Source organism: Calidris pugnax, unplaced genomic scaffold (assembly GCF_001431845.1).
Source record: "Calidris pugnax isolate Ruff unplaced genomic scaffold, ASM143184v1 scaffold127, whole genome shotgun sequence".
NCBI lineage: Eukaryota > Metazoa > Chordata > Aves > Charadriiformes > Scolopacidae > Calidris > Calidris pugnax.
In genome coordinates, this window is record NW_015090883.1 from 699,639 (window position 1) to 771,319 (window position 71,681).

Here is a 71,681-nt window from a genome sequence, read left to right on the forward strand (position 1 = left end):
GATTATTTCAATCTTAAATCTGCTTGTTTGCTCTCACAAACATTCAGCAGTCCTGCAGTTCAGGACACTGGTTTTTAGACATTGTGCATGTGAAATTTTAAACTCTTCCTGTGTGACACCAGGCAATCCTTGCCTGAAGTCAGCAGTCAGCCTTCTGCAGGGCAGCGCTCCAGAACCTTAACAATGAGACCACTTGCTTTCATCCACTACCCATTTCTCATTTGTTTGCAAAAGGATACAGGGCTCTCCAAGTGCATTCACTTGTTACACAAACTAGTTGGCTACATATACAGAATGTAATGATAAGACAAAAGAAAAAAAACAAAAGGTTTTGGGTTAGTACACTGCTTTTCCTAGTCAGCAATTGTCATAGAACTGCTCTTACAGCCTAAACAGTGAGCGAGTATTAGTCCTCTGCAGGGCTACAAATGATTTTTATCTGCAGATAGCATGGTGGATGTAGAGCTGAACTGCTTCTAAGTATATCTCTAGGCAGATAATGAGTTCTCCTAACTTTTTTTTTTAACCTCTTTTGCTTTGCAAGGAGCTAGTCACCTTTAAATCTTCCTCTTTCTTCTTTTCAGATTCTTTTCCTGACTGCGATGTTAGCTTTTATTCATAAAGACTGTAGGAGAGGGATATATGTGATCAGTGTAGAATAGACCTCAGCAGTAAGACAACTGAGATTTTTAAGTGGAGCAATAATACCTGTAGTTCTTCAGGCAAAAGGCTGAAATCCCTGAGGATCAGGAATGGAAGAGGCATCTACACAGTAAAGCCCTGAGAGATCTTCACAGAGCAGTTGAGAGTTATCAAGAATGTTACAGGGGACAGTACAGTGAAGAGAAGCATCTACTTGTCCTAAATCTTACGGGTGGGGTGGTGATGAATTCAATTCTTATGCATTGCAAAGAAATTTCCAGCTGAGTCCTTCCCTGGGGAAGGAGCGTGTCCCCTTGAGGCTTAAGTCTTCTCTGAATAATTAGTCCATTGGGTCTCTGTCCTCAGAGAGATGAAAGAAATGTTGAAGGCTACTATGTTACACCTGATAAAGGAAGTCATTAGCAAGTCTTCTGATACATTCACATAAATTAAAAACACTTGCATGCTCTTTCCTTAATAATAGATGAGGCCTTTAGGATTAGAGTTTAAAATAAAAAGGGAAAAAAAAAAACCAACTAAAACTCCAATGCTAGTAAAATTCCCTTTCACTTAGTTGAACTTGCCCCAAAATTACTTTTTTTGAATTGCCTGTGTTCTTCCTCTTGTCTTCTCCATTCCTGCATGAGATGTGAAAAGAGTTTGGTAGGATAAAGACATTTTTAAAACTCCCCATGTGCTGAAATGACAGGAAAGACTTAGGATCTCCCAAATTCCTTTAATTCTAGAGTTGAAGTATTTTTCTGTGGCTGAATGGTATTTCATTTGGAGCTGATGACCGTGTAAATGATGAGTAAAATTTCAACCACTGGTAGGGAAAGAATGTTTGAGTGCTCATAATTCGGGAAACAAACTTTAACATGGTTGTGTTGCACGGTCAAAACCAAAGAAAGTATTTGATGACATCAGGTTATTGTGACCAAATTGCTGCTCTTTCCTGTATTCCAATTTGATGGTCTTTTATGCCAGACTTTTTTTTGTTTAATTTTAGGTATAATGGATCCCTCCCTAATGGTGACAGAGGACGCAGGAAAAGCAGATTTGCCCTTTATAAGCGACCTAAGGCAAATGGAGTTAAGCCCAGCACCGTTCACGTGATTTCTACTCCTCAAGCATCGAAGGTATGTGGCAGTGGGGCAAATCCTGTTTTTCTGATGATCCTGGGTGGAGAATGACTCTTGTTATTACTGCTGATTTACCTTGCTGCCAGTTCATTCTGTGGTAGCCAGATGTATTTGTTTAAATGAGAAGTCTGCAGTGGATTGTCTTTCTAGGGGTATATATCTTTAATCCACTTACCTGTTTAAAATAGTCTTTAACCTCAGGTATGAGTTAATCTGACCTTTCTGTCCCTGTTCAGACAGCTGACTTTGTTAATGCTGATGGCTTTATCTGAGCCATAAAATAGTCACATGATGCAAATACAAGAAGTATTTTAATTTCTTTCTCACTGGAGTGTAAGATTGGTATGTCTCTTCTCAGAAGGATAACTGCAAAGGCATAAAAAACTTAGTGATCCCTCTGGGCCTTTCATTTTTGTTGCTGATAATGATATTGTGTATGTTTTCACTTGAAGTCTAGTGTAGGCGAAGGAGGAAAAGCAGTAAAGTAAATATATTAACATAGTAATATATTAACGTATAGAACTGTCTGGGTTAAAGTTCTGCTGGTGGAACATAATTCAAGCAAAAAAAAGTCATCCTGTCTCTTCTGTCAAACCTTTTTTCCTAGAAGCAAGAAGTGATGAGAGTTCTGGCCAAACAGGAGGGGGACTTTTGCAGTGACAGTCAGAAAAGTGGGTGGTTTGTAAGAGGTGAACATCACTTTTACCAAAAATTATATTTTGGGGCAGGGAGAGAGCATGCACCTGTCTCAGAAATGTGTTGTCTAACTTAGACCAAGCTAAGAATATTTTTTAATACAGAGTACAGGATTGTTTCCTTTTATAATGTATACAATACACAGTATATACCTAAACTTATCAAAATACACAATATCAGAGCTTGTTATTTTTAAAGATTGTATAGGGCCTGCTTAGTGCAGATAAATACATAGTCTCTTGGATTAAAAGTTTCTGCAGATATTTTTCACTGTTTGTATTCTCAAAATGAAAACACTTGTGAGTCAAATCTTCCTGATGAAATCAAGCTTCAAAACAGAATGCCTGTACTATATGCTTATATGTTGGTAACTCTGGTTTGTTGCTTAAAATGTAACATGGAAAAAAGAAAAGTGTTTTCCATAGCTGATGGAAATATACACTGGATAATCTTAAACATTTGGACTGCAGATAGTATTTCAGTATTTGAGTTGCAAAATATTTAAACACCTGGCAGACACCGCAAGGTATCTGGTTAATGTTCATCTGCATTGTTATTGTAGGGCAGATAAAATATGTGTGCTGTACAAATTAGTGCCTGTATAAAGATAGCATAGGGTCTGAGACATTAAAGCCCCTCCTTTGAGGATTTGGATTCAGGTAGACATGTCAGGTTGAATGTATTCTTTTGCACTTTCTCTGAACCCATATAAAAGAGCTTTTGTGTATTTATACTGTTGTCTGGGGCAAGGCTGGTGGCCTGATGCCAGAACAGTGATGCAGTGGATTTCAGTTAGTGCTCTTTCAATGCACAGAAAGGACGTTTACATTTTAAGATGCTTTTGTAGGCTTTTCTGACATGTTAAATAGCAGAGCCTAAATATGTTTTACTAGGGATGGCTTCTGCATACAATTTCTGTAGATGATTCCAGAAACAAAGACTCATAGAGAAAAGTGAGCTGCTTTGTTCTTAGAAAATAATGTGGAACTTGACCTCAAAAGTTTTGTTCTGCTCTCAGCTTTTCAGTCTAACTCTTATTTAAGGAAGATAAAACGGTGGGAGCTTGTGCTACACAGGATATTAACAAGCTTCCTCCCTTTATGGCCTTCCTTCTGACTTCTCAGATCCCGTTCTCTGTTTTGCTTTGCTTGTCTGTCACTGTGTAAACTGGATCTTTGAGTAGAGAGAAACATGTTATTTTCAGAGTACTGATGCTTTTTGGGTGATGAATTCAGCAGAGGTGGGTAAAGCGCTGACTGTCTCCATTTGTTGTGTCTCTGCTGTGGCATGGATGCTTGAATGAGGTACATAGCTGCTTTTGTGCTAATTCTGTTAATGCAGCAGCTCAAGAACTGTAACTGTCACCGATTTTCAGTTAGTGTGTCAGCCTGAAAACTGCAATAGATCCTAAGAGGATGCTTGTCATGTTCCATTTTCCCTGCTATGCAGGTGTCAAGGACAGCTGGAGTAGCAATGGTTTCAGTAGTAAATTTAGCTGAGCTAATTGCATATGAATCAGTGCCTTTTGTTTTTTTTCCACTGGAGTGCTTGTTTTTTGCCACTCTGCCTTCTGGAGGTGCCGAAGAAAATTCAGAATTGTTTGGCCTTCTGAGGGTGTATGGGTATATTTGGGGGAGAAAGCACTGCATGGGGTAATAAGTCTCAAGTTTTCTCAGAGTACTAAAATGTGCATGTATGTTCAATATTAAGCACTTGACTTTAAAACCTATTTTATTAACTCTGTGCTTGGGCACCATTCAGGAAATTTTCTAGTGTCCCCTATTTTACAAAACTGAGACTTTGTTTGAGACAGACGTTTCATTTTCAAAATTAGTGTTACTGTAATAAAGGAAGCTTTAACTCTTGTGCTGTGTCTTTTTTGTGTGTACATGGCAGGGTGGGAGGGGTGTGAGACTGTTCATTACATGTGTGTGACACTTACTCAAGATTTTAATAATGCCCTTTGCTAGGCAAGAGAGATTGTTTCAAAATCTTCAAGTCTTCTTCACAGGAGAGGCCATTCCTTGCATCGACTTGGGTCTTATGGTGAAGAGACAGACTGTTATCAGTCATGATCATATCTGTGAAAACCTTCCTCTGACTACCAAATTGTTAGGTGTAAGTTTACTACTAGCCTATCATGACATAGCTAAGATTGCTGATTTTTATTTTCAAGCTATTAAAGCTATTTAACAGAATCAAAAGTTAGTTGTAATGTTTATTTTGTTTGGTTGAGTTGTCTCAACAGTTGCTTTCATTCACTATAGTTAATGCTATGGAACTCAAGTCTAGGTCTGCTGGTGCTGAGATGATTACAAGGTTTACTTGTGCAGAAATTTTCCAGTGAGTGCTGAACTTCAAGTGAGAGGGGGATGTACCTGGAAATTACAGGATACTACCCTGGAGCTCTAGGTTTTGGGGCAGGGATGTGGGAGGGTTTTTTAGGGGGGTGGGTGGGAATTTTTTTGGTCTGGGGTGTACATGTCCGACAGGTAAAGAGGTGCTTGTAAAAAAACAAAAAAAAATTTAAGGACAGTATGTTTGTCTTAAAGATCTTAAGTAGGTGAGTAATATGCCCTGTCTAAATAAAACTGTATGATCCCAATTTCTGCCAAGAGAAGATGTTCACTTTCCTGTACACATCCAATCGAAGAGTTCAGTGGGCCACTGGGTTATCACTTACTTCATGTGAACACAGGTGGATCTTCATTCCTGTTTCCTCCCCCTCATAGTCATCATTAACTCACTGTTGGAGGTCATTAGTTGGAGTTTTTAATTCTACTGGGAGAGAACTCCCAGTATCCTGTGAGGGGTACTGGCAGCTGGCATTAACAGTGAGGTTACTGGTGACACTAAACACTCAAGTCATGTAATCCCCCATGACTCTAGGTATACATTTAGACTTCTTCCTTGGTTTCTAATTGAAATTACTTCCATTGGTATGAAAGTTAGAAAAATGAAAAAGGAGCTTCATGTGCATTTGAGTTACTGGAAGTATGGCATCAGGAAGAATGAATTGTTGACATTAGCCCTTCGGGATTCCCTGGGATTATTCTGGAAGCATGAATGAATTCTATTGTAACAGCACGTATGGTATTTGAAATCTTCTGAAGTATTGAGTCAGTGGGCAAGAGAATGCAATTAGCAAGCACTAGAAGTACTCCTTTCTTACAAGTGGATGTTGTACTTTGACACCTAAGTGCTTGTATTCTTAATTCTGACTTGATAGAAGATTGCAAATGTCTCTTGAATTGCTGCAGAGTACAAAAAAACTCCCACCTTTAATACCTTTTTAGGGTGCTATGTCTTGGTATTTATTTTGTCTGTCTTTGAGATCAAAATTTTCCTTCGGTTACCTGTGGTAGATAAAGACAACCTATTTTCTCCCCTATGAAATTACTATTTCAAGCTGACGGGGGAAGATCTTAACGACTTGAAGTCCAATTACCTGCCGAGTTGGCTTCTGCTTTATGCTGTCACAACAGCAGCTTGTATAGTCACTGGCTGGGTTCCTGCAGCTCACATCAAGTTTCATGCTGCTACTGGAGAAGAACAAAATGCAGCCATACGAATAATTATTAGGTCGGGGAGAGAGCTGCAATTTGTGCTTTGAGTGATGAGAGAAAATGAAAGTATAGGATTCTTGTGATTAGTTATCTACTGTAGATATTGCATCTGCTTTGACATACTTTGTGAATTTTGAGTAAAAAGACCAGGAATCCTTCTGGCACTGACAGCTTTTTGGTGTTCATTCTGGATGAGAGCTGTGGAGCTCAGCTGCTGTCGGGAGGGAACTGTGTCTGTCAGTGGCTTTTCTCTTTCCTATTGGGCTTATTTATGGTGTAATCAGTTCACGGAGCACTAATTTGTTCTGAAGTAACTTAATCACATAGGTACCTTGAGAGGCCTCAGTTGTGCAGAGGCAGCTTTTTCTTGGCTCACCAGACTAAGCCTGCTTGAATAATAGCTTCCTTGGTGTAGGGTGTCCTTTTCTTTGATTAAATGTGCATCATTTTAACATGCTACATCCCTATCCCCTTTCCCTTGAAATAATAGGGGATGGTTAGACAGAAGAAAATGGTTAGACCAATTTCATTACTGGGGCTTAATAAATAACAACTGTTACTTGGTTTGAAGCTCTCCTTCCTGAGCTTTTGGGACCTATTGAGCAGAATGCATGTCAAAGGTTTTGGAAAATCGCTTTACAGTGTTTTCTAACAAAACCCAGATGTTTGGTGAAGGAAGGGGAATTAAAAATTGCTGAGGACTACAACAGTTATTTTTTTATGACTTAACATTGTTTTTTGTTTTCATGCTCTCCCTTCAGAGGGTAGACAGAAGATCAAAAAGTGCTTTCCTTGTAAACTCTGTTTAAACTACATCTGCTATAAATCAATATTTAGAGCGGATTCTACTTGAATTTGAGTGCCCTTTGAAAGCAGAGGAAGGTGCAGCAATCACCAGGGCTAGTGTTAAGAAGCTGGGGAGCACTGTATTTCCCCAAATGCCTTCAGTTCACTTCCCACCACTGAATAGTATCTATCGGTCTGCAACTTCCTGTTACCAAAGCATATCCTTGAAATGTTACTAGTAACTAGTGTTGAAAGGCCTTATGTGTATTCTCACAAATAATGAGGATTTCATCCTTGAATTTATCAAGCATGAGTTAAAAAGAACTCGTAATCAAGGGAGGCAAATACTGTATCATTCTTGAGGAGGCACATCGAACATAAGGACCTTGAGGATGGCACTAATCTATACATTTTGAGAAGTTCAGCCCATTTGGCAGGAAAGTGAAAATTTTTAGTGTCCTAAGCTGAACTACCTTCATTACAAGACTAAAAATCACACCCACAGGTCAAGAAGACCCTTGCCCAGGTGAAGACCCTTCCCTTGAGCATGTATGGTGTAATTGTATGTAAATTACTAACCAATCAAATATAGGTAGGAGGTACTAATATTATAATGATGTTGTAAAATGTGTATAAAAATCATATGGAGAGTTCTTATGGGTGTGCTTGATTCGTGGAAACCACCCGAGCACCCAGCCTTGCTTTTGCAAACTCTAAAATAAATAATCAATGTTTTTTCCTGGCATGTGAGATTGGCTGTTGCACAGTGAGTAATGGATCCGACTTTTCAGCCAACATTCTTTTAACCTGTCAGAAATAACCCAGAGGAGTTAAGTCTTTTGGAAATGGAGAACTAGGGGAAGTAGAGACTGTATCTCAGCTGAGTTTAAAATGCTATAGTTAAGGTCACATGCTGCAAACCTTTGCTGCCCATCAGGGAATGTCCTCAATTGTTCGTGCCACTCGAAAAGCTGCAGGTAGGATTTGTACTGCAGGTAGCAGAGCCACTCATTGCACTGAAAGGTAACAATTTTACTGCTTTAGTTTCATGTAGGAAGACTTGTTAAAAACTGCCTTCTTTCAATTTGACTGATTTCTGCATGTTTCCCCACCATTCCTCTGTATTTATAGTGGAAATTTTGGACCACCTAATGTAGCGGTGCTGCTCTCTTCTGCCCTGTTACACCTTTACTCTGTTTGGACTCTTCATTGGCTGGAATGGATCTGGTCTTAGAAGTGCATGTCTGCTGAGAGCTTGGCTGGTCTGAGCTTCCTAAAAGTTAGGAGAAAACCTGAAACTGGTTTCAGATCAAATGAAGCTGCATGGACGTGGAGTGCCATGTTTCTGCCTGCGTGGTCCTCCTGCCTTCTGAACTTGCTGTTGAGGGTAACACATCAGGTACAAGTTGGCATTTCTAAGTGAGAGCCTCCCTAGAATATTAAACAGTGATGACAATCTGCTCTTGTGTTCCAGGTGTTTGGGTGGGCTGTGCTGCAGGAGCACAATTATGAACAGCCTTATGACTACAGAGGCTCATATGTAACTGTTAAAAGAATCTGGGACTGTTAGCACTTTACAATACAGGAATTCTTAGCTAATGTTTTGGAAACATGCTTCATCACCTCTGTCATGGGGGGCACTTTGCACAAGTCTGGTGTGACTTTCATGTTAGCTTTGAACTGCAAAGGCCCTGTAGAGAGAGAGACAGCTGGATTTTAGCCTGTACAGAATGTAGTTTTATAGCACATGTGACAGAGAGCCTGTCCTTGACTGAGATGTGTAGCACAGAACTGAACACAGATGTCCTGGCACTGCTGAAGAGGCGTAAGGCAGTGTGCATCTTATTCTTGTGTTACCCTCTCTCAGTGAAATGAAAGGTTCTTGGAGTACTTGTTGCTAATGTTATGTATACAGGTTGCTTCTTGCTCAAAAGAAAATGTGGTGACAAAAGGAACATATAACTAATGATGTATGTGTTTTTCCTGTTACCTCAAACTGTAACAGCCAAACAAAATTGTCTTAAATAAATGGAATGCTGTGTTTTGGAAAAACCAGGTAGCATATACTCAGCCACAGCAGTGCGGAACAGCTTTTCTGGAACAGAGGAGCTGGAACTGCATCAAAGAGTAGATGAGACTCCTATGCTCTGAGGCTTTGTTGAGAGGGGTGATTATTTTGAAAACACAGAAAGCAATTCAAGCTTCATGGGCCAACAGTAAGTTTTCAAAGAAACAAACAGCTGCTATTCCTGTTTTACAAATTAGAAAATACTTATTTTCCAGAGTGCTTAGACATTTTGTTGATGGAAAGAACAAAATCTAAATATTTCTCTTCTTGGGAGACGTTTATGACTACATCTGCAAAACAAGTAATTTTAACTGTTCCCGAAGTGAAATGCTAGAGGGGTGACTGACTTGAGAGACTGCGAGATTCCTCTTTCCACTGTTTGTAGGTCTCTTGTCTGAGACATTTATACTTGCTTTTAGATGCAGGGCTACTTTGTTTCGGGGTCTTGCTGTCTTGCTCCTGCTCAACACCAAAGACCTCGCAAAGTTTTTTAGGAGAAAACAGGAAGTACTCTTTCAGGATAATCTCTTTTGAAGGGATGTATCCCCAGCTAAGTGTTTATGGTGATGCTTCATTTGCTGAATGTTCTAAGCTCTTTAGATCTGCATGTAGACATTTTTTGTTACCTGTTTGGTGTTCGTAGGAGCAATTCAGAATTATTTAGTACTGTGGGTTTGCTTCTACAAGATCATTATCTTTTTTTGATCATCTCATGGGCTGTCCTTCCATAACAACAAGCTTGTCTAGCCATTGGATCTACATTAGAGCTTGTACTTACATGACCCCCAATTCAAAGACCGCGTATGCTGTGTACAGACTTGTCTTTAAATTCTGCATATGTCTTTTGTCCATAGTGATTCTGCCAGTACTTCAGGAAGTTCTGGACTCTGTAGATGCCTGGTGTGAGATAATGAGTGTGGTAATATACACTTTGGCCTTCTAATTTCAGTAACAGCAGATGCCTATCGCTTCAACTTAAGGAAGCTCATTAAAGGCCCGTCATTGCCAACTTGCTTGGTTGTACAGTACTCAGTTTTCCTCCAGTTCCGTATCAGTGTGGGCTCAGAGTGATCTCTCCTGCTCTTGAGTGCATCACAGTCAGGATGTTTTCTCCTCTGCTTTTTGATATTGGGAGCAAGGAGGGGGTATCAGTCCCTGTCAAACTGAAAAACTCTGGATTTGGTGCACTGATTCCCATTTGCATATTCCTCCTGAAATTCCTCACTCCATTGACCACCGGCCTGGCATTTGACAGGTTAGTCATGAGAATGGGACCAAGGTCTTAACAGTGATCGGGATCATCCAGAAGTGTTGCGTGCTCAGCCTTGGATGTTGACAGCTACCACTTTTGTGGTTCCAGAGATTTGCCTGGGAACTGTTCCTGTTTTCTAGGTTTATGATACTGAGACATAATTTCTTTCTCTTTTGCCCTAACCCAGGTTAAGGAAAAGGAAAGCTAACATGGGTTTAACTTCTATTTATTTAGTTTTGTTTCATGGCTCCCATGTGACCAAAGGAGCTTTGGTTCTGAGGCCTGTTCTGTACATACCTGTAGCTGCACAATTCTGTTCCTCCTGCCAGACTTCTCAACTGATTGGAGGCTTAGATGACGAAGCACTTGCAGTTTGAATAACTCCTGTGTCTATAACAGCACTGTTCAGCTTCAGTGAGGGATTTTGTTCTCAAGCAGAGGAATTTGAAAGGAACTGGAACTTTCCTGGCGATATAAAGCATTCCTGCAGATTGGTTCAGCTCCTGAGGTTGGTGTTAGTTACATGTCACCGGTGTAACGCAACGCTATTGCTGAAATATCTAGATGTTGTATTCAGAAAAAGCTGTGCTTCACTTAAGTATGGACTCGGGAGGCTTTTTGCCACACCTGGGTCTTTGGTTGGTTCTCCTTGGAGTCCCTTGCTGTAAGGGTGGATGTATGCTGATCATAACCAACCAATCTCTGTCTTTGAAGCTCTTTCCTTCACAGTATTTTAACTGTGCATCTGTTTAACATACAGTCTCCTCCTGAGTCCCGATTTCCAGAAGAGGTAATTAAGGAGTTCACATGGTTGAAAAAAAGTGAGGGAGAGGTGCATTTTTGTGCTTGAGGTTTTAGTGAGTGTCATTAAAGCAAAACTGTTTATCTGTATTTCACGAATAAAAAAAAGTGCATGAATGGTGAAAAAATTGTCAAAAATTATGGGTTGATTTCTCTAGTTTGCACATTTGATGGCACTGTATCCAAGAAATACTAGTTTTGAATTTTCTACGAAGTGCATTTGGAGGGGATAGGAAACAGGACAGTGACTGCACACCCACAAAATCTGGAAGAAGGACTGAAAGGACCTTTGGGGGTCTTTGTGGATTACTTTTGACTTTTAGCCTTTGCAGTAATTATCATTATATTAGACAATAGACTAGTGTGTAAAATATGTAGAAATTTTGCCTCCTCCCTGTTCTTTTTATGCTAGCATTTGGTTTTCCATCCAGTTTTCTCCCTGCTTCAGCCCACCAAAGAATCTTCCACTGCTAAAAGTCTGCAGTAAGGCAGTGCCTTGGTGGTCCAGGTGGGAGGCAGGCAGGAACAAAGCTGACCTCCCTTCAGCTTGGGCAGCTGCTCTTATTTTGTTCCAAATGAAAAGCTGGCCTTGGAAAGCTGGATTGCGAAACTTCTAATAGCTCATAAAGTGTTTTTCCTAACTTATCCCTCCCCCTCAAAGCTTTCTCAAATCTTACTGTTTGGTGTTTTGTCACAAAAATTGACTCCATTGCTGCTTGAGTGTAATAAATAAACTGTAAGTCAAAACAAAATTTTTGCAATTTTTTGCAGGAGACAGCCTATGTTAAATATCTTAAAATATCACTCTGTGATCTTGACTGTTACTGGGAAGGTCTAACGCTAGTTTCCTTGGTTAAAAATATCTTGGTTATTTAATGTTGTATCTTAGTATCTCAGTACTGGAGTAGCAGATACTGCTGGAGTTGAGAGTGTTACTGTCTCATTGTGTGATGCATATAAAACAAAACAGGACTCTTCCTGAGGAGCTTTTTTATTCCTGGAAATAATAGAAAAGGATTTTGTAAGGGAAAGAAGTTGAGTATCTGTTAAGTTCCTTTGGATATGTGAATTTTCTTAAGGTCTCAAGTAGATTGTGAAAAGATCAGACTATTGAGTTAAGGTGGGCTCATTCTTTACTCTAATTCAAATCTTTTCCAGAAGTGTTTTTGTCAAATACCTATGTAGTGTACATACTTAGATGATGCCACATATGTTTTTCTAAACTGTTCTTTATGGCTTTTGCTGTGGAAATATTTTAGGGATTGGGGGGAGAGGGGAGCATTACAATCATTCTTTAAAGAATGCTGGAATTTTTTGACAAAGTATTTGAAGCTTTAGATCAGTGGATATAAAATTTGTTACAGTAAAATTTGTGTATAGAGTTCATTAAATAACTTTAAACAGGAGTATATGTTCTGTATCTTGTACTTTGTTCCAATATTGGATTTTGGACAACTACTTATTTACAGTCCCTTATTAAAACCCTCTGGCAGAACGCTTTTGTTCGTCTTTGCTGTGGGGTTTAATTCCAGACCTTCAAGACCAGAAGGTTTTCTCCTGGGGAGTGGGTGTGAGGAACATCCCCAAATCCTGACAGATCAGCATGTACCTCCCCTGCAAACATCCTCTGTAACATCCAAGCTTTATTTCTAATCCCTAGCGCTCTAGGATTAATCTCCCTTTATACCAGTATCTGCATACTTCTGCTGCCCTGCCTGCTGTTGCCTTAGCTCTAGTTTTCCTCATTTTTGTAAACTCTTGATGTAATGTCTAATGCTTTGGGAAGTCGACATTTGGGTGATGGTGAGGCAGTGACATTATTGTATCGCTTGATTCCATCATCTTAAGGAGGGATTCCCCTTCCTGCATTCTCTTTCTCTCTCCAGATGAAGATGCTAAGATGAAAATGTAGGGCTCTGATTTTACTCTGTGACTGCGTGAGTAAGCACTCAGGAATTCTGTGTAGAAAATACTCTGATTAAACTTTAGCCATAATGATAAATAAAAATACATGTATGCATACCAAATACAGATGACAAGGGAATGCCATATAGTGTGGCAGTGTGACTGTACTGAGGTTTTTTTCACACTGAAGTAGTAATTTGTTTTACTTGGTGGCAGTGAAGGCAACCACATACAGCCTTAAAAGCACCAAACTACTTTGAAACATGAGTGTAGAGGCAGCCTCCTAGGTCAGAGGTTGGATGACTTCAAACGAATCTCTCAAAAGGAGATGATTTTGGAATGTAACAAACAGTACCTGTGCCTCAGGTAGGATTGTGGGCTATGCAAATGCTGAGAGATGATAGTTCTGCCTCAACAAGCAACCACTGCAGCTTTCACAAAGCAGTAATCCTTTCTGTTCTAGTGTTTGCCATGGAATGCTCAGCTGCAGTGTTGATGGCAGGGTATTAATGCAAATTAGACAACTTCTGATAGCCAAATAGTCTTGCTTCCAGCTGTAAGTGTAACAGTCCTGCCTACAATTGCTCTGAATAAGCTGTTTTGCACTCGATAAAAACAAAACACCACAACAGTGCTCAAAGGTGGATGCAGGGGAGCTGGCCCATCACTTTGGCAGCTGAGCTGTTTCTGCAGCTCTTCCTTGTGGAGGTCATTGAAAGGAGCATCAGGGCCATTAAGGCTGGGCTTGAGTCTGAGACTGACACCTGTGTCGACACACTTGTGAACACGCTTTGCTCTCACACTTTGCACGTGTGAAGATGCTGAAGCCTTGTCTGTGTAGGTTTAGTCTATATGTCAGTGGAGTCTAGAAGGCAGCTCAGCTGAGCAGCATGTTTTAGAGCAAACTGATTTGATCAAGGCTCCATGGAGTAAGTAGTAGCTTAGGCATGTGTACAGTGGGTCATAGCAATTTAGATTATCTTAATTACTGGTTTAATGCCAACTGAAGATGACTCCAGAAGGAACTCTAGCAAGTTTGGGTACAGTGGATGTTTGAGGTTTTGGGATCCTCATGCAATCTGTTGTCCTTCAGTAAGTTTTCTGCCAAACACTCGGAGTGTCTGCGGAGTCATTTTATTTTTTCTGTATGCCTGCCAAGACTCAGTCTTTGTTTTGAAGTCAGGGAAGTCTTCTGCAAGGAAATGTCATACTCAGAATTATTTGTTAATTGTGCTTTGCTCTGCTCATATTTAGGGCTGGCTTCTAGCCCTGAATGCTCTGTCTTAAAGGCAGTACTTTCTTGGCTTTCACTTGCCAACTTGTGAATTGAGTTGTTAGTACTAGTAAAAGTTTGTAAATTGCAGACACCTCAACTCTGTCTGATCAGCCCATTCAGCGTTTAAGGATTGCCTCAGCCTCAGGTTTCTCAGGCTTGGTTAACAGGAAGGAGAGAGCACTTAATAACACTTGTTACGGGTACATAATTTCTCTTCCTTTATCATTTGTAAACTTTTCCTGTTGTGTATCAATATGTACTTGAAGAATAATGAAGATAAAAATAGATTTTCTTTAAAATGGAAAAAATCCTTCATCAAATATTAAGGACTCACAGCCTCATCTCAGTGACTGGCCAAAGTCTTCACATTAATTTGACATGATGGTTTACTACTTATGCACTTTCTTTATTTTTGGGTTTGGTTTTTTTCGTTTATGCATTGGTCTAGATGCCCCACTCTAGTTACTGAAATAGATGACTAGTGTTAAAGGAAATATAGACACTATTGGGGGAGAGGGTGAGGGGTGGCATACAATTTATTGTTGTGACCCTTTTTCATGAAGCATCTCAGGCACATTTAAACCTGTTTTTTAATTTATGATCGTGCCTTGTAGTAGTTCTGTATTTATAGTTTGTTACACTGAGTGTATGTTTTGCCTCACATTGGAGGGAAAACACCTTGCCTTTAAAATAGGTATTGTGGTTATATTAAATTGCATTTGGCACAAACTAAGATTGATACCTTTCTGGGGCAGGTTGTCTTCTCAAGTATGCAGTTTGGCTGGCTGTATGTGTAAACAGAGTGAAGACTTGCTCTCTGATGTGGTATTTTCGGTGAATTACTTACTGCAACGTTGTTAGGTTAGGAGTTAGTTCCTAAATTTGCCAAGATTTTAAAGCATTAAAAATTGTGGCTGAAGGAGTTGCATTAAACTCTTGAATAGTTGACCTAGAGGATTGGGCTGTGACATAGTTCTGGAAGAACGTATTCAAATAACATTTTGTGAGAAATGACATACAATGTGGAAGTAAGCTGATAAATAGCTTGCAGTTTGTCTTTTTTCCCTTGTGCATAATCTCCTGTGCATCTATAAAACATACCTTGAAGTGGGCCTTTGATTTAATGAATTGGTTTGAAAGGATGGGTTGAAGCCCTTCAGTAGTTAGTCTCCTTCCCAACACCCTTCCCCTCTCCCATCCCCTGCCCGTTACCCATCTTGTGCTGCTCCTCTTCTGGCACTGGGGAGTAAGGGACACCAGGACTTTTGAGGTTGGTGGGTTGTTTTTTTTTCTAGTTGGCCTGTGAGAGGTATCAGTGAGATGCTTTTGAGCTTTTTAGAAAAACATTGCTGAACATTTTGGAAAGAGAAATGTTAAAACTGTACTCATGGGGTTTTTTAAGGAGAATTTTCCTTCTCGTTTTGCATTTAATATACAAAACATATATGCAGTGTGCTTAGCACTCACTACTGTTGTAGATCCTTGTTCCTACTGGAATACATAAAATAAAAATAGTCCAGTATGCTCAGGAACTGTAAGACTTGATGTGCCCCAGTTTTCATTCGTACCTCTAACACTTGCACTGTGTTGATCCATCGTTCTGTGTTGTAGAGGATTTTTTGGTGTTTTTTTTTTTTCCTTTTGGGCTGGCAAAATGAGAAACTTGTTTTTGCCATAGCACGTTTCTTTCCCTGTCTCTGAACACAGATGATGTCAGTGTAGCAAGGAAAGGGAGAGGATGTGTTGACAGAATATTCACATACAGCGTTAGATCTGGAAAAGATATTCTAATAATCTGAAATGTAGAACTACAAATTGTTCTCTTAATCATTTCTTTTAAATGCCCATGTTCATGAAAGTAGTTGAGAACACTGCCAGTTCTGGCTTAAATCCTAAAATCTTTTTTGAATCCTGGTTTTGAATTTTCATGAATAAATAGGCCTTAACTTTGTCAAGTGGGAAATTGTAGGATTTCATTTCATTGCTGTTCATGTTTCTGTGAAGGGGAATCTTGGAGTAATAAACATGCTTCTATAATTAGAATATTAGTTACACTAGATTATCTCTTCGTTTGACTATTTCATACTGAAAATCAGTACTTTATCTGCTTTGCTAAGTGAGATGCACAGAGGCAAGCATTAAAAATTACATGTTACAGTTGACTTCAAACTCCTCTGCTGTTTTTATATTTTCCTTGGTACCGAGGCCTTTTGCTACTGAAGGGAAAAATGTAGGATACATGCTGTTCTTTCATAGCTGTCGTTTCCTCAAAACTATTATTTTGCTTGGAAGCTCGTCTGAGCAGAAAACGTCAGTCATCTATCTGTGTGTCTAGAGGCAGAACACTGATTTGTGATCTCCCAGTGTCACAAATCAAATGAGTCTTTCCAGGTCTGGACAGGATTTTCTGCTCATTTTTTCCTGTAGCGTTTTTACACTGAAGAAGCTTCATAGTAGCAACTCAGCTTTTTTTCCTCCAGGAGGAATGTCTGTCTATTGTTCTTACAACTTAAGCACATTGTTCTTTTATGAATGCCTTTTCCGTAAGTGCTGTGTGGGGTTTTTGTTTGTTTTTAACTGAAAAATAAAAAAAAAAAGGGGGGGAAAAAATCTTGCATTAATTTGTGAAATTGCATTTGAATTTCCTAACGGAATTTAGTCAGGTTGATGTGCAGTGATACAAAGCTGCAATTATCTCCATCTTTGTATTCCCGTGGGACTTCATTAAAGTGGCTCCTCTTTAGCTGCTTCTGTTACCCAGCACGGGGAAGTTCAGAATTCAGCAGACACAACAAATATATTTTGTGTGCGGTATTTCATACCTGCAGATGGAACATTTAATCACCCTTGTTTGCTCTTCTTGTAGCAATAGGAGAATCTGTGTGAGTTCTGACAGACCTTCTGGTATTTTAACCTACTTGTTTGACAGCAACGTAGTGAAAGTATCGACTGTTTTGCTGCATCAGCTCATTCACTGCCATCAGCTAAAACAGGGACAATTGCATTTTTGAAATGGCTTTATTTCTGATATTGCTTAATACAATTTGACTGGCACTTAATACTTATACTCTTAAAACCTTATGCTATAACAACGACTTCATGATGGGATAGTGTGTATTTAAGCAGGCTTTCCTGAAGTTTTAGATTTGGTAATCAACCCTGAGGGCAAGTATTTACTACTTCAGACCTTCCAGGCTGTTAGTTGTGCATTGTAGTGACATTGTCCTCTTCAGCTAGTGCTTTGTCTTTTCGTAACGCTTAAACCTTGTTTCACTTGACAACTTTAGCTGTAAAATCTAAGTTTGAGCTTTGGTGCAAGACTGTAATAAAGTTGCATTGGGTTATGGACACAAAAACTGGTGTTGATGCTTTCTGCTGTGTAAGAATGTGTCAGTAGGACACTGATATTTCAAGACATAATAGGGTTATGGACACAAAAACTGGTGTTTATGCTTTCCGCTGTGTAAGAATATGTGTCAGTAGGACACTGATATTTCAAGACCCATTAAATGATTAAACTCCCTATAATTCACATTAGAATTTTTTAATTTACAATTAAATGCTCTTTTGCTTATGTATTTTAGTGGGGCATTTTTCCATAGTGTATGTGGTGATACCTTTGCTGTCATTTAAGTGTTGAGTGCAAGTCAGGGAACATGAATAGTTTATACATGTATTTGTAGCTACTTGTTAAGGAAGTGTCTATAATCTTTTCAAAAGAATTTGCTTAAGTTGCTATCTGCAGTTCACAGCACTCTGTCAATGCCTGCAAAATTAAATACAAACTATTATTCAATATTTATTTTTAGAAATAGGGGTAATATGGGGTGGTCTATCACAAATATTTTTCTTAAAAGAGAACATATCAATATACCGGTCTGGCACCATGCAAATCTCGGCTTTCTCAGACTTTCAGCAAGAAGGAGGAAGGGAAAAAAAGTACTATGAGCAGTGAGAATTATATGTTCTAATATTGTGCATTATTTTGTTGCGTTTCACTGGAAGACAGGACTATATGGAGGATGACCCTAATTTTTTTGCATGTAGGACTGTCATCTGGGTTGAAGACAATATAGAGCACGCAGGAGAGCTTCTATGATAAATGTGTTGAACAGCATGTGTGGGAAACTCATTTGGCAAGTGCTAGTCCAAAGAAATTCCCTGCTTGCCTACATAATAACGCAAGGAATCTCTCTAAGTCATCACTTGAGGAAAAAACTGTATTTGGCGTTTCTGTAACTTGCTGAGGATTTGTGTAAGTGAAATGCTGATCCAGCAAAGGACACTTTGAGAGAGCGCATGGGGAAGTAGTAAGTGGGAATGTGGCATTCTAAACTACTTACCCTCCTGTTCCTTGGGGAAGGGGGCAGGAGCATAGCATGAATGCCATGATCTAGTTCCTCATCCATTTCAGTTAGATTGGGCCCTTTATGGTATCTTTCCTATAGTTTAAGTAATGAGGCATTCTTTAAGTTTGTTAGGAACGTGAGAGAGCCTGGCTGTGTCTCCTTCCCAAAGGTAGGTGGGCATGATAAAGCTGGCACAGCACCTCTTCAGAGCCTTTTCATCCCTCTTAGCACGGATTTGTTGCCTGTATTTGGGGTGAAGAGCAGAACAGTGTGTGTCTATTCACTGGAGGGTTATAAAGTGAGTCCTGGTCTATTGAGTAAGTACTAGAAAAAACACTTTTAAATGGGTGCATTTCCAATAATCCCGAGCGGTCAAAGAGAGAGAGAGGGAGAGCACATGCTGGTTTGGTAATTGATTGCTGGGATTAGAGCAGTGGGAGAATTCCTGAAGGGCTTTAATGGTCCGCTAAGAGTGTGAAAAGGTAAACTGGAGTAAATTTCTTTTAACTCCATCTACAGGATAGGAATACAGTGCTAATGGGCACAATTCTGTGTATAACATGCTTTTATCAATAATCTACTGATTTATACAGGACCTCGGCCTGCAAGCTTGTCTGATTGATTGTGTCAATACCCTGTTGCTTATAATCCTAAACAAGTTACTGTGGTTCAGCTGCCTGGTGATAACAGCCTAACTGTGCTGTTACTATGGTGAATGTGGGGAAGCTTACTTGTTTTTAACGGAGAGGGATAAAAGAACTGCTCGTGTCCCACAGTACTGTATGATGCTGTGAAGTGAGGATTGTGTACAAGGATGTTACAACAGTTGATTTGATGACGTGTTTTGTATTTTCCTTATTCTCTAAGATTATTTTTTTATTTCATGATATTCTGGTATGAAAAATCAAGAAGAGAGAAATAGGAAGGAGCACAATGTGGTATTATAATCTCTAAGCATTATCACCTAGCTATTAATTCATTTATATCCCAAGAAGTTATTTGGGAAACTTAAATTCCTGAGCCAATTACTGATGGTGTTCCATAGAGGTAAGCAACTTGCTGTGTTAAATGTGTCATATGAAAGAAAACTGAAAAAAGGCAACAAAAGAAAAGAAACCTAACCCCACAGACTTCATTTGACGAAACTGTAGCAGTTCAACTGTCAGAAGGGTAAATAAAGGTGACTGTATATAGTGATAGCAGTTTTAAAAAGGGCATGTTTGTAATCCAACAATAACCAAAACACTAGCAAAGCTAAACATTTGGAGGGTTTCAGTAGGGTCTATAGCTGTTGCAACAGGGACTGTGTCTTGGAAAGCAGAGCTTTCTACAGTCAGTAAAAAGGAGTAGTAGAATTCTTGGCTTGAGTGAAAAGGGAAGTAGTAGCATTGTACAGTCAATGTTAATGGGGCTGTTTAATGAAATACTGTCTGCAGTTCTGCTGTCAAGTTTTCAGAAGGATTTTGAAACACTGGAGAGGATGTAAACAGGAGTTGCAGAAATGATTTGAAGGGAGGGAATAGAGAGACTCTGACTTGTATAGCATCAAATGAAAACTGGCAGCTTAAACGAGCTGTTCTGCAAGTTACTCACCACAGCTACTTGAGAAACTGCCATTTCCATGGCAGAAAGTGGCTCACAAATTTGCTTCAGAACTGCAGCAACTGCCTGGCAATTTTCACTTGCTGCTGCAGGAAAGCTGAAGCTCCTTGAACAGTCTGTTTTGCTTCTCAAAGACTATTGAGCTCTGTTAACATGCATCCTGTGGCCATAAAAATACGGGATACTAAAAGGCATTCTGTTCCAGCAGGGGAATCGGTAACGAGGGCTAGAACCTGAAGCCAAACTGACTCAAATGGGAAGCTTTTTAAGAGAAATAGTTACTTTGGAGAAAGTAACTATTGGAGACAGCTAGTAAGAAAGATGACTTTTAATATCTTGATGAAATCAAATTAGTATGGAGCAGATTGAAAGCTCTTAGTCAAACACAGTGTAGTTAAAAACCAATATGGGGACGACTTGATGAAATTGGAATATGTCTGGTATGCGTAAAATTGGAGCTGATAAAGAAATGATAATTAAGATTTTAAAATTCGGAATTCAAGTGCTATTTTGGAGAAATTAATGTTAAATGCACAAAGGCATTTGGTTACTGTGAAGCAGTTGTTCACTGCTTTCTTTAAAGTCGGGGTGGGGGTGAGGTTTAAGTTGTGCTGCGGTAACTATGGTGGTGTTTGATGGAGAATGTTCTAATAGCCACTGTTTGCAGTGCATGAAACATGTGGAGGGTAATGGATGTTGTAAAAACAAATTAGGGCTGTTTGTGAGTAAATGCCAAAATGGAGACTCTTTTTTTTAAGGTGTAGAAAATGATAGTGCTTACTGAGAGAGAGTGCTATCTATGTATACAATGTGGATAGAAAACCTGGGAAGCATTAGTCTTGGAAGATTAAAGGAAGATACCAGCTTTATTGCCCATATGTGATTTGTAGCTTCAGCTCTGTCTGCAGAGGCATCACATTGCAGGGAAGGAGGTAAAAGCTGATGCCTTTATGGATGTGGAGAAACCCTCTCAGCTGCTGGGGCTTTTTGTTTCTGGTGCTTCATTAGACAAAGCAGATGCCGTCCATCTTTAACAGAGTAGAGATTTAAGAGATTATTTGCTACTCTTACAGAGGCTCAGTAACAAAATCCCATACCAAAAAAAAATATATCCTCAAACTGAAGTTTGTATTTAATCTGCAGAATTGTAAATTTGGAATGATGCTGTACGCAGTGTAAAGAAGTGGTTTATAATCTACTGTAAATTTCGGTTTATAGCTTCTACCATGACTTTAAAACCCTGTGTTATCCCTAGTCACTGACCTAACGTAACAGACAGAGGGCAGATCTCTTGAGTGAGAATAATTTTAAATCAGTTGGCATGTACAAAGACTAAAAGGCCAAAATGAGATATTTTGATAAAAGGTGTTCTAAATTACTTATTATCTATAATAGCTACAATAATAATAGAGGTTGATACAGCAGGATAGATTAATGTAGTTGTGAAATGTTTTCTACTTATTACCTCACTTACTAGGCTTTCTGTTAATGAATGAACGCCATTATCCCAGAGATTAAGTAAAGTATGGGAGAGTCAATACAAAAATTGAATGTTTTGATAGGACAAGACATGCTGAGACAGTTAAGTTGTTCAAAGCCATGTTGCAGGTGGTGAGTGCATTCAGTTATTGAGACAGATTAAACCCCTTCCTTACATGTTTATAGAAGAATAGAATAGGGGTTCCTCTACAGTTTTCTGAAAGCAGCTATTTAAATAAAGCTAACTATTCATGTACAATCTGTAAATTAAAAGCGGTTTTGTGTTAAAATTGCACTCCATGTGGTCTGCACTTCTCCAACAATACTATGTTATTTAGGTCTTGTTTTTAAGGATCAGTGAATCTGTACTAGCTTGTTGGGTGGTTGTTACGAAAACTGATGCGCATTTTTCAGTTATAATATTGGAACATATTCTTCAGTTATATTGCCTTTTAAGAGATTATCTTTTTCTTTGGATTTCCATTTATTATATTTGTTCTAAAAATATGTAAGTTCTTTTTTTTCTCTGCCATTTGATCTGGATTGCCATTTTAATCTGTTGTCATTAGTCTTCTGCTGGTTTTTGTAGCTTTACATTTCATACTTTGCAAAAGAATCAATTGGTTTCAGTGCAGATTCCCACAATAACTATTCTTAAATTACCTTTTTAACTCAGCAGAGTGGTGACATCAGTTTTTGCAATTTGATCTTTCATGGTCGCTGCTGTTTATTTTATTTTTAAAAAGTGAATTCATGATGTTTCTATTTGTGCCTGAATTAGGTAATCTGATCATTTATTTGCAAGTTTGCTCCAAAGAGTCCCTGAAGCTGCTTCTTCCTTCACCCCAATGCAGTTGACTTCACTTGCCATTTGTACATTCAATGTCCTGAGGATTCCTCTGGATACCATCCAGATATTCCAAAGGTGTGACAGAATTTGACTAACACTTGACCCAAAGCCATGTGACTTCACTTGGTTAATTCTGCGCTATATAAAATATGTGAGAGAGATATATATAACTTACATATACTTAGAAGTTTTTTCCAAATCGTGCAGCAACTGTCACTAGATATTTGATCAGGAGCATATAAAGTGCAGGTAAATGTGGAGGTGAAGGTGGGTGCAGAAAAAAGGACAGTGCAAATGATTTAGACCAGTCTGGGAACGCTTTTGTGCAGCAGCTCTCTGGAAAGTGGTAATGGGGCTTTTTGGCAGAGGGCTTGCAAAAGGCAGTCTTTTTCTTCTGCAGCATAATTTTTATGCTGAAGTCATCAAAGCTGCGAAACTTTTATGAATGTTGATCTTTAATACACAGCAGTTAGTATGTATTCATTTCATATCACAAATTAAGCTTAAAAAATCTCTGTAATGCGAATAGGCAACAGACTAAGCTTCAGATGCAGTTGTCTGTTTGAAGTTGCCCTTCAAACCGGTTAGTTTATCAAAATTGCATTAAACAATGGTTGTTGGCCAGCTCAGCTCACGGATCCAAACAGGGTAGGGAACTTGTGCGCAGGCTGTTCCACTAGCAAAGGTTGTAGTCATGGCCTGCAAAGAGTCAGTAATCTCTTCAGCTGGATGCAAAATGTGTAGGTGTCTGTACCAGTGCTCTTCTACTGGCAATCTCCAGCTCACGTGCTGCCTGTGAGGGGAAGACAATGAATGTCTCACCAGCAGTCCAAAAACATTAAACCTGGGGCAAAGTCTTTCAGAAGTTCACAGAGCTAGAACTGGAACACGGTGTGGTGTTGTACAGGGGAGTCCTGCAGGCTCCTCACACTGCATGTGTGGTGTGCTGCAGTGTAAAGGAGGTTAAGAAATTAAATATTGGCGGGGTGTGTGTTTATTTTTTTTTTACCTACTTCTCAGTAAACTTGTAAAACTCCGAAACATGTCAAATATTGCTATTCAAACTCTCAGAAACGTATATGTAAAGGTATGAATTCTTAAATTTAAGCAATAATCTTGAACTAATTTATCATCTTTATGGGCAGTGTAACAGTACTAAGTGCTAAATACTCTTAACTGTCACAGGACTGAGATTTGAAGCTCTACCAGGAAAAGAGTTGAACTCAGTGGAGATTTTCCAACTTGCTAAAACCTGGTTTAAACAACTGATTTAAGAAATCAAGTAATTTAAGACACCAAATTAAGAACATTATTTGCATCAGTTAATACTGGGAAACATGATTAATTTTTATGTAAAGAACTGGGAGGGAGGGAAGGTACTTGAAGTGTTTTTTGCTTTATGTAATTTCCAAAGCCTTCTATATCCTCTACATAAATGTAGGCTGCTGTATGCTTGGAAGCATTTGGTATTCTATATCCCTAATTAAAACTGTGCCTTATTTATGCTGGGCCTGCTAAGTGCATTGCGTCATTGTTTAATGTCGTTTCTCAACATCCGTTTCATTCAATATGAAACCCCAAATCCCACACATCACTGAGTACTAGTCTATTTGTCAGAGAAATATTGACATATCCCATAATTTTGCTACAGCAACTCTAGTCTTGTGCTGTACCTTTAAAAAAAAACCCTTTTTGGCCATTTGTTCAGATAACCTGGGCCTTATTACTAAAGGTACATAAGGAAGAAATGTGTTAATACAGGATGGAGTTGTGCCTTGCTTATTTCTGAGAGCTCCTGTGTGTGTGTTTGGAGGAGGGAGGGAAATGGGTCATATCAGTGGTAAAATCACGTTGTATGAAGTGCATAGCTTTTGATGAGCTGTTCCCTTATCCAACATTACATATGAATATAAAGCAAGTTGCCTGTAAAGCTTGCTTTAAATTTTAATAAACTGCAGACAAGATAAGTGGTAACTTCTGGATAAGAGTGCATCTGGCGCAGCCTGCTAAAACCAAATTCCAGTATTATAAATTTTAGAACAAACCTTTGTGGCTTGAATTTTTAAGCTGGCATGATAGATTTAAATTTTAGGGACATAAATTTTCCTTCCTTCCCTCTGTCTGAATCAGTCTTACTGTAAAATGACAGAAGACGTGAATTTGAGAACACAATGAAAATAACAGGAACTGAGACCAATAGAGGCGACTAATCCTCTAATTACTTTCTCTGAACACTGGGAATTGTGCTGCAGAATATCCTTCAATACAATCTAGGGTAAGCTAAATTTATTCCATTCCAAAGCTGTAGAGGGAGGGATTTTGCTGCCAACTCAGAATAGTAATGGGCTGTGGTGGTCTTTATCTGATAGAAGTGAAACAGATGTGGCTACTCTGTCAAATGTCTGTTTACAGGCTTGAATTTTTCTGTGTGTTAATTTTCCTGGGTGTGAATTACCCTGTGTTCACCCTTTCACACCCTGGGTTTTGAAATTTAACTGAGTGATCATGTAGGTAGAGCACTCTGCTCTGGGTGGGGGGAGCTGAGGAGGTCGTGTATTTGTAGCAGTGACTGTTTATGTTGGACTGATCTATAAAAGATTCTCCTTGGCTCCACCCGGATATCAAAGCTGTTTAGTGGCAGACATGACCCTTATTTTGGCTTAAGTGCTTTCAGACAGTTCTTTTGGACTTGCTTTCCTCTGTAGCATACCGATGATACTGAAATTTTCCCCATCTGGTATTCCACACTGAAGTTAGTAAACAGACAAAGATGCTGAAGTTAAATACCTGGCTTTCAGCTAAATCTCCCTGTCCTAGTATTGCGTGTATTTTGTGAACCTAGCGGTTAGCTTGGACTGTGATTTTTGGAGTGACAGCCAGGGACAAACAATTCTGATAAATGAATCCTGAATTTGGTTGTTAACAACTTGCTATAGTTCAGGTGGGTGACTGAGAATGGGATATGCACTTGTTGCCTTCTCTCTGTCCTTCTCAATTTGCAAGGTGGAGAGGCAGTGCTATTTGCTGCAATAGTCCCAGAACCATACCATCTCCTGTTTGAAGAGATGGTCTGTTTTGTTTTTTTTTTTTTCACCTTGGATAATTTAAAAAAACCCAGAAAGTTTGGGAATTGGGGGCAGGCTTGTTTTGAGTTCTGTAGAGACTCAGAGACAGCACTGGAGGGACTTACAGAGTTGTGTTTTGAAATGAGCTTGGCAACTGCACATAGAGTGAATAAACCTCCTTGCTTCCCACTTTTTAGCAAGCTGATGTTTCAGCTCTTGTGCAGCAGCATAAATCAGGATTGGGTTTTCACTGCTGTTTAGCGTGTTATCTTGTTGACTTAAATCACTTAAGTAGCTCAGTTAAACAGAGTTCAAACAAAGAGTTGTGTGTGTTTTGAAATATACAAAGTTTTGTGTAAGGAAGGGAAAATGTTAGGAAGTCCAGTGTGTTGTGGTGACTTGTGGCAATTTCCATAGGAATCTCAGACCAATAAAAAAGAATGTTTGCTTTGGGGTTTTTTCTGTCGAGGAGTGCTTTCTTTCAGGACAGTACTCTAGCTATAGTGTGAAGTCTAGAAAGCAACTTCTGTCCCTTGTCGGGCTTTATAAAGTGTAACTGCTTTCCATAAGCACTCAATGGCTTTTTGGCAAGAGGAAGTTCACTTTTTTTTCTTTTCCTCTTGAGAGATTTTTGTGCAGCTGCTTAACAGGTCTGTTAAGGTAACTGTCTAGAGAGTCTTTGGCTATCTTAATGTAAAATTGATTTGTGTCAGATTGAATTTATGGTTCCTGGAAGCTCCAGAATGATATGCAGCTTCTCATCTTGTTATTGTGTGCTCTCCCTTGGCTGGCAGGCTTAGATTGGTGCTCATGGGTGCTTTGATTCAGAGAAGCATTCACTGCTGATGCGCCAAGTGTACAAATCTTTCAGTCTATGTATTGATAGAAGCCCTTGAGGGGACTTTATCACCGTATTTTTTTTGTTGTCTGGTTTTTAGTTAAGGACTCTAATTTGTGGCTATTTTGTGTGCTTGGCATATCCAAGTACATAAGTGTAGCCAGGCATCTGCTGCTTTTGTTCCTGATGTATATAAATGAATTGTAGACTGGCACCAGAATGTTAGCTACAAACACTGTTGCATCCTTCTCTAATTACTGATATTTTTGTGGGTATATCAAGAGTTTTGGGGGATGTGCTCCAGCTGCAGTGGCAAAATCATGTTTATGCCTTCATGTTTAAATTTATAGGTCTGTAGTCTTCCAGAAGAAATCCTGCCCTTAGCAAACTAATACCAGAAGTTTGGAGGTCAGAAGTTTTACTTTCAGAAAGTCACGCATCAGGGAAGGTCTTATTATTCTTCAGTATGTGATCTTAGTGTGGTAAACAACATATTCAACACAGCTCTCAGTGTAGTAGGCTTTTTTCCAGTCAACCATTTAGTCTTTTTTTTCCCCTAAAGTGGCTGTAGCTGAACTGTCTCTTGAGCAAAGTCTCTTTTAGTAGACTGCTAGTCTCTTCAGCTTCTCTTGCTTTTAAACAAGAAGGTTTCTTAAGCTTCTTTACCGTGTGGAGATGAGGAGAACCAGCTCTGTTTCACAGAGGCAGTAAGCCTCAGTACTGTCAAAGTCCTAGGGGCATCACCAGGATCAGTAGCTCTCAGCACAGAGCTCAGCTGCTTATCTCTTCCTTTCTTCCCCGTTTGTTGCAGAAATACTGAGCATTTGAGATCCTCCATTTATTGTAAGAGGTCTTGTTCCAAAGCAGTATCCTGACAGGAATATGTTCAATTTTTTAGTCCTAATTTTCTGTGCTGGGTTGTTTCCTTTTAACAAATGGCTATAAAATACTCTGCAAAAACACTTTGCAGATTCATGCCTGTGTGCATTTTTCTTTTAGATAGTGCTATGACTGCATGGTGGGTTGAAGCTGAAACAGGAACAGATATTTCTTCCAAAAAGTATCTTAATCATTCAGTTGTAATGCGTTTTGGCAGGTAGACACAACTCTAACCTGTAATAGAATGGGTGGATCCCTATATATTCCATAGGGATTGGCTGAGAGAATGGGAAGATAATACCTTGTTGAGTAAATAAGTTGTAGTATGACTTCTTTTTCTTTTTTTTATCAAGTATTAATAAATTATTGTTGGCTAGCAATACATGAACTGCAAAAATGAGAGGAATATGCACATACTGACAGTCTGAAACAATTGTTCAAAAAATATTTACAGTTACATCTCAAATAAATGAAAATAAACATACAGTTTATTGCAACAGAAAATGTATCAGCCATGTGCAGGCAGTAATTTTCCCAAAGGAGGAACATTCTGAAGTTTGGGGGTAAATTTATGCTAAAGATTTATGCTAAGGATAGTTGATGCGATGACACCAAAGTTTTGTGTTATGCCTCTGAGCTGGCTCTGGCTCTAGTCTGCTTGGAGAAGGAAATTTATCAAGCTAAGTAAAGGAGGAAGACTACACACTTGATTTCAAAGGTGGATGATAGACCACTTGGAACAGAATGTTACTGAACGTGGATGGAAGAAAACAAAAAGGGAAAATAAAGGTTTTAAGGGTTAGCAATGCTAAAAGGGAGATTGGGAAGAAAATGATTCTCGGTTTAGGTAGGTAAAGTGTTGATTCACAGCCACCAAAAGTTTGTGATTTACAAAGCCATTCTGGAGCTACTGTGTCGTATAGCCATGCCTGTTAGTATAAACTGGCACCTATTTTGAGCTGCTTTTAATACTTTGAATTAAGTGGAACAACTTGGGTTGGTTTACCAGAGCTGATCAGGAGTCCTAGGTATGAGATACAACTTGGGTCTAGTAAGTGGCTGCAACAATGATGGTTTTGGCCTCCTAACTTTAATCTGTGCAGTTTAGTCAACACCTACTATGGCTTTTTGAAGATGGATTTTGAACACTCACTTGTATGCAATCTATCAGCCCCAACCTAGCTTTACCACAGCTTATCTAGAAATACTTCTAGATTGTTGCGTCCTCACTTGTTGCAGTACCCAAAATAGAGAATTGTGGGAATGGCATATTTTTATGCCTCTTCCGGAGAAGGGGCGGTGTGCGCTGTATTAGCTGGTTGTCTGGAATTGGAAACCAACACAAATTCAGTAAATGGAGCAAATCATTTAACATCTGCCTATTGAGTTGATAAATGGTGAATTGCTTGAGTAGTAGCACACAATCTCGCATGTACGCTTGTAGCAGATGGCTTTGATGTATGCAAGAGACAAATGTGTTGTCCCTTCTGTCCCCTCCTCCTCAAATCCCCAAGCTCAGCATGAAAGGGTAAATAAGAACAAACTTGTGAATGCTTTGAAAGCCATAAAAGCTTGAAGTGTAAATAAACTGGAGTATTTGCTGAAATTGTTTCTGCAGAGGCACTGAGCTCATGTACCCTGAGTTTCAGGGGGGTGATTTGCATTCAGTGGTTGAAGGAGGGTGGCCTCACTCAAAAAAATCAACTTGGTTATTGTGCTGGGACTGCAGAGAGTGCCACATACACATAGTTTTGAGCTGTTTCTTTAAATGTCAAATATCTATTGTCCAATTGCTTATCAACTCGTTTATTGTGCTGGGTCTGCAGACAGTGCCACATACACATAGTTTTGAGCTCTTTCTCTAAATGTCAAATATCTATTGTCCAATTGCTTGTTACGGCTACATTTTTAACTTTTCCCCAGTCTTGTTAGTGCTTGTATCATTTAACAAAGAAACAAAAGTATCTGAAACCAACAAGGAATTTGTAATGTTTTTTTTATAGTCAAGTGGTGTTTTCTTCAGAAGGCAAGCATTGCTCTGTTCAGTTTACCACAAGAAAAAGTAATAATTTGCCTGTAGATAGATGCAACATCAATATGTATATTTAAAGTTTGTCAGAAATGCTCGCTAAGTGCTTTGTACAAAACTTAATTTATTTATGGTGGCATATTTTCTTACTTTACCTGCATTTGCAGACTTCTGGTCTCTTTTGACCATTTGCTAAAACTCATTTAGTTGTCAAGAGAATATTGACAGCTGAAATATTAGAGACCGATAAACCATTTCCTAAAACTCATTTTGTTGTCAGGAGACTATTGACAGCTGAAATATTAGAGACCGATAAGGTCTTAACATTGATATTCAAAAATTGTGTGTATAGATGTTGTTGCAGTTCTAATGCAGACACTTGTTTATAAAGGAAGGAAAGAAGACCACTGAAGGATGGGCTCGTATGGAGCTGTGCAGGAAGCAGATGCAGACTTGTTCAGCAGCTGGGCCTGTGATTTGGGTTGGTACAGTCATTTCAGCCCCTCCTGAAGCACGTGAAACCATAAGGTTTCCATGATAATGTCTCTTATTTTCTTTGCAAAAGACTAGAGGGAAATTATATATAAACAGCTGTATCAGTAGCCAGAGGTCAGTGTAGATTTTCAGTGTTACTGAAATCTAGTTGTTACAGAAGCAGTAATTCTGGTCAATTATTGTTGGGTTTAAGTTGAGAGAGAATAAAATTGCAAACAGTCTTTAGTTAATGTTACACGAATTGACATTCGTTATAATCTGCTGGGAAACTTCCTAAGTGGACATGCTTTTCTGGTGGTGAGGAAAATGTCAGTGTGTCACGATCATGAGCTGTTGTTGTGTTTTCTTATGGTAACCTAATGTCTGCTGGCTCTGGCAGTCAGTCTGTCCAAAAATCCAGTGGAGATGTGATGTGTTATTTGCTTTAAAAGGATTCCTTCCTTGCTAGCTAAAGCCTCCTTTCTCTTAAGTTGCAAGATCTTTTGTCTGAAGACCCTGAGTGTTGCTTGTGTTCTCTTTTTTAGAAAAGAAATTGGAGGCTGGCAGCCAAGTAAGAAAGCATTTAACTCATGAAGGCACTGCTGTCATTAATTTTAAACACGTCAGTGTGGTGTCGGTCAGCTTGACTACCAACAAAGAAAACTAAAGTGTTCCCATAAATCATGTTATTGTCCTAATCCAACCTAATTAACTAAACTAAAAATCCTGTTCTAATGGAGCAGTCCTTCCTGTGAGACACATCTGCCTCTGTTTCTTAATGGATTTTAGCCTTTGCTTCTGCTACAGTGCAGAAGAATTAGTAACCAAAATAACGTTCAGTCCTTCTCATGATCTTTGGGGAGCTAGCTAGGTAGAAGTGAACTGTGAAGTTTAAAATTTCCAAATGCAGAGCTTTGCTTTTTTTTTTTCCCTTCTTTGTCTTGGAAACCTTGTTTGCAGACCAAAAGAAAAACATCAAAATCTCCATTTCTAGAAGTGGATTAGACCTGCTCCCTGCAAGCATTGTGAGCAGCCGCCTAAAGGCAGTGAGAGAATTTTGGGATCTGGTTTAATTCATTGACACATGCTTTATACAGAAGGTTTGACCTAATAGCGTTGAGTTAATGTAGTCATGCCCTGAGCTCCTGACCTGTTCTTGAACTCTGGGGCTGAAGATGACTAAGGGAAATAAGCAACTTTGTCAGCGTGTGGTGCACCAGAAGATGCTCTTAGATAGGGAACATCTGGCTGAGGGGAGATACAAGGTCTGTGTAGTAGTTGAATGTCAAATCTCTTACTAAATCAATTAGGATAATTTTGGGGGAAGAAAAAAAAAAAGCACAAACCACCCGATGTACTTTGCAAGCCTTTCTTCAGGTTTGATCCTTAAGCCAGAATGTTTGCTGTACCCTCGTGTCTGTTTTTGGTCAAAACAGTGGCATGCTTATTATAGAAGACAAATTTTAATACTACGCACTAGTTCGTCACTGCGTGCAAAACACGAGCTTTCAGAACTCTCAAAGAATAGCCCATAAAAAAGGAGTGCAAGGAAAATGTGGCTTTTCTTGTTGTACTTGGATAAATCCAACACTGGTACCGTTAACCTCTTGAGAAAGAATTCCATTTCAGGTCAGATTATTTTAGAGGCATTTTGTGTGCTCCTGCAGAAGGGGTGGTTTGCTTCTGTTTGCCTTCTTGTGGCTTGCTGGTCGATAAGGGCATTTCTGGAGATGTTTGACACTAATCTGTCATTGCACAACAGGAAACAGTTAAAGTTTTTCAGATGTACTGACCTTTCTGCTCGTTTCCAGCACAGTAGCCACTTATGCTCTCGGTGCTTAGGGGAGAGGTGGCACTCGCACTGGAGTGTGTCACTGGCTGCAGTGCATGCTCCTGGGTAACACTCCTGGGCCTTTGTCCAGTCTGGAGTCTTAGTTTTTTAGTTTTGTGTTCCCTCCTTTTTCTGTATCTCTGCAAAAAAAAAAGCAAGTGTACTGAGAAACACTGTCTTTCAAATGAAACCTTTGTGTGTTATTATTCCTCTTATCTGTAAGGTGTTTTTTCTTGTGGGACGAGGGAATTCTGCTTTCTGACTTCTTGAAACATTGGTAAATCTGATAGCAGATGTCTTTCCAGGGGAACAAGTGGAGAGAAAAGATTTCAGGTGGGCTGGGATGTTCCTGGGGCTGGCTGAGTTACAGCGTTGCTGCTGGGAAAGCAATTTCTATTTGATGTTAGTTCCTCTGAGACCTGACAGATTTGTAAGCCGTAGCCTTTAACTTTTGCTTTGATTGTGGTGCAGAGTGCTGAGACGAGGTTTTGTTCTCAAAACGGAGAGAAAGGAGCAAGAATGAAAAGTGTGTAAGGAGGCAGGGGAAAAAAAATCAAGGCCAAGTATAATTCCAGCCAGCAGGAAGGATGTAACTGAAAACTTGAGTTACTAAGTAAAGTTTAAAGATTAAAAAATAAAAAAATCCTTGCTGAGGCCATGTTAGCGTGGGGTGAGATAGCAGACCTTCTCAGATGCAACTCCTTTCAGTTTCTGGTAACGTGTGGCAGTTTTGGTGGCCTTAAATGGCTGGAACACAAATCTCGAGGCAGTGGGAGTTTATTGGGAGAGGAGCCTTCCAGTTAAACTGGCTCAAGGTATAGTGAGGCTTGGAGCTGCTGTCCTCCAACTTGAAAGCCCTATGGAGATGGGTGGATTACTGTGCCAACACGAGCTCTGTCTTGGAAAGATGCTGGGGAAATGTGTCCGTGCCAAGTGGAATATGGCACCTCAGGATTCAATTGTTGCTTTCACATAGCAATTGGACTTCCTAAATTCCCTCAGCCCCAGTCTGGACATGGAGTCACTAGCAGTGGAATTATTATGGAAGAATCTCTTGCTGCTGTTATCTGTTCCCTCTGTTCCTCCACAGGATTTTTGTCAGTTAGTCTCTGCTTCGCTGTTTCCTCCAAAGGGAATTACTTGAATCCAGCGGCTTGAGAGAGTTAACCATATAAAACAAACTGTTGTGTAGGTGACTGAATTAATCTATCCTGTATCTCTCCACCAGCATTCCTGCTGGACGAGAGATGGCATATGCTGTGGCCAGTCTGGAGCCACATGTTTCTTGATTTGTTTGGCAGGCTCAGGCTATATACATTAGCAAGGTTTTTACAGCATATGTTTCTGTTGGGGACTAATTTTAGTTTTTAGTTGTGTGTTGTTTTTTTACTGTGCTCACTTGCTGATTTTCATTAAACTTTCAAGAACCTAAAAGCTGTAAGAAAACAGTCTCAAACTAAGGTGATGTTGGACCACACACTCAAAAGTTTGATTGACCGGGTACTAGCTTTGAAAATACATAATATTACATTATTACATTATTATGTATACATAATACGTAATAATATTGCTCTGGTGGATCTTGGGAGCCTTGGGGTGGATTTTGGGGGGGAAATCCTAGTGAGAGGAAAAAAAAAGTCTAGAATTTTGAATGCTAAAAGCAGTAAGAAGGCAGCCTCACTACTTTAGTTGCTACAAACCAGTCTTAAGGGGTTGGGGCAATCAATCTCCATACATTTTTGGGACTTCTAGTGGTGTGATTCTGTAGCTCCTTTAGCTGTCAGAATCTTCCCTGATTTTGCCTGTCGCCACATTCCACTTAGAATACTGTTTTATTAATATATTTGCCTTAAACTTGTCATGGTCATTGTGTGTCGTTCATAGTTCTGTTTTGTGTAGTTCCTGTTGTTACCCTTTTTTTTTTTTAACTTGGAAGTGGCCAATTGCTTTGAGACCAGCAATTAAAATGCCTGTAAAATGTCTTTGAATTGGAGCAAGTGTTGGTGCTGAGCAGACTGTGAAAACACACAAGTTGAAACATTTCTTATAAGGTTCTTAGCTTTTTGAAAAATGATTACACAATTCAGGAAATTAAATGAGGCATTTCACACTGAAAATAACAGGGTTTAAATAGTGGCAAACAAAGAGAAGGGGAAATAAGATGAGGAAGAAGAGTCGGGAGGGGAAAGGAACACACACAAAGAAAAAGATTATGTCCTGTCTTAATATTTCAGAGGAGATGCTGACCCTGGGAATTATTAACATATCTAAGCCCTAAGTTCTATCAGTGCAAGAAATGACCTTACTAAGTAATTCTGGAAAGAATTCTGAGGAGTTCTGTCCTCCATTGTATCCTCAGCTGCAACACAGTTTTGTGGGAATGAATGAAAATTTTCTGTGTGAAAGCTATTACTTTCTGATGTTTGAAACATCTGATAATGTGAATATAAATTGATTGTTGCCGTATTATGCTTAAAATGCAAGGTGTAAGGGTCTCTTGTTCATCACTTAATATTTTATTAATAATGTAGCATCACCTGAGACCTGCTCAGGGCTTGAGAGCTGCTTGTTAGTTGTCAAATGTGTAGAGGAAAAGCTCTTGATGCACGGTTTGGCCCTAGAGCTCCGTGTCCTCACAGGTCACAAAGTGTTAGTGACTTTGTTTGAATTGCATCTCGAGATGCTGTTTCTTCTTGCAGCACACTGTGTGCCAGCATAATGGTTATTACAAAGTGCTATACATTTTAACTGGGAAACTTAGAATCTACATACTGCTGATTTGCAAATATGTTTACCTCACTTTTCAGCTGTTTAGAACAAAATCTGGGAAACTAGACTTTATGGCTTAAAGTTTTGTTAAAAGCTTTATTGCAGAAAAAAAGAGACTGGGGAAGGTCATCTTGCTGGATCCTTTGCCTCCAGGTATTATCACCTAAGCCTGAATCTTTAGCAGGTATTGGCATTGCTAAGAGCTTTCAGCAAGAGGCCTGTTGTAAAAGTAGTCTCTAATCTGTTGCTGTAAATGCATGAGGCTTACAAAAAAGAACTATTCCATTATGTTTTTTTCAATAATTCTGTGTCAAATACTTCTGCTAACCCTTAGTAGGCTTTTAGTATATACGTTGGTGGCTTTAGTACCTCCGATATTCAGTAAGACTTTTAATGATTTATTTAATAATTGATCTGTAGCTTTGGCATCACTTAGAGCTTTGCGAGAGATGACAGACAGATGAGTAGAGTATATTTAGTTGCTTAATCACCCTTATCTGTGAATTTTGTAGGTGAAGAGCAGCATGAAGGAATGGAGCTAGTGAGGGACCCTCTTCTAGAAAATTACCCCCCTTAGTAGAAAACTGGAAAAAGCTTTAATTAACCTATTAATTCAATACTTAAGTGTCTGCAAAGTGTTTTCTGAGCAGTAACAGTTATTACCTTTCATAATTGTGCGCAGTTCTATGGACCTTATATTTACATCTATTTCCCTGTTAGCCAATAGATTTAGTTTCTCAGCCTGTTTCCCCCTGTCCTGAAGCTTTTATTAGTGCATTTACACTGTACAGCTAAGTGCAATTACACTTTGACACCACTTAATCATCTGAAGTGGGTGTTAGCCTTTTAAGCTTGAGAAACGATCCTCAGTGCCACAAAGATTCTGAGCGCTGAGTCTCAGAGGTTCTGGAAGGGTTGCTGTACCCCTTCTTGAAGCTCTCTGCTGCAGCAACTATCCTCTGGGTTTATTTATCCAGGAAAAATGGTTCTCACTGTTTGTTTCTGAGTTTGGGCTGCTCCCACGTTGGGGTGATGTCTCCGTTTCGTTCCCTGAAGCAGTTTCTGGGTTAGTAGAAAGACAACTGGGCTTTTTGAAAAAGACAACTTAGAGATGGAAACCTGGGAAGTCCTAAAAGTAAAGAATTCAGTCCTAGTCAGATACAGCAGAATAACAGGAGTTGTCCTCATCTAGTCTTGTTTTAAATACTGTTTAGCCTTTGATGCTGTATCCATATCTACAGAGATCAGTTTCCTTTGGCAAGTAGTAAGAAGTACCCTTTAATGATGTTTAATGAGGTTGAAAGTGCTTGCGCTTTGTCACAATTTTTTTATAAATTGCTAGGCTCTTTCTGATATAACTAGAAATCCACTCAACTGTAATGATATCCCTGGAATCCTGGTGCTTTTAACTGGAAATCAATTGTATTGCTCACTTGCTTTAGAAACAAAACAACCCTACACCCCAAGTCTCTGCTGGGGTACAAGTTCCTATGAGGGATGAGAATTCAATATAATTTCAAAGAAAAAAAACATGAGTTTGGAGTCGAAACTGTGAAAATGATAGGTATTAGGTACTTCTGAACGAGAAGCAAACAAGTGCAGCTTGGGGTTTTCTATTAAAAACAAATGAAAAAAAATCCTACTGTATGTGTTTACCCAACCTTGTAATAAAAAGTCATGATACACTGCTTCTCCTGATCATAGCAAAGGTGTTTATATAGCGAAATGAATTTGATTATAATATTTATGTGGAAGCTGTGTGTAATAGACATATTTTTTTATTCAACAGGCGATCAGCTGTAAAGGTCAGCACAGTATCTCCTACACATTATCCAGAAACCAGACTGTTGTAGTGGAGTATACTCATGATAAAGATACAGACATGTTTCAGGTAAGACTCTATGCCATATATACATTGTTTTTGAAAAGCAACATATGGAACCATGGATCTGTGTCTGGACAGGCTGGATTGTTGTGTATTCTTTTTGGGTCCATGAATTAACACAAAAATTGACCCACCCCACCCTGCAGTTAATGAAGTAGCTGGAATAAAATGGAAGTGGATAGGAGTTAGGACATGGAATAGGGAAGGAGGAAGGTAAAAGCAAAGGTGGGGAGGGAAATATGGGAGCTGTGCACTAAAGGAGACAGACTGATAATGGAATCATAAAGAAAACCATTCCTGAAGTGTGTGCAAATACATCAAATGGTATAGGGGACTGCACTGAGTTTCTTTAAGTTACCTTCTATCCAGCGTATTTTCACTCTCTCATATGTGCATTTGCATTTTTCTGCATTATCTAACAGTCTGGTAACCTATGTTACTTTCTTGTGCAATGCTTATTTTTATATATAATAGAGCAGAAATTCTGTAGAAGCTTAAACCTCAAGCTCAGAGGAAAACAAATACGCACAACCTCTTCCAATCTAGACTAATTGGGTCTGTCTTGTCAGTGACCTCTGTAATTAGAGCATCTTATCATGAATTGTTATCCCTCCTCATTCAGTCGTTCATATTTAGAAGGGTCAGCAGTTGAGTGTTGTTGACAGAAGAGGAAATGGCTCTGTCAAGATGAAAGTGTTTTTGCTTTATATGGCTTCTGTGTTTTTGCTCTCCATAAAAAAATTTTCCTAGTGTGACTTTGGAACAATTAGCTCCAAATAGGGATTGATCAAAAGATGTTGTTCATGTGGTGCTGCATGAATAGGTTTTTAGAAAAGGATCACGCAGCCAGAGTGAACTGAAATAGGTTTTTCAATGTTAGAATCATAGAATGGTTTGGGTTGGAAGGGACATGGGCAGGGACACCTCCCACCAGACCAGGTTGCCCAAAGCCCCCTCCAACCTGGCTGGGGGGGTGAGGAGGAAAGTGATGAAGAGCCCCAGGTGAGGAGATAGAGCATGGACAAAGCAGTGATCCACAGACTGCAGTTCGAAGGCAGTAGGTTAAGGCAGCTAATTAAGGATGCTTTGGATCTAAACCGGAGTTTTGGCTGAATGAAGAATGAGCTGATTAAGCATAGTGCAGCCCAGCTAACGACGTGCCTTCCCCTGCTCCCCTTTGATGCTCAGCAGAGGAAGAATTTGCACTGGGCTGTGCACTGAGACAGCCTACGCTGCGCTGCCTGACCCAGGGACCTGCTGTGCTTCCCTGGCTGGTGCTGGAGTGCACATCTCCTGCTGCCACTTAATTAACTGCCCATCTTAATAAAACTTTTTTGGAGCTGAATCTCGTGTTGGTAGAGTGTCTCAGTCCTTCTGGTGTCCCCTCAAATGTCTGAAGTGTCAGGGTTAAGGCTTGCGTATTGCTAAAATTCCTCTTTTCGGTGCAGTTGGTTTCTTCTGCCTTGAGATGTGCAGACTGTCACGCTGTGACTTGCTCTCAACTTCACCTCAAGCATTGTCTCCTGGTTCATGTTTCCGCTCTCTGTAGCTGTCTTCTGAGAATGGCACTGCAAGCATTGGCCTAGAGGGGCTGACAGCTGTGAGAATGAGAAAGGGAATGGTCTGTTTGTATTTTGCTTCTAAAGCAATGCCGTGTAGCTGCCGAAGAGACTTCCATTATTTAGATAAGCCATTAAATTTTAATTATTCTCAGTAATCTTATTGCAGGCAGTCAGAGAAAAGTTACTTGAGGGGCTGTTTTGTGTTGCTCTGTGGTACATGATAAAAAATTCCATGTTGGCTTTGTAGATCCGTGGAGTAAAACCTTACTGCTGATCAAGCATCACTTGGATAGACAGTCCTTGGAGTTTGCTGTTTTATTCTCAATTGTGTTTTCCTGGCTTTTGGTGAAAATGTGGAAGCTGAAAAGGGAAGGATAACACCCAGACCACAGGATTATTTTATGGCTTGTGGTCCCTTCTTGGCTGCTGATAACATGTATTATCTTGGGCAAATCACTTTATTTATTTTTTTAATCTCAATCTTCCCCGATGTAAAATGGGAGAGTAGCACTCACTGCACAGCTTCCCTAAGGCAGCCCTAGTAAGGAGTGTGATAAGCTTAGGATGATGTTTGTTAGTACCACCTTAGTCACTAGGAACTGAAATAAAGAAAGGGGAGGGCAGAGTTCTTGCTTTGTTTTCTTGGCCAGGGTGACATTTCTAACCTGTGAGGTCTGAATCCATTGGGGTAGCGCTGGTTTCCTGTGAAAGTGAGGGAGATCCACAGGTGACAAAAAGCTGTCACCTTTTTCCTCCTTCCACCCTTCCATGGGTGCTTTTGTCTTCCCGGCTTAACTTGTATCCTGCTCAGTCACATGGCAAACATCTCCTGCTAGGATCATCTTTAAAAAAAAAAAAAAAAAAAAGAAGAAAAAAAATTACTTCACAGCCTGCTTTGGAAGGTTGTCCTGGGCATCTCATGATTCTCTTATGTCCTGTACTTGGTTTAGGGAATAGTCTTTTTTTCTTTATTCCCACTGTACTTAGGGAACTATTGTTCTATTGTCTTGTATGTGGTTTTTACATGTAATTCTATAGTGAAATTTGTGTACAAAAGCTACTGTGTGCCTTTGTCTTAGTGACATCCAGATCGGGTTTCTTTATGTAATAACAAAGAGAATGTACTAACGTGTTCCACTGGGCATCTCCCAAAGTCAACATGCTGCTTAAAATGAAGATTTTCTTCAGAGTTTATTAACTGTTCTGTTGATGATATATCAGTTGGAGTAGAACCTGGTCCTTCAGTGTTTGATTAGATGAGAAGGGGTTGATTATACCTGTTTGTACCACTACGAGGAGCCAAAATGTGAAGGCAGCACCCTAAATAACTACCAAGTTTATACAAGAAGCAGGTACATTCAGTGTGGAAAAATTGATTATTTTTTCTGAAGAACCAGCCCTTCAGAAGACGCATGGTCCAATTCTCCCTGTCATCAGAGTGAAATTCTGTTGAAGTCTAAGAATCTGCAGCTGTTAAATTACCTGCTGGCAGGTTGTCTGGTTTTTGCCTTGTCTCAGGAGTGAGCGTTTTTAATAGCACTTCTTTGATTGACGGTAGACACTGGCAAATTGATTGACTGCCTGGCTTTTACACTGCTTTTAACAATAACCTGTAGTATAGACAACAGAAGCTGTCTTGTGCATCAGTTGGAAGATTTATGGTTTGTTATTGGGAGGTAGCTTAGTGAAATAATATAGAATATGACACAATTAACAAGAAGAGTCCCAAAATATAGCCCAAAATTGCTAAAAAGAAGGAAGTCTTCTGTGCTATAGAGGAAAATGGAAGAAAAATGAGTAATAAAGTCTATAAAGGGTAGCTTTGAACAGTGGAACTAGGTCTGTAGTGACTGTAGTCTGGCTGCAACATCAGAGGAGTTAAAATTTTTGGTGGGTAAATGTTGATAGCATAAAGTTCCTCACTTGTTCCTGAGTAGTTTTCTTTTCTGGTGATCACAAACCCAGAATTTTTAATTTATATGGGCCATGACGAGTCTGCCGTGTTTTAAAGGCTATTTCTTAAAATAATTTCTAGTATTGAAACGTAGCACAATAGGGGAAAAAAAGCCAACATCGAAAGAAAACCAAACACTTAAAATATTTGATGTTGTGTAGACATACTTGTGACACAAATGAGGCATGTTAATATATTATTTTGTTGCTTAAAATATTGCATGTAATTTCAGAGGTTCTAAAAAACACAAAAACTTTGTAGGTAGATTTCAATACTTATAGCCAAACATATTTAGATTTCATGTTGGCTGATTGGGAGGAAGACTGGGAGCAAACACTTGCATGTTTTGTCATCCTTTAAGGGCAAATAAGGCAAGTTTTTCCCTAATTGTATCTAAGAGCTTTGAGAGTGATCTATTTGAGAGACTCAACAGGCAGAAATTTATTATGAAGAAATTTATTACACGTTCATTATCGGTTATCCCTTAAACTGCATACAGATAGAGAAAGTCAGTGCTGACTGCTAGCAGGGCTTTTGTTGGGTGGGAAATAGAAGCTTGTTAGAAATAATACTGTAAAAGGAAGAAGAATATAGTTTTGTAGTTTTAACTTCAACTTGTCAAGTTATATAAATCAGAAATGTCCCATACTAAATAGTTTCCGAACTCTGTCTCTTGGGTATTCTAGTAGTCACTTTACTTTCTGTGAAAAATTGATGTGTATACTTTTGATTAGGCCTCTTTTTAGTATTTCCATGGTATTTCTTCTGTGGCAAGCTCATAGCGTTTTATACTCAAGTTGAGACTTGTGCTATGGAGAAAGTAACAGGATGTGTCACATGAGATATGAATTTCAGCATTTGTTTAACAAAGTAGAACTGAAAGCAGAAGAAAGAAGTATATGAAAGATCCCTGTATTGTTGCTATCACTTCAGTTGTGACAAAGGTTAAGTGTTAATAACACTGCTTTGCTTGACTCTTGACTAATGTTTCTTTACTGTTCAGGCAGGCACAGCAGATTTAGTTTGCAGAGATGTTTATTAATGATGGAACCCTACGTGTGTTCCCACAGTTGGCTTTGAAAAGCAAGAAGCAAAGCAGAATGTAACTTCTAGGGGGACAAGGAAATCTCATTTAGGGAGGAGGTTATTTTGTATAAATGTAGATTCCTGATATTGAAGGTAGTTTCATGTGAAGAATATTCTTAATTTTCTTCTCTTTGATCACAAGGTGTCTGTAAATTTAATATTCTGTTCCATTCCTTGTTCCTCAGCTCCACTTTCCCAGTTATGCTTGACACTAATTTACCTGTAGAAGTACTGATAAAGTCTCACTGTATGTTTAATTGGCAGTCAGATCCCTCTATCCATTTTGTAATGAAGTTTTTTGTTCCAGATGCCTAGATGTTTTCAGTTTTAGAATTAAAATGTATAGATGTCAAGATAGAAAAAATATTCCTATCTACTGATCAGCTGTGTTTTATTTCTGCCAAAGGAGGTTTTTTAATTTCTTTAGTCATGCACTGTGAATAGGAATAAGTTTAATCATATTTTGGGTTTTACCTGAAAACTCTTCTATTCTGGAACCTCAAATTCTGAAAACAAGAAGTTGAATAGCTTTTTGTTACGATGTATCAAAATAGCCAAGTTCTGGGTCTAAAAAAAGTCCTTTATTTTCGTGCCAAATTAACTTGGAACTAGAATTGTGAATAAAACTTGTCATTTCAAGCTAATGTTTTCTTAATTGACAGAATATAGTAGTAAGTAATGTACTGTGGTTGGATTCTGAAATAACAAGGTCATAATATTCTACCAAAACATATATATTCTACCAATTCATACAATATTCTAGCAAACAATTGCAGACGTTTTGGGCAAGCATGTACATCAGCAAAATCATGTCCTTAATGCTTGTTATTTCTGTGGCTCTTTCTAATTATATTATTGTTGTGTGTTTGGTTTTCTTTTTTTTCAGGTTGGGAGGTCAACAGAAAGCCCCATAGACTTTGTAGTAACAGATACCATTTCTGGAAGTCAAAATAATGACGAAACCCAGATTACGCAAAGCACCATATCCCGTTTTGCCTGCAGGATTGTTTGTGACAGGAGCCCACCCTACACAGCAAGGATTTTTGCAGCTGGATTTGATTCTTCTAAAAATATATTTCTTGGTGTAAGTCCTGCTAATAATTGTTATGTATGAGCAAACTCTGGTTTTATTTTCTGTTACTTTCAAGTCCCCAAATTCCCTTTTACTAGTTGATAACTTATACCATCATTAGACTTTTATTGCCGCAGTGTACCAGCTGCAGTGCTAAGTAGAAACTGCAGTTTTATGTGCCTGATTTATTACCATCATGGACTTGTGGTCATAATTGTCTTTAACAATGCAGTTCTACTTTAGTAACTGTTAGTGGATTCTCTTTAGGTTGGTTTAATAAATATTTGATACTCATTGCAAATAAGCTGCTGTTGTAGTTCAGAGCACTGAAGATCAAGGAGCACATCAGCTTCCTTATGGAAAAGGATTGCCCATTGCAATGGTGTTCCATTGTGGTGGTTAGGAGTATCCATGCTGCTGACCTGATGGCTTCAAGCTGGAGGGGAACAGATTTAGAGATTTGGAGATTAGGAGAGGGTTCTTCACTGTGAGGGTGGTGGAGCACTGGAACAGGTTGCCCAGGGAGGTGGTTGAGGCCCCATCTCTGGAGATATTCAAGGAGAGGCTCGACGAGGCCCTGGGCAACCTGGTCTAGTTGGGGGTGTCCCTGCTGACTGCGGGGAGGTCGGACTAGATGACCTTTGGAGGTCCCTTCCGGCCTGGGCAATTCTATGATTCTATGTTCTCTGAGACCTTAGCTGTTACCTGACCTATAGTCACAAGCACTCAACTGTGTTAAAAAAGAATAATATTTAAAATAGAATAGTAGTTAAAGCTGCATAAGCAAAATATGTTACCACTCTGGCAGAAGATATTCTTAAAATTTTGGAGGTTTTTTTTGTAAATCTGTGTCTAAGCACTGCTAGCTGGTGGGGAAATGTGTTTTAGACAGTGCTAATAAAACTTTGAGTAAAATTTGAGTCTATAAACTTTTAGACAAACCCTGTTTTTCCTGGGATGGTTGTCACACACAGGAAAAAGCAGCAAAATGGAAAAATCCCGATGGCCACATGGATGGATTGACAACTAACGGGGTGCTGGTCATGCATCCCAAAGGAGGCTTCACGGAGGAGTCCAAACCTGGAGTTTGGCGGGAGATCTCGGTCTGTGGTGATGTGTACACTCTCCGGGAGACCAGATCTGCTCAACAAAGGGGGAAATTGGTAAGTTGAAAGTAACTACTAGTTAAAACAAGGGATCCTAGTTTTCCTGGCATCGAAGGGAAGCGGTCATAGGGTGACTGCAGAGTAGTAACGTTGTCCCTACATAGTGGGCACTGAAATTATCCAAGTAGCTGTGTGTTATGGTAGATCTGCACTCTAGTCTGTTTCTGCTTACACAGGAGAACACTAAGTTTTCTGCTAATGTCACATTTCCAACTGAAACAGCATAGAGTGTTTATTTGGCTTTAACTTTGCTCTTGAATCTCCATCTCTGAAATGTTCTCCTGGGACATGGGGACATCTGGAAGTTAGTGTACAGGGAGCCATCTTTCGCAGGGCAATCTTAAGAGTCTACTCACATGCAAAACAAGTTTGGATAATGCAGTTTCTGTTTGATTTACCTACCACTAGAAAGAGGAGAGAAGCCCTGCAAAGTATATTCCTGTTTTATCCTGTGGAGCAGGATGGGCAAAAGCGAAAGGTTTCAGACCTGTGGCATACGTAACCCAGAGAGACATTCCCATGAAAGAATATGTCCACTTCTCAATAAAAGGTCGAACAGAATTCTCATCGTGTTCTTGTTCTTTACTCTTCCTAAGATCTGTGGGGCCTAGGAAGCAGATTGCTGTCATTGCTCATCTTTCTTTTTTATCCCCTGTCATCAAAGGGAGGGAAGTCAAACACCACCATATAGAAGTAGCCCAGCAAAATACACAACCATATTTTCAGTCAGGTAGATGAGCTTCCCCAGAAGTCCTTCTCATCTCTGGCAGGTTAGAACAGTCTCCTGCCTGCAGACCTGGAAAAACCTTTGTGGGTTATCGGTTCTATTCATCGTTAGGATTCAGGAGGTGAGAGGATGTTCAAGGGGCATCTTCACAGGAGCTGAAGGTGCCCTTTCTCTTCTGTAACTTTATTGTCCATCTGCTGGAGTTTAAAGACTGAGAAACTCTCCCTGCCATGCACACTATCTGCCTCTTCTTCATGCCAAAGTTGCTTTTGTGCTGCTGCCTTGAGTTTCCTGCAGCTTGATGAGGCGTTATAGGTATCCCACAGACTGGCACTGAACTGAGTTTCCAACTTTGCCATTAGCTTTGCAGAAAACTGACTGTTTAAAGGAGTTAGGAAAATGCAGTTTGAATATTTTGTTCTGCTTTCAGTAGGCAGCCCGCAGTACGTAAATTGCTTTGTCACTTTACTGGTGGCAGCAAACATCGCCCCGGGGAATGGGACAGATGATGTTGCAATTGCGCCCTTTGTACGCGGTTAGCAAGACACCTTCTTGGTGCTGCTGAAGAAAGGCAATGCTAAAACAAATAAATTCCCTTCTCTGCATCCAAAATGACTTGGGTTCTCATTTAAATAAAATTACATGGCACACTGGTATTGATGTGATCAGTATTCGTTGACTGGGTTCATAAAACCAAATGCACACTGTATAATGAATTGAACACGTTGCGTATGAGAGAGCTTTTGCCTTGCTGTTTGTGAAGGAATTATCTGAAAAGTGCATCAAATCAAGGCTTCTCTCGTCTCTACTGGAACTGCTGAATTTTTCTGCTGGAAGTACTTTACACTGGTGACCTTTTATCTGTATTGTGCCATCTGGGTGTTTTGTGCAAGGATGATCCACAGTTAATGTGTGAATTTAAACTGGATTAAAATGTAAATGCCAAATTGGTTGCCATTCATAGTATTCTTAGGCAGACATGAGGATTTCATGTGACCTACTTAATGTACAGGTTATTTGGTTTTGCCTTAGTGGTATTTTCTATGCACTTTCTATGTATAAAGCAAGTTAGCAGGTCTGTTTTCCTCTTTAATTTCATACAGAACCTTTTTAATACATATTTGTCACTACTGATCTGGTACCAATAGCACAAGCTGTTTATATGGTTGTGACATTAAAATAAAGAATACTTCAGCAAAGTACTACGTGTGTTTAGCATAATGCCTTGAAAATGCTTTAAGTACTTGCTTTTAGTCAGATGAGAGAAGCCTTTGGGCCATGCAGGTTGGGGCTGTATTTGCATGGAATGCCTCATTAAATAAAGAGCCTGACTAGTCCGGGTGGTTAATTGTTCAGAAGTTGAGCCTGTGTGACTTCAGTTGCAGAACTTGTCACTTGAGGAATTTGACTGGTAATTCACTCTGCTGTAATGATAAACTATGAAAGTACCTGTGCGTGTGTTGCATTTGTTATTTATCCCTAATATATCCGTGGACGAGTTTTTGCTGTTGGTGAGATACGCTGTGGGGGTTCATGCTTCTGCAAAAGGCTTTACACTTGCCACAAGCCAAAAAACAAAATGGTATCTGAGTAGCAGGCCAGCTGGTCTGTCCTGGGGAGCAGTTTTCAGTCCAAAAAAGCTCTTTTGCTGTGTGAGCAGCCTCTGCCCATCTACATGGGCAAAGGATTCCAGAAGAGCAATCTGCTAATACAGCCCTTCAGGAGTGGCAAGTTTCCTCTTCAGACTTGATAGAAAATTTCAGCAAATATTACCTTAAATATGACAGACATGCAGAGAATCAGCATTTGAGAGAAAAAACCAGGGTGCTCAGAGGTACAGGGTATTTGTGAAGAAGTTAGTGATTACAAATGGTAATACCTTTCCCAAAGAATTACAGGAAGGAAATCTGTGTATAATAATTAGTATTGCCATAGTGCGTAACAGTTGCAAATTTAGGACCTGCTGTACAAGCACAGAACAAGAGACCAACGCTCATTATAACCTTAAATATAGGATAAGAGGCAAGACATGGATTCAGAGAAATAGGTGACCACAAGGAAATGCTATGACAAAATGAAATGCTAGGGAGGGTAATGATTTGGTGAGAAAGATGGCACATTTACAGAACTAACTCAGTAGTCTGTAAAAGCTCTCGGGCTTAACTGCTTATCCTTGTCTTCTACCACTAGGTGGAAAATGAGACCAACGTCCTACAAGATGGCTCTCTCATTGACCTGTGTGGGGCCACCCTTCTGTGGAGAACGGCTGATGGACTGTTTCACACTCCGACTCAGAAACACATCGAAGCTCTGCGACAGGAGATAAACGCTGCCAGACCACAGTGTCCTGTTGGGTTAAACACTTTAGCATTTCCCAGCATCAACCGTAAAGATGTGGTGGAAGAGAAGCAGCCTTGGGCGTACCTCAGCTGCGGTCACGTTCATGGCTATCACAACTGGGGACATCGCAGTGACACAGAAGCCAACGAGCGGGAGTGTCCCATGTGCAGAACCATTGGCCCTTACGTGCCTCTCTGGCTTGGTTGCGAAGCGGGCTTTTACGTGGATGCTGGTCCTCCAACTCATGCTTTCACCCCTTGTGGACATGTGTGCTCTGAGAAATCTGCAAAATACTGGTCTCAAATCCCACTGCCTCACGGTACTCATGCATTTCATGCTGCCTGCCCTTTTTGTGCAACACAACTGTCTGGGGAGCACAACTGCATCAAGCTGATTTTTCAGGGTCCAATTGACTGATATCACTTTGCAATGACCACAATAACATTGTCTTTAACAATTTACTGTGAAGATTTTGCCACTAACTCTAGATTTTACCTTTTTTTATAATGTTATTAATAAGGTGGTAGGGTGGGGATGGGGAACTGAAGAGGAAATGGCGAGGGACTGTGGTGGAATTGGGATACATTGATACCTGGAACTTGACAGATATCAGTGGTGTTGCATGCTCAAAAGCAGCATATTCATGAAGTCTTCTTGGTCAAATTGTAGTATATTTGTAATCTTTTTATTAGTACCCTGGATCAGAAAAAGGTGTCTTAATGATTTTTTTAAGCTAAGATTTTTTAATGGAAAGGTTTTTTCTTCTAAACTTTGACAAGCCTTTAAAAACCTATTTTTCAAATCTAGAAGGAACATACAGAATGTAACTGTCTTTAATTTGCAATATAATTTAACTTGAATAGTTTCTCAAGGAGCTAATACAGAATGTGTGGACAACCATAGGTGAATGTTCACTAGAGATAATTGGATATGTAAGAGAAAAATTAGCTGCCTAAATTGTAGAGTATAAAAGCTATTAAAATATCTATTACGGTATAACACAGCTGGCCAAAAAGGCATCAAGGATTACTTGAAACTGAGGAAATCCTGTTTGCATTGATTTCCTTTCAATGTAATAGATATCCACTGTTCATTATGTATGGTATATGGCTGATTTATTTTTTTTCTTCTTTTTTTCCCCTGTTTAACCTGCATCTGGTGAAACTGCTTTACTCTTTCCATACTTAGTTCTGGTTTTTAAGCCAATGTTCTGTATATGCATAGTGTGGCCTTTTTATTTCTGCTTCAGTTAGCTTGCCCTAACTGCTCCTTGCATGCCCAGGAACCATTGGGTTAATTGAGATGTAGCAAGCCATTAAAAACTGTGTTAATGAAGGGGTAGTGCTGCAGCAAGACAGGAGGTTTAGGTACAACTTACACAGAACTCACTTACATAGCCCTGAATTCAGGAGAGCACTTAGTTTGTGTTTAAATATAAGCCCATGGATGGGACTGTTTAGATTCTCAAGTGCTTCAATGGATTGTGGTTATATGCTGTTATGTTTTGAAAGGAAAAAAGCAATTAAGTTATTTTTTTTAAGCTCCCTTACTAGCCAAAATGCTGTAAGGAGAGCATCGTTTCTAGTTCAGCTGAGTATTTTTGTTCAGTTTTCAACTTGCTGCCATCTGTCACCTTTTTTTGCAGATTGAAATGTGTTTGTATCTTTTTTTTTTTCAAATGTTTGCAAATCAAACAACATTCAAATGTAATCAAATATATGCACCAGGGTGGTACATCTGAAATGGATCACTTGAAATTCCTGACTTTTTTAAGAGAGCTGATAAATGTTTACTATGGAAATAATTAAATCAGAATTTCATATGAGATGTACCCCGCCCACTGTTAGTTTCATTTCATACAGAATGATAACTCTTTGATTTGTGGGTTTTTTTTCTTTTGCTTTCTGTACTCTTGGTATCTGAGGTATCAATCTATCCAGGTTTAAAAAAAAAAAATAGAATTTGGGAGAAAATTATAACATCTCCAGATGAAATTGATCATTCAAGCTCAGTTCTGTTTAATCAACTATAGCTTTTTGCTATACTTGTGCCCTTTGTAAAAATATATAATTTATATGATTTTAATATATTCTGTATATATACTTGAATTGGCCTGTTCATATTTTGGTTGTAAAATTGTTTTATAGTTAACCTTATAAACATTTTACATGTCCCTTGCCAATGGTGATGGGATGTACTTTGTCTGCTGCTGTTTTTAATATAATTTTGCTGTATAAATGTTCAGCATTTTAATAATTTGAAAATAGCTTTACTTTTCTTTTTACGCTTTTGCTGTTTAAAAAAAAAAAAAATTCTTTTTTCTGCAGCATTTTCTCTAAAAGATCCCAAACTGTCCAGGTTTTGTCCTACTCAGTGATTGGAAATAGGATGACTCTCGTTAACCTAAAACTATATATGCTTCTTCCTAGTGCCTTTTCAATGAGATCCTCTTGTGATTCCATATTCCGAGTCCTTACTCCCACAAGACAACCTTGTGGCTGATCTTCATCAAGAGTGGCAGCCCAACCAGGCAGGGGAGAAATGCCTTTGGCCTTGGATTCCTTGTCACGGTTTCTGTCATAAATGTGAAGGTGCCTCTTCCTTTATCGATATTCAGTACAAGTTCCTCAGGTCCCACATGCATCCTGCAGCATTATTTCTCTTTAGCATATACCTCATCTGCCAGAGGCAGGCTCACCTCCACGTCCTCCTCACTGGACTCCGTGAAATACTTTAATCTCTCACAAGAGATGCTGTGAAAACACGCTTTTGGGAAATGTTCCTTGTTGAATTAAGGCCTGTGTTAATACTTGTGCTCCGTGTACGACAGTTTTGGGGGTCTGGGGTGGCAACTGTGTTTCTGAGCCGGGCTGGTCAGGACTTGTGTGCCTCGTCGTTCTCTGAGCATGAACAGATTGGGGATGTACAGGTTGGCAGGCACCTCCATGATCGAGCTGCTTTGCTTTCTTCCTTCACCCTTGCAGTTTCACTGCTGCTTCAGGGCTTCGTGTAGAGCTGCACCCTGTGTAAAGTGAATGTTTGGCGTTGGGGGGATTCTCACTGGAAATATTAGTGCAACATCTGGTTGTGGTGTGTCTGGATTGCATGAAGGGGAAGACTGGCTAATGGTTTGTATCCAAGGGAAGCGTCCGTTGGAAAAGACTGTTCTCAGCGAGATATTTTTTTGTTTCTTTCTTTCACTGTTGGCAGTTCTGTATAACACAAGAAATACTGCAGGAAGGAAAACTCCTCTCTGGGATTGGAAAAGACTGTTCTCAGCAAGATTTTTGTTTGTTTGTTTCTTTCTTTCACTGTTGGCAATTCTGTATAACACAAGGAATACTGCAGGAAGGAAAACTCCTCTCTGGGAAATAAACTTCCACAGTTCCTTTGCATAAATCCAGGTACTTTGCCATTAACCACTATTGAAATCTGCCCCGCAGAGCTGGATTTACTGGGAAGGCAGGAGGGTTTGTAGCATTTCTTTTCCTCAAGTGCTGCTGCCACATGTGCTGCTCCGACCAAATGAGGGACCATTTGGCTGTTTAGCCCTTTTCTCCTTCCCTCCTCTCAGCAAACACACACCTTGGCTGGTCTGGAAACTCAACAGGAGAAAGGTGTTTCTGGATAAATCAGACCGGTTCTGTGTGGAGTGAGGAAACTCAAGAACCAGCCTCAAACTTTGTTTTCAAAGTTTATTTCATGATTTCAGTGTTATGCTATTTCTTGCATACCATTTCAGATGCTGGCAATGTATTCTATAAGGATTTTTTTTTTTCCACCTGTTAACTGTTGATTCTATTTGAATGCTTCAAAACCAGCTTTGACTGCATAACTTATAGCTGAAAGTATTTTTCTAGTCTGATCTTCAAAAAAAAAAACAACCCACAAACTGTCATATCCATGCATGCTTGAGCTGTAATGCTTTCCTTTTTCCTGGCAGCTTTTTGATAGAGTGCTGAAGTCTAAATAGACGACTGAGCAGTAAGTGTTGGTCTTATTTTGAGTCGTGGTCCAAGTTGTACAAGGGAGTTAGCATGATACTGCATTTTAGTCACAGATTTTTTTCCAAGTGTGGTCACTCTATGCCTCAGGGTACAGTAACAGTACTGTACTGGCAGAGTAATTAAAGAAAAATTATTTTTTTTTCCTTTCTGAGGGTGGGAGTGGGGCTCAGAAGAGACAAAAGCTGTAGTAGGGCTGGTTCCAGTAGGGACCAAACCACCTTGAAGCCAAAGGCGTGCCAGGACCTGATCAGAGATGTGATCGTAGCTGTTCCTGCTTTCACACCTGGGTCATGCCCTTAAAAGGATTCCCTTTGATTCATTAAAAGCTCTGGGATGGCATGGAAAGGCTGTGATCTTCCCAACAAAACACTATGGTGTTTTAGTGGCAATTCCTGGAATTTGAGGGTTCTGCTTCAGAGCTTGAGCGAGGAGCAGAGGTACAGGCTGTATCCTAGTGAGAAGCTGCGGTAGTCTCTGAAGGGAACTTATTTATTCTTTAACCCCACACACCACCCACAAGAAAGTGTTGGTTCTAACTGTGGTCACTCTCCTTCTAGTGCTGTTGAAGCCACTGATCACTTTTCTCGCTGTTTCTGTCACTTTTCTGGAAGGGGAAGGAAGCTTCTCTAAGACCGTCCTGTTTCTCTTCATCCAGCTCATAGTCTTGATGCTTTTCTGGGGTCGGAGGACTGTTGGCAGCGATTGGCCATCATGAGACCCAACAGAGGCATTTTTAATGTGGTAGGACAACTGACCTGGTTTGCTTCCTCCTCTTTCTTAAGTGCTTTAAATACGCTTTTGAAACCAGCTGTGCTTGTCTGCTCTATGTTAAGAGGAAGGCTCCATCACGGGTGGTTGAGTCTTGTTTTCCCTGAGACTTGTCAACATGCTGCGTTGGATGCCCAGTGGAATCACCTTGTTGATGGGAACAAGGAGGAACACACATCTTTTAGGTGCTTGAGCTGAGTAGGTGTGGACAACCCAGCTATTCTGCACTGTTCTGGGCAAGGATTCCTCCTCCTCCTCCTCCTCCTCTGTTCAGTTTTCAGCCTCTTGCAAGTTCTTGGCTCGTCTCACTTTCTATTTATCCATGTAGTTGCAGGTAAACAAATAAATACAGCTTGGAAAGAAAAACAAGGAAGAGAATTAAAAAGATACCTTTGGGCTTGCTTATCTCTTCAAGGAAAATAGAAATTGGAGTTGCAAATGTCTGTTACAGATTGTTCTCATTATTCTGATTTATTTTTTTTTTTATAAGCACTCTTCACAAGTCTCCACGCTTGGTGGTGTGAATTAAAAGGAAAAACTTAGAAGGTAAGGCTGTTTTTTTGGGGGGGTGGGGGGTGGCGGGGGGGGAGTCTCTAGGATGAAGTCAGTTGCAAATGTCTGTTACAGATTGTTCTCATTATTCTGATTTATTTTTTTTTTTATAAGCACTCTTCACAAGTCTCCACGCTTGGTGGTGTGAATTAAAAGGAAAAACTTAGAAGGTAAGGCTGTTTTTTTGGGGGGGTGGGGGGTGGCGGGGGGGTAGTCTCTAGGATGAAGTCACAGTAGTTCTGCAGGCCCCGTGCAGACCTCCTCCCGTTGACCACAGCAGATGCTTCGCTCTTGAAACAACAGTAGAGTTGTCCTCGGTGGGTGGCAAAGACTGAGTTTTGCTGTTGGTGTTGATCAATCTTTATTCAAAACAAAAATATGAGTTTCTTGGACAAGCAAAACCAGATGGAACTGGTGGCTGCTGAGATTGCTTTATAAGGGGGCGTAAGGACACCTTCCCAGTGGGTCAAGCCAATCTCCAAGTCACCGGGAAGTCCCTTCTGGTTGTGTCACGGTGATTAGGGATGGGTGTTGCTTTCCTCCCAAATTAAAGACGGGATGGAGGGAGCCCCTGGAAGGCTCCTTCTGGTGGCACAAGTGTAGGAACGAAGGAGACTTCGTTCACACAGCCAGCCCTTAACGATGGAGAAGTGATGTTTGCCTTCAAATGGCGTTAGCAGCTGTTTAAAAACATATATTTGTAAAATTGGTCTTTTATACACCGTGTGAAATGGACTGAAATAATCTCTTTGTTGTTGTACCTGTGGAAGTACAAGCCATTTTACAGGGCGGGGGGGGGGAAACCTTAAAGAATTAGAATATCTCAGTATTGTCACTGACTTTTCGGTCTGTTTCCCTGCTGGTTGGCTGTCAGGGTTTAACTTTGATTTGCAAAAACTTCTAAATAACTTGAAAAAAATAAACAGTTTCTCTTACTCTTTTATCCCCTTTCTTCTACTCCTCAGCAAACAAAAGCCTTTGAAGGATTCGTACGCGTTGAAGGTAGTGGAGTGCATTCAGGTGTGAGTGCCCTGAAATTTCAGTTAATTCACTTCCCTGGTTTTTAAATGGAACTGTTTGTTTTCAATGCCAACTGCCTTCTTGCGGTGTTAACGTAATTGCTAAATAAAAGCAATTTCCAGGAATAATACGCTTTGTGACTCTTAAAATTAATTTCCATAATGGTAATTCAGCGGTTTGTGTTTCCATCTGGGGGTTCATCCCTTTTTGTGCCGTCCCTGGGAGTGCATAAGCTTTTTTTTTTAATATAAAAATGAGCTAAAAATGAATTGTCTGCCCTTTTTAAGTAGAAAAAAGAAGCGTTGGCGTGAGCACAGGGAAGGGAAATAAGGATATCTGCAAAATTCTGGGGATGTTGTCTGCCAGCTGGCTGTCAGGCTGCCATGTTTCTGAAGAGCACTAAATACTTCCCAGGGAAGATGCTCCCAGAAGAAGGGGAGAAGTTTTGGGTTGGTTGTGTGTAACCATGTCTGGCTCTTGATAGATTAAAATCTCTTCCCTCTGGGACCGTCGCTCTCTGCGTTGGGGAGAAAAACTTCATTTCAAGCCGTCTTAAATGTGCTCGAAGCGGGTGGTCAAGCTGGTCTCTGCCCTGGTGGGCTCTGGAATTAGGGATTCTGGGCTGGAGGAGAAGCAGTGCTGGGGTGAAGAGCAGCTGCTCGTGCCTGAGCAACGATGGGGGAGATCCTGGTGTGTTTATAGCAGTTGGAGGCAACCTAAGGGAAGTCCTTCTACTGAGGACATTGGTGGGGAGAGGTTTTTGCTGGTTCTTACAGGGCAGGAATGGGGGCTGAGAAAGGAACAGGGAAGCACTTGGGGCTGAGGCAGTTGGTGGTTTCTCTCTCCTCTGAGGGAAGTGTTGCAGCTCAGATCCAAAAGTACTCCTCAGTGGTGACCCTTTGTGGGCTTTTTAAGCAAATTGTGCGGATTTTGGATCCCTTCTATCAGACACCACCCCAAGCTTGGTGATTATTTTTTATTATTATTATTTAAACCTACATCTTCCGTTGTTCTCAGCTCGCTCTATGCAGGGCAGCAGGACCAAATGTCACCCTGAAGATCCCCATTCTTCCCTCTGCTCGTTGTTCTCAGCTCACTCTATGCAGGGCACCAGGACTAAACGTCACCCTGAAGATCCCCATTTTTCCCTGTGCCCCGGGACAGACGCTGTGCTCTTCCTTCTCCCAGCTGAAGAGAGCGTGTGTGTCCCTGAATCCATCTTCTTAAATATCGTAGCTGCCAGGAAATGAGCTTTGTAAGAGGTTTCTGGAGCCTCTGTCATCGCTGCTTTTCTCTCCCTTCCAAGGCGTCACCGCACGGATACGGATGCCTAATATTTTTAGGAGGAACTTAAGAAATCTCTTTCATGTAAAACTAAGGCTCAGAAGTACGAGGCTCAGACTCCTGTGTCAAACCTCAGACAGAGGTTTGACACAGGAGTCTGAGCCTCGTACTTCTTTTCTTTTCAACTCCCTGAAAACTCGTGTCTGAAGACGGGAAGGAGGGAAGACTTAACGGCAGAAAGTTAGAACCCAAATGACATCAGTGCTTAAGATTGTACATATGTGTGTACGTAATGATGTATGGTTAGAAATGTGTGTGTAGAGGGGAGATTGAGATGAGATCTCAAGAAGAACTTCTTTGCTGTGAGGGTGGTGGCACCCTGGCCCAGGTTGCCCAGAGAAGCTGTGGCTGCCCCATCCCTGGAGGGGTTCAAGGCCAGGTTGGACGGGGCTTGGAGCAACCTGGTGTGGTGGGAGGTGTCCCTGCCCAGGGCAGGGGGTTGGAACTGGATGATCGTTAAGGTCCCTTCCAACTCTAACCACTCTATGATCTGATTAAATATATTTTGTGGTGTATTTGCCTTAAATGCCACATTCTTAAAACCCTGGCCTTTGATGTGAGCTGGGATTTGCTATTTCTGGTAGCAATTGTCCCCTGCCCGAGCAGCAGAGGGAGGCAGGGAAGGGACAAAGAGGCTGTGGTTCTGTCTAAAACTAAACTTGGACTTTCCCAAAATATGGTGAGTCCTTGGGGACTGATGCTACCCTTTCCAGAGAAGCAGCACCAACTCCCCTCCTCATTTGGGGGTTAAATTGTGGAGGGTGGAGGCGGGGTGTGCTGGCCATGGGGCAGGCTGAGCCCACAGATGCTGCTGGGTTTCATCACGGGTGGTTTCTCTGTGGTCCTCCTCCAGCGCATCACCTTGTGAAGGTGAGGGAGATGTGTCATGGCGTGTTGGCTACCGAAATCCAGCTGTGGCTCTTGCCGACCAGCTGTGCAGCCAGATGTCTTAGCAAAGAGAGGAGCTGGGGCTCAGCCCTGGCTTCGAGGGTGACGTGGGGTTTGGGCCAAATCTCCTGTCGAGCTCGGACCACGGATCCCGCTCGGCAGCTGGGGACAGCCCTGAGTAACATCTGGCTCATCTCGGGTCTGCGTTGTGTCCCCACCCCTCTTCACTTCTCTCTGATTAAATAGAAGTGAGGAGCCAGGGAAGGGGTGGAGGGAGGGAGGATGGGCCAGAGGGATTCTCCTGAGGAAGGTCCAGATGAGGATTGGGTTGAGCTTTGTCCAAGCAAAGCCTGTACAAAGTGGAGTCTCTTCTCGTGTCGGATGTGATCCGGCAAACCCTGCCTGTGTGTGTACCTGGGGTTGGGGTGTTCCCCAGCCCTGGTGGTGTCTCTGCCTTGGTTCATAGTCCTGGCTTTGCTCTTCTCCCGTGGATTGTCTTGTCCTGTTTGGAAACCTTGACCTCCACTGAAACCTTCAGGTCTGTGCAGAAAGGCACCTGGGGGCTGTATGGCAGCAAGGGGAGAGGGAGAGCAGGTCCAGATCCTGCTTTCCCCCTGCTGTACCCTTGGGATGGATTTTTTTCGTTTCCCCTTTCCTAGTCAAACAGCAGGAACTACAGATTTGAGGGTTTTTGACATGTCCTTCATGTGTCTGTTCTTCCTTCACCCTCCCAGAAGTGCCATCCCTTTGGTAAGATTTGTTTCCTGCCTCCCCTCCCTTCCCACCAGGACACACCACCCCGGGCTGGGTGTCCGGGGGTGTCCTCTGGCTGGGCCTTACATCTGAAGATCCTCCTGCCTTTCCCTTGGCTGGGGAGAGCCTTGTTGGCGAGGAGAGCTTTGGGAGAAGAGCCAGGAGGGTCATTCTGAGCCAGATCAGGGAGCGGCTGGGGATTTGAGTGCATGTAACCAAGCTGGGAGTCCTCTGGCCAGGACTTACATCTGAAGATCCTCCTGCCTTTCCCTTGGCTGGGGAGAGCCTTGTTGGCGAGGAGAGCTTTGGGAGAAGAGCCAGGAGGGTCATTCTGAGCCAGATCAGGGAGCGGCTGGGGATTTGAGTGCATGTAACCAAGCGTGTCTAGACAGCCAGTAGCCTCCAGCAGAGAGAACAGCCAGTTTTACAGGCAATCCCTGATGTACAAGGAGAAATCTTTCCTCCCTGGACACAGGTGTGGGCCAGATGTTCTACCTCCCCTTGGCTGCTGTGATCTTCAGGCTCCCAGGCAGCGAAGGTGGGCTCCCATTCTCCTACCCAAGGTGAGGTTCTCCAGGCAGGGGACATGCACGTGTGCAGTGAATGCAGAAAGGACTTTTGGATGTGTCAGGACAGCCCAGGAACAGGCAAGGAATCTCAGAAACTTCAGATCTGGTCTGTCCACGCATGGTTCAACCTGGCAGCAGAGGGTCTGGTGTGTCCTGGGTAGTATGGACTTGCTGCAAACCATCAGGTCAGAAAGTCCATGCCAAGAACACAAGTATCCAGACCTCTTTTTTTTTTTTTTTTTTTTTTTAATAATCATACACTTGGCAAAGTTCAGGGGAAAACAAGTTTTCAGCCCCTTTTTTTTTTTTTTTTTTTTTTCCACTTGGATAGAATTTGCAGATGGAGAAAGAGATTTATATTAATGTAAATAATTCATAGCCCCACATGAGGAAGCATCTCTAGCTTCAGTGGAAGGGCTGCTGTATTTAAGGTGAAGGAGCAACTTGCCTTTGTCCTAAGCATTGTCTTGTCCGGTTTCCAGGGAAGGTGATTTCTTGTTGGTCTTTGCTCACAGGTGCAAAGCTCCACTACTGTAGGTGGGCTTAAATAGAAAAAGATCTAATTTGGATAGTTTCCCCCAATCAGAAAACTTCAACCACTTTACTCCAAGTAAACTCCACAAAGAGCAGCATCACTTCTCCATCAGCGTCCAAACAGAAGTGTCGGGAGGGGTTTGTTCTGCAGAAACTCAGAGCATTTTAAACTCTATGATGAATAACCAAAGAAATTAAAATATTTGAAAATATCTCTAAGGTGACATTTCCAGAAAGATTCCAGGGTTCAAGGTGATGACTCCACCGTGGTTCTGGTTACGGGGGACATCACGTGTGCCAGCAAATGCACCAGAAATTCCCTCAAAAGCCTCAAGTCTTCTTATATTGATAGAAGATATTGATACTTATATTGATTGAAGATATTGATATATTCATATTTTGTAATCAAGGTCTGCAATTAATAAAGATGAAGCCTGATGGGAAATAGGGCCCTGGAACCACATCTCATCAAAGGCAGATGGATGCCCTGCTGCAGGTGCTGTGAAACTACCGTGATACGTGTCTCTGGAGCTGGATTATTTAATTTTTTTTAAGGGAAGTTTTTTGGAAACAGATCTGGGGGGTTTGGCAGGAGTTCCCAGGTCGGCCTGGGAGGATAAAGCACCATTAATATCCCTGGCTGTCTGTGTCAACGATCTCCTGTGCTCCACGAGCAAGGATCAAAGCAGCCCGGTCCTGCCCTTCTGGACTGTAGACACGCTCACGTGGATGGATTTTCCTCTGGGAAAAAACCCAAATAACTTGGTTTTGAAGCAAAGAATACTTTCTCAGTGGGAACGCAGAGCAGCTGATGGATGCCATAGCCCAGGGTTCGCTCCGGCAGCCCTGCCTGATGCACGGTTTTTTTTCGGGACCCTAATCTCCAGAGCATCAAGCAGCACTAATAGCTTCCAGCCCTGGGGCTTGTGTAAACGCTTCTTTCAAGAGGGATGTGAGGAGGGTTGAGTTCTCATGTCTTCACCTGCTGCTGAAGTTGTGCTGGGGTGTAACAGGGGCAGCTCTTGTGTCTCAAAGCTTGAGGTTTAAGTGTTTTGGTGGGTTTTTTTGTTTCTTTTTACTAGAATCAGCTGTTTCTGCTCTGGTTTTGTTCCCATTGACAGTAAGAGTATCACTGTAGGATTATCCACTGATGTCCACTTGCCTCCTGCTTTCCTTGAGAGCCCCCGCAGGGCAAAAGCCCAAAGCACCATCACCCTCAAGCAATTGCTCTACATGTTTCTGATTATCTACTGGTTTCCCCCCGAAAACCCAGCCCTCAGGCTGTGTTGAAGGGCCAAATGGAAAGGAAAGGGCAGTGACTGTCCCAGTGGCCGGGCCCAGGGGGATGCTGTGGGTGGAGGGAATGAGGGGAGATGGACACGTGGATGGGAAACCAGGTGGGATGGGCCACCATCATCAGGTTTTTGCTGGGGTTTTGGTGGCTCTAGTAAGGCTTGGGGGGCAGAGGACATCTAGACAATGCTTTGTTGGTGTGTCTGAAAGCAGATGGGTGGTGAGATGGATGGTGAGAGCCTGTGCCACCCATGGTAGTGTCCACTGCTGCTGCTCAAACCTTCCCTCTCAAGGTGCCACTTGGGAGCTCATCCCAGGAGGGCTCAGGGGACACCTTTGATCCACAGGACTGAGACACAAGGGATCAAAACTCCAGCCTGGGCTGCTGGATGCCAGTCTGGTTTGAGCTTGCGTCCCACCAATGCACCTCTCCCAAGATCGTGTCTCATCTTCATTTGTGAGCCATTTGGAGAGGAATATCCCTGAGCTTCCTTTTGAGGCTGTCCTGCTGTTACTCACCCTCCCCAGGAGTGTGCACTTTCTTACTTCATCCAGTCTGGCCCTCCTTTTCAACCATCCTCTTTCAAAACAGGCTACAAGCCCTTTAATGAACAGGTTTTTCCTCCTGTTCAGGTGCATGGACATAGTCAAGCCACCATTAATCCTCTTTCCCAGAAGCTTAAGCAGGATGAGATCTTTATGAGTCCTTCTACGTGGTATTTTCTCTGGCCTTAGAATTATTTCTGTGCTTTTTATTGTTGGTTTTTTTTCCAAATTTCTCTACCAGCTCTGTGCATGCACTTTCCCACTGAGCTCCTCAGCAGGAGTTGTGAGATCATATCCCATCCTTGAAACTGCCCTGTTCGTACCCACTAGGCTCTGGTAAATAATGGGAGTTACTGGTTTTGCTGAGCTGAACCGGGTGGGATTGGGGTTCCCCTGGCTGCAGACCCCAACCCTGACCCCCAGGGCTGTGCTCAGCCTGGAAAATGAGCCCATTTTCTCCAGTAACCCTCCCGCCTCCCTCCTTCCTTGATGCTCTGTGTGTGCTGGGCAGAGATGCTCGGGTGGATTTCCAGCTTGTTAGTAGTGAAGTCCTCAGGCAGTGGTGCCCTGCGGAGCTCCCCCAACCCTGGGGCTGGTATTGACCACCCAGTAAGCCACTTCACCCATCTCTATTGATATTTTACAGTTCTGTTTTCAAATGTCAGGGTGTTCAAAGTCAAAAGTCTGTGTTCCCTACAGCGTGCTGGGCTGTTAGTAAACCTGAGCGTTACCTCATTAAGAAGGAGAGCACGTGTGTTTGGGAATTATTTCCTACACAGCAAAACCAGTTGTTTTTTGCATTTCTTTATTCCCTGGGTTGAATCCTGCACAAATGCATGTTGGTTTCCACCTGAGAGAGGCATCTGGTGGGGAGCAGCCTGGGTTACCCCCCTATTGCCATATTTACTGCTGGATCCACACTAAACCATCGCCGTTTTTCTAGGATATCCTTGCTATCTGCAATTAATTAGATATTATTAGCAGCACCCTGTTGGCTGCAGCTTGGCTCCATGAGGATTCTTACCTCTCCCTGTTTTACAGGAGCAGAGCTGTGATGTGCAGGGATGACTGGCTGCTACTTCCACTAGAATCATAGAAGGGTTTGGGTTGGAAGGGACCTTAAAGATCATCCAGTTCCAACCCCCTGCCCTGGGCAGGGACACCTCCCACCACACCAGGTTGCTCCAAGCCCCATCCAACCTGGCCTTGAACCCCTCCAGGGATGGGGCATCCACAGCTTCTCTGGGCAACCTGGGCCAGGCTCTCACCACCCTCACAGTCATGAATTTCTTTCTGAGATCTCATCTCGATCTCCCCTCTTTCAGTTTAAAACCATTACCCCTTGTCCTGTCACTACCTTCCCTGACAAAGAGTCCCTCCCCATCTCTCCTGGAGCCCCTTTAGGGACTGGAAGGGGCTCTAAGGTCTCCCTGGAGCCTTCTCTTCTCCAGGCTGAACCCCCCAACTCTCTCAGTCTGTCCTCATAGGGGAGGTGCTCCATCCCTCTGCTGGACCGGTTCCAGCAGATCCATGTCCTTCCTGTGTTGAGGACTCCAAAGCTGGACACAGTACTGCAGCTGGGGTCTCACGAGCACAGACTAGAGGGTACTAGTACCAGTAAGAAATGCCCTTCTTCACCCAGTCTGTTAATGCCCAAACACCCTGAACCCAAGCGTTTGCTTTTTACTTCCCTGTTTTTTTTCCTCTTTTCTCTTTTTTTTTTTTCTTTTTTTTTTAACTTTCCCCAGCAATAACATCAAGCTGCACACTCCAGGGTTTACAAGGCAAAGCTGCTCCTCGGAGAATACCACGGCAGCCATCAGAATCCCTCTGGTTTTATTCCCCAGTGATTAGCTGGGTGCTCCCCATTGATTTTATTTAATGGGATTATGCAAAGCGTTTTGCCGCGGTGGTGGGACGAGGCAGACACCTGGCACGGTGGCTGGCATCATCTCTGCCCTCCCTCCGATTTGGGGGAGCACTGCAAAATGTTGGGCTGGGATGGAGAAGCCCATGGAGAGGGCTGGGTGCTGCCATGGAGACACGGGTACCACTCTCTGGGGATGCTCATTGGGTCCTGCGTGGGGTTTTCCTTGAATTTCCTCAGCAGGAGCAGGAATTGGAGTGGTTTGGGGTTCTTTTTTTCTTTCTGCCTGGTCCTGGGTGTAGGATGGAGCTGTGGGAAATAAGGATTCACCCTGTCCCTGTATCCAGCTCCTTGTTCAACAGACACCCCTGTCATCTAAAAAGGGCTTTTTCCTCAGATTTTACCTGCAGGTTTATGGCCACCTCCTGTTTCTCCAGCAAATCCAGATCCCCCAGAGCAATAATGTCCCTGCCACCACAGTTGAACATAGGATGGGGATCTCCAAGGCTCTCCAGGTACCAGATGGAGCTCTGGGTGCAGAGGCAGATTCCTGGATCTTCCCACCAGTAAGTGTGGCTTCATCCAGATTTATTTTTTTCTTTTCACCCACACCCCCCCCCCTTATATCTGCTTTGTTTTCAGGATTAACATCTGGAGCCGCGTGGCTGTATCAGAATTGCAGCTATCCTTTCTTCTTCTTGTTCCTTTTTAAAGCCCATATGGTTGCAGGGAGAAACACAAACCCAACAAGAAGATACATCAAAAGAAAGCCAAATATAGAACATTAAAAAAAAAAAAATTAAGACAATTTTGAATAATAGCAATGTACGAGTGAGTTTCTAAAAAATCTGCCGACTTTGAAGCCAGTCTCATGACTTATGAATATTTAGAGCTGACAGTCTTGGAATACAGGCTTTTCCTTCAGTTTATTTGGAAAAGTGAAGCTAAATTTGTGTGAAGCTGAGTGTGATGAGCTCAAAGCACCCTGGCCCCACGGGGGGGTGTTGGAGTTAGATGAACATGGTTTGTTTAGTTTTGGGGGGGTTTAGCAGGAGGGTGATGTTTCTCCCAGATGTGCTGGGGGTTTGGGAAGCAGCTCACCCCTGTTCAAACTGTTCTATCAGTCCTTTGTGTGCTTCTGGGTGACATCAGGGCTGGAAAGGGGACATCGGGGCTGTTTTACTGTTGGCTGCATCCTTGCCTGTCCCAGGAGACCCAGGTGGTCCTCCTGAAATGCTGTGAGATATGAGAAAAGAGCAATCTTGGGGTTTATTTCCCCTTTGGAGCATGGGGGAAGGATTTCAAAGGTGCTTTGGAGAGACAAGACTGCGGGCAGGTCTTAATGGAAAGGAAGGGCTGGAGGAGATTGGTGAGGAACAGGCTGGATTTCCCTGTTTCCCCACATTTCTCCAGCTTTTAGGTCTGGCATGTATCCTGGGAACAGTGTGGGATGCTGTCGTGGGTATCATCCCTGTGTGTGGTGTTTGTCATGGAAGCTCCACCAGAATTAAGCAGCTGGTAGGGACACAGCTAAAGGCATTGCTGGTGAACTTTTAAAATTATTTTTTTTTTCTTTTTAAGGCTGAACTTCCAATGTTGGGTGTATGAACTTGCAGGGTGGGCAGAGGCCAGATTTTGGGGCCATAGGCGGGGTGTAAGGGCTTATGGGAACATATACAGCTGATAAATATTTGAATCCAAGTGTCATTGAACCCACCGAGAGAAATGGGGGCTCTGAGGCAGCCCCAGCCCCCCCAAACCACGTCATGGGAGATGCTGTTGGGACCATCAGAGCAGCGTCACTCGGAAGCAAAGCTCAAACGCAGCATCTGAGCACCCCTAGCTCTACAGAAGGGATGCACCTCGTTATTTTCACTGGGGATTTACTGTTTTTCTCCCCTCCCCAGAGCCACTTTGTGGTTATGGCGAGGGCTGTGCTGTCACCACTGCGTTGGAACTCACAGGAGAGCATCAGCCAAAAGCACTGAGCTTCCAGCAGACGTTCAGCTCCTGCAATACATAGAATCATAGAATCATTCAGGTTCGAAGAGACCCTTGGGATCATCGAGTCCAACCATCTCCCCTACTCTACAAAGTCCTCCCCTACACCATATCCCTCGGTACCCCATCTAAGTATAGCCCCGTGCGGGTGATGCTCTCACTGTCTAGCACTGAAAAATAGACCCCCACCCTCCCAAAAAAAAACATTTTTCCCAATGACTTTGTCAGGAGGAAGAGTGGAGCTCCAAGAGCAGCTCAAGGTCTTGCTGGAGGCTGTTGTGACCGGGGTGCTGTGAGAGGGCTGCGTTTCCAGCAAAATACTTGCGTATAGCCCCGTGCGGGTGATGCTCTCACTGTCTAGCACTGAAAAATAGACCCCCACCCTCCCAAAAAACCCCATTTTTCCCAATGACTTTGTCAGGAGGAAGAGTGGAGCTCCAAGGGCAGCACAAGGTCTTGCTGGAGGCTGTTGTGACCGGGGTGCTGTGAGAGGGCTGCGTTTCCAGCAAAATACTTGCTGTAATAAATAAAGCCACTATACGTTTTTTCCAGCTGTGTTTAGGGCTAGGAGGGTAAGAGGAAATTCCTAGCTGAATTCCTGTCTGTGGGATAACGCTCTTTCCACGGTCCTCCCTGCCAAGAATCACTTAATTATGAGTAATTAAAAAAAAACCAAAACACAACAGCAACCCTACAAACGCAACCCCCAAACGGGGCTGTGATTTGGCTTAAAAATGCTGAGGGATTTGGGGACAGGAAAATGGAATAAGGGAAAATAAAGGAAAAAAATGAAGCCAGTGCCCTCCTGTGTGGGTAGGGCTTGGCACAGGGGGAGATGCCACTTATCAGGGCAGGGATTTTGGGCACAGAGGAGCGATGTCTGGTACGGCACGATCCCACACCCCTGTTGGAGCCAGGGATGCTTTTCCATTCCTTAAATAAGCATGGCTCCTTCTTGCCAGAAGAATCATTAGTTGTGTCATTTCCCTCTTTATTCTCCCTGGCTGGATCACCCGTGTGGGGAAAGATGCAGTTTTCCCAGGAAAACCTGATGTGTTTGGATGGGGGCTGGGTCTCAGATGAGGTGAAAAAATCTGAGCCTTGGAGTATTTGCGGTCAACATTTTGGGGGATTAATTTAATTTTCCCTTCCCTGCCAAGGGCTGGAGTACAGACCCTCCAAAATGCAACACTTAAAGCAGCAAAATGGCACCAACGTGTAACCTTATCCCTGAGAAATTAAAAGTTTTGCTCAACCCTCATCTTCTAGAAAATAGAGGGGTCCAGTTTCGGGATTTCAGCCCCCTCAGCTGTAAGTGGCCAAGGAAAGCCTGGTTGCTTTGAGAAGTTGGGTTGAAAAATGTCTTTTGCTGACTCTTTGCCCTGGAGACTCTGCGTAAAATGGTTTTATTTTGAAAGCGCTGGAAAACCACGTGCAGATCTGGGGCTGTTAAACACCCGTTTAACTGGTTTTTGGGGAGTCCCAGCTCTGCACAGGGAGGTTTAACCCTCCCAGGGCTGTGGGTTTTAGGTCCTGGCTATAACTGCTCCTGTTTCACCTTGGTGTGGGTGCCCTGGACCCTGGATAGGGGTGGATTTGCGTTCGCAATGAGATGCACACCGATATCATGCGTGTCCAAGCCCATTGAGGACAACCCCCCAGGCTGGTGGCTTTGGAAAAGATCTTCGTGGGAGAAAGGGAGAGAACTGGAAGCAGTGGAGGGAAAATATGACGTTGAGGGAAATGGGTGGGTGAGGATGGAAAAGGAGGGACAGGCCAATCCTTTTCTGTGTTTAGGTTACGATAGCCGTGAGGGCAATAAAACAAGCGTGAGGTTGGGATGGAGCCTGTATCTCCATTATCTCTTTCCCATGGGCTTGGTCCACCCCTTTTGGTGTGTGGCCCAGCTCCTGTTCAGCCGAGGGGCAAGGTGGGGAGGGGGAAAGTGCTTGCACTGATCATGCCTCTCCAAATTCAGTTGGGGCCATGGAAATCACCATCAGCTCCCAGCAATTAACGTTGCTGGTTTGCTTTGGTTGTTGAGAGATTCGAGGGCAAAAAAAGAAACAAAAAGTCATTAGAGCAGAGTTGGAGCAGCGAGTGGTCCCAGGGCTGCTGCCCCAGGATCTCACAGGGACCAGAGATGCTGAGTGTCCCCATCCTGGTCCTCACCCCACATGCCAGTTTGTTGTAGGCAGTGAATGAAAGGTGATGGGTGTCCCCCACTGGTTCCCACAGCACAGACCCACAAATGGTTGTCTCCAGATGGGCATTTGGGTGTCTTATACAGAGGGCATGCCATAACATAATGTGTGTGACGTGAGAAGATGCAGCACCATGCTGCCCCAGGCTCCTCGGGGGCTGCCCAGATGCAGCCGTTGGGCTGGAGAGGAGCTGGTGATGGTGGGGAGCCCCACGGCGGGGGCTGGCTGCCCCTCCAGGAGCAAGTTTTACAGCAGATACTGGGCTTTGACTTATCTGCTCACGCTAAAGCTGCAGTCTTTTTCAAAAGAGACCGAAATCCGACATAACCAGGATTTTTGTGGTTGATGCAAGGTACTTAATGTTCCCGTTTAATTCAAATTTGGGCAGAGGTGGGATGGCGAGCAGCCGGGCTGGGATGTGCTGGGTTTGCTGGGTGGGGGCAGATATACCTGGCTGTTAGATGGCAGGGGGATGGGACCCCCCCAAAATGCTCCCTTGGGAGATTTGTGTAGGATGCTGGAATCCCTAGGAGGAGGTGGGGGCAGCCAAATGCCTCCTATTTGTTCAAATCAGATATTGAGGCAGAGAAATCTGGGGAAAGCCAAATATTTCCTGGCCTGATGGTGGGTGCTGGTTGAAGTTTGTGCTTTGCTTTTGTTAAAACAGCCACGAGCATCATCTCTGATGCACTGATTCGGTGTCTGCCCGTCGTCTCTCTAGGATATACCGGGAATAACAGCTTGCATCTTCACTCCCTGGCTGTAAAATTCCTTTAAACCTTTTGCAAAGAGCCTGTAGGTTCTGACAACGTATTCCTTATGAAAAAAAAGTCACGGCGACTGTCTCGAGCAGCCCCTGGCTGTGATCTTTAGCTGCCTGGGAGAGAGCCATCGGCGGGGACGCAGGCGGAATAATAAGGACTCCCGCGGCGGCAGAGGACAGGACAACATATTTTGTGCAGGGCAGTAAAACCCGCTCGATGCTGGGCTCAGGCAGGAGCTGGGGCTCTGATCTGCTCCTTCCTCACCTCCAGGTATGGGGTTTTATGGTCTCAGCCCCGCGGCGAGGGGGCACATCCCCAATATCCCATCCTCGGGGCACTTTTGGAGGCGTGAGCGATGCAGAGCAGGGGCTCGCCTGGACCCCGTGGTTTTGGGGCAGACATGGAAAGAGATTCTATTGCAGAGCACTCAGTATTTAATCTTCCCCCCCTCTCCCCACCCTGCTACCTAAATCACGGGGAGAAGGTTTTATATATGACTCTGCAGGAGAGGGATGCGGGGAATTTATAGCGCACCGACTGCTGCCAGTTAATATGCAGGCGAGGCTCCGAGTGGGGAAGGATTTCTGGGTTTTATGGGAAGGGGAGTGCAAATGTAAGGCAGGAGCTGGCTGGGGATCTTTCCGGCTCAAGGTGGTTTAACCTGCAGGACCGAAGGCTTTTAGGGCTGATGCGGGGGTGTGGGGATTGCCCTGAGGGATGGCCGGGCACCCCGTCCCCTCCCAGGGACCAGGGAGGGCATGTCTGGGGGGGATGCACAATTTTTGGATGACAGACAGCTGCTCTGGGAAGGGGGTGAGAGATGAGCTGGGTTTTAGGGGGTGGGAAGTGATGCCCAGCATCCCAAGGGCTGCATCCTGATGCTGAGCGAGGCTGGGGGAAGGTGCAGGACAGGAGCTTGTGGGGGGGGACACCTACATTTCCCTCTTGCCCTTCCAGCCTCTTCCATAGCATCAGCAGCTCCCTGGGTGCTGCAGTCCGTCACCTTAAACCGAAAAAGCAGCCAAATTTTGAGCCCAGCTGGGTTTCTGCAGGTGGAAGGGAAGGTTGAGCTTGTCCTGAGCCCAACAGAGGCTGTTCCCTCCCGGGATGGACCCTTCCCCACCACACCGAAAGGCTGGCATGGTGCTCTGGGTGTGGGTTTGGTTACTGCTGGGAAGGGGCTTTCCTCCAGCATCCCCTGCTCTCCACCTCATCCCCAAACTCTACCCACGAGTCCTGCACCCAGGTACACCCTTCATGTCTGCTTTTCCATTTTAATCTCTTGTACTCTCAGTATTTTTGAGGCTTCATCAGCTTGGAGATGTCTTTTTTTTCTCTCTCTCTCTCTCTCTCTCTTACCCTTCACGCTACCATCAGCTTTCTGACAGAGGAGTTTTATTGGAATAAAAGTAGATTTTTATCTCCCAAGCCTGTTTATTAAACTCTCTCCCCTTCTTTCACAGTAAGCTACCACCCACCCTCCCGGACATTTGTCGATTCAAATCAGGTTTAATCAACTCACAATATTGGACACAGTAAAATTGGATTTCTGAAAGCCCAATAAAGTTGTGCCACCACACCATAGCTCGAGGAGCTCCAGTTTCATCGCTTCACGTCGGCAGCCCCAAGAAACAGCCCATAAGAAACTCATCTACCGTGCTCCAGCAAGCTGCTAAAAATGGATGAGAGCCTCTCCCGGAGAAATATTGACTATTAGTATTCTTATTAACATTCTGCTGTCAGAAATGACCAGTGGTAATAAATAGGGCTGTATCTTTTCATCGGCCTGCCCATTCATCACTGTCTGGCTGAGCTTCCCTCGGTGCCGGGCGCGCTCCCCATCGCCGCACATCACCCAAAAGGAGCTGTTTGCCCTCACGCTGTAACCTTGATTATTTTTATTATTATTATTTTCATATTTTTTTTTCTCTTTGATGCAGCAAACAGCAGAGCAAGACGGAGCCCCTGAGAAGAGCTTGCTCTGCATCCTCCCCAGCAGAAGGTGATGGGAAAGGGTGGGATGTGGTCCAGGCACCCGCGATGCTGCTGCTCGCCCGTAATTAGATTTCTGTAGTTATAACGAGAAATATTGGGAGACTTGGATTATCCTCACATCTTAGTTCTTTCCTAATCTTGGGCGAGCTGTAGCGCTGGGGTAAATTGAGCTCTATTTCTACCATGGGCTTTGAACCAAGCCTGGCAGAGCTGCCCTTGCCCTGGGGCTCTGCCTCCTTGTGCTGGTGCAAAACTTCCCAGGGCCACACCATAAATTGGGGAACTCATCTGCTGAATTCAAACAACTTCTTTCTCCTTTCTTTGCAGGCTGGTTTCCACCCCGAGGAGCTCCCTGATCCGGCTGGGTGTATCTTCAGGATGGCACCAGTTGTGTACGGGCACGATGGTGGGAACAGAGGGAGGAAAAGTGGGTTTTTTTGGGGTATTGAGGGGATGGGGATGCTGGTGTGAGGCAGCAGCTCTAGGCTGGACTCTTTGCCCAGGAGGGTTACCTGGATGAGAGCAAATGGCAGCAAAATCCCTGGTTACAAACCCCTTTCAAGGTGGGCCAGGGCCCTGTGTCTCCTTTGATAAGAACACGACTTCCCTTGCTCCCTGCAAAACTAGCCGCAGCGGAAGAGAGCAATAGATAACGATGTAATTAATGCCCAGGGGGAGCCAATCCACCTATTAACAAAGCTCGTTTCCCAGCAGGGAGCAAAGGGAGGGGGAATTTACCGCTGTGGACCTGGCAACTTCCTTCCTCCCAAATTCTTCCTGCCGTTCCGTTTCACTGCTCCTTTTTGCAGGGCTCGTGGTGTTGGGCTTTGCCCCAGCAGGAGGGATTGCAGGAGCCTGGACCACTCCTGCCCCCGCCAGAGGGAGAATCCCAAGGATGGATTTATGCCTTTAACACCAATTGATCAGGAAGCGGCTGCAGCTCCATGGAGAGATGGTTCTTGGAGGCCAGAAGCTCTGGGCAGGCTCTGCTTTTGGTGCCATCGATGGCATAAGCCCTGGGTGCCTTTTGGTGCTGTTGGTGCGATGGAGACGGAGGCTACTCAGAGGGTAAGAGGTGGTCATACCTTGTCCCACGGGGTTGGTGTGCAGAAGAGGGTCCCTTAGCCACGTCCTTTTATAGAATCATAGAATGGTTTGGGTTCCATACCTTGTCCCACAGGGTTGGTGTGCAGAAGAGGGTCCCTTGGCCACGTCCTTCTATAGAATCATAGAATGGTTTGGGTTGGAAGGGACCTTAAAGATCATTTCATTCCAACCCCACTGCCATGGGCAGGGACACCTCCCACTAGACCAGGTTGCTTTTCCATCACTTGTTGCAGTGATGCTTCATAAATTCATCTGAAGGCAGAAATCGCCCCCCCAAAAAAGGGGGGCTCAGCCACCAGCTCCACTGGTGGTCACCCTGGCCTTGTCCCCACCAGCGTGGTGGGATGGCAGGAGGGTGGCCATGCCCTGATGGCAAGCCCCCCCAAAAAAGGGGGGCTCAGCCACCAGCTCCACTGGTGGTCACCCTGGCCTTGTCCCCACCAGCGTGGTGGGATGGCAGGAGGGTGGCCATGCCCTGATGGCCATACAAGGGAGCAACTGGGAGGCGACACAGCCCTTGTTGGTGGCCAAAAATAGCCTTTTCTTGATAAATTTGTATTAATATCACCTCTGCAGCCCGGTGTGCTCCCCCATCCCTGTGGCAGCACGGCGGGTCCCCAGGGAGGGGACACGGTGGCTTCCTCCCATATTTAGCCCCAGTGGGAGGCAGCATCCACAGCGCTGTGCCCTCCAGCTTGGGAATGGGGGCTGTGGAGCTAAGTGTTCTCCCGTGGAGATGAAGGCAAGAGGTTTTGTGGGTCTGTGCCCATGAAACCAAACCTCGGGGCGTTTGGGTTGGGGACGCAGCACCACTCATGGACTTAGCTGTGGGGTGACAGCATCCCTGTCCCAACGCACCAGCACGGTGGTGGCCACCAGGGCCAGCTCAGATGGGGGTTTTGCTGGAGATGGAGGAATTAAATACTCATTGAGCAGCAAGTGAGCTGTCTGTGCTGCAAAAAAGCAGTGTTTTAGTAGCTCAGAACCACTGCTTACTGGCCAGTCTGGGGTAAAAAAATGCCATAAAGGCACCTTAAAGCCAAGCAGGGGGGTTAGAGCAGGTTTCTCCCCAAGGTATGGGTGGCCATTAATTATCCAGAGGCAAAAGCGTGGGGACGTGGTCCAGACTTCCTCCTCCTGGTGTGTCTCGACACACCAGACGTCTCCAGCAAACCCCCCTTAGCTCCTCTCCTGGGTCTGGCAATTAAATTGGAGCCATTTTCCAGGTGTCCTGACCCAGCCAGCGCAGAAACCGGCCACTCCAGAATAAATCAGCCGCGGCGCGGAGGCAAGGTGAGGCGAGCGGGGAGATTGGATTGAGGCACGAAGGTGGACAAGACAGATGGTGGGGCGGGAAGGGATGAAATGGGCCGGTGGAAATCGAAAGGGAAAAGATGACAAGGACGCAGGGGCTCACTAAAAAAGACAAAGTGCTGGGATTTTCCTGCGAGGGGCTGGGAGAAAAGCAAACCCCTGAGGAACCTGTTACGTTGCCACCACCGTTGGCTGCTTTTGGGATGCGATGGGCTTCGCTGGGCAGAGACACAGCAGGGACCCACCATGGTCCCAGCCCAGCAGGAAGAGTTTTAATTTTTAATTAAGAAGTATTATAACCCATTTATTAAATACGTTTTATGCTCCATTGTGAAATAAGGTGAAAATACAATTTCTAAGTTCTCAAGCTATGATGTAAGATTAGCTTTATCGATCTTCTGTGTGATTTGTAGTGGCCCCCAATCATTATTTTGGCAGTTTTATCATACAGTAATTGACTTCCTTTTAGATAATTACAGTTACTATGTTCCATTTCAATCTTCAGTAGGACTTCTCCTTAGATAATCACACTTAGATCATGTTCCTTTCTTTAGTCACGCACAAGCCACAAACTTTGGGTAACAGCAGTAATTACCTTAACACCATAATTTTAAGGCTTGCCAAAACAAGGTCAAAGGTTAATGACACAAGAAAACTTTCATCTTTAACACGTGCTGCAATGCTTGTTTCATAAGTAATGTCCATCTACTGTAGGGAAACAAAAAGCAGCATAGAGTCATAGAGTTGTCCAGGCCGGAAGGGACCTCCAAAGGGCATCTAGTCCGACCCCCCCGCAGTCAGCAGGGACACCCCCAACTAGACCAGGTTGCCCAGGGCCTCATCGAGCCTCTCCTTGAATATCTCCAGGGATGGGGCCTCAACCACCTCCCTGGGCAACCTGTTCCAGTGCTCCACCACCCTCACAGTGAAGAACCCTCTCCTAATCTCCAGTCTAAAGCTGTTCCCCTCCAGCTTAAAGCATACGTAATGTTAGTGCCTAACAGGAGTTATTTAAAGTTGTTGTTTCAATCAATGCCTGTTTCTCATCCTGGAGCATCCCTGGTGGGTCATGGAGGGGTCCCCAAGGGCTGCCAGGGAAAGGGCTGCCACCTCCGTCACCCGGCCAAGCTCCATGCGTGTTTGAGACTGTTAATTAGGTTTTTCCATCAGTAATGAAGACATATTCCCCCTCCAGAGCAAGCCCTGGCAGGTGTTTATAGCCGATGCTCCGGCCACCGCCGGGGTCAGAAATACCTTTGCATCTCCCAGACCCGAGCGATCTGTCCCTCCAGTCCCCGGTCATTAAAAGGAAATTAATTTCACTGGGCAATGAAGTAAGTAAATTCTCTGATTTCTGGTCTGTTATGACTGTTAACCAGCTAGATCTCACTTTAATAGCTTATTTAAAGCACTGGGCCTCTGACAGCCCGGGTGATGGATGGAGCTGTCAGCATCAGCTTCGTTTGGAGAGGAGAGGAACATCTCTTAAACTAGAAGCTCTATAAATCAAAAGGATGAAAATCAGCGAGTGCATTTTTCTGGACAGGGGCATCCTTCTCCCTGCGGAGTGTAACAGCCACTAAATTGAGGTTGGATTTATCGGGTCTGAAACCCCTTCTGACAGGCACTTTCACAGCCAGAACGGGAGAGAGCCAGGCAGGGAGCTGAACCCATCACCGGCTCCTTCCCAAACCCCAACCCCAACAGCCCCTCCATGGCAATTTCAGAGCACAGATACAGGGCATGGCTGGTTTTCCTCATGGGCAATACTCCCCAAATCTGGTGTGCTCCTTGGGGACACAGAATCACAGAATCAGAATCACGTGTTGGAAGGGACCTCTGGAGATCATCTAGTCCAACCCCCCTGCCAGAGCAGGTCCACCCAGAGCAGGTTGCACAGGAATGTGTCCAGGGGGATTTGAATGTCTCCAGAGAAGGAGACTCCACCACCTCTCTGGGCAGCCTCTTCCAGGGCTCTGCCACCCTCAAAGTGAAGACGTTCTTCCTCATGTTTAGATGGAACTTCTTATATTCCAGTTTGTGCCCATTTCCTCTTGTCTTGTC

General features: G+C 42.6%; 1 protein-coding gene across 1 annotated transcript; it reads left to right on the forward strand.

The window, feature by feature from the left end:
* Positions 1–1,446: 1,446 nt before the first annotated feature.
* On the forward strand, positions 1,447–48,329 carry PELI2 (pellino E3 ubiquitin protein ligase family member 2). Its single transcript, XM_014947007.1, has 6 exons — positions 1,447–1,471; positions 1,630–1,781; positions 36,089–36,190; positions 41,673–41,870; positions 42,833–43,021; positions 45,942–48,329. Exons 1-6 carry the CDS (start codon positions 1,447–1,449, stop codon positions 46,506–46,508), a joined length of 1,233 nt encoding a protein of 410 aa, XP_014802493.1. The 3' UTR covers positions 46,509–48,329.
* The last annotated feature ends 23,352 nt before the right edge of the window (positions 48,330–71,681 follow it).

Excerpts from the sequence above, each read along its gene's own strand:
- PELI2 (XM_014947007.1), top strand. The coding sequence starts at position 1,447 with ATGATGAGTAAAATTTCAACCACTG. Across the intron at positions 1,472-1,629 it reads GAGTAAAATTTCAACCACTG|ACTTTTTTTTGTTTAATTTT; the intron begins GTAGGGAAAGAA and ends CTTTTATGCCAG. Across the intron at positions 41,871-42,832 it reads CTAAAAATATATTTCTTGGT|GAAAAAGCAGCAAAATGGAA; the intron begins GTAAGTCCTGCT and ends TGTCACACACAG.